The sequence below is a fragment of the Coffea eugenioides genome, chromosome 11 (assembly GCF_003713205.1).
Source record: "Coffea eugenioides isolate CCC68of chromosome 11, Ceug_1.0, whole genome shotgun sequence".
NCBI classification, from domain to species: Eukaryota; Viridiplantae; Streptophyta; class Magnoliopsida; order Gentianales; family Rubiaceae; genus Coffea; species Coffea eugenioides.
In genome coordinates this window covers 46,362,663-46,431,834 of record NC_040045.1, presented here as the reverse complement: position 1 = coordinate 46,431,834, position 69,172 = coordinate 46,362,663, and the positions used below count along the sequence as shown (strand labels likewise).

The 69,172-nt window shown below is 38.3% G+C and overlaps 4 protein-coding genes and 1 long non-coding RNA gene across 7 annotated transcripts; 2 read left to right on the top strand and 3 right to left on the bottom strand.

Moving 5' to 3' along the window:
* Positions 1-12,351: 12,351 nt before the first annotated feature.
* Positions 12,352-15,738, bottom strand: LOC113751759 (NADH dehydrogenase [ubiquinone] flavoprotein 1, mitochondrial). Its single transcript, XM_027295878.1, has 3 exons — positions 15,633-15,738; positions 13,256-14,726; positions 12,352-12,721 (listed from the first exon to the last, which is right to left on the bottom strand). The coding sequence occupies exons 1-2, from the start codon at positions 15,633-15,635 to the stop codon at positions 13,269-13,271; spliced, it is 1,461 nt and encodes a 486-aa protein (XP_027151679.1). The 5' UTR covers positions 15,636-15,738; the 3' UTR covers positions 12,352-12,721; positions 13,256-13,268.
* Positions 15,739-16,975: 1,237 nt separating this feature from the next.
* Positions 16,976-21,168, bottom strand: LOC113751391 (ankyrin-3-like). 2 transcript variants are annotated; one of them, XM_027295398.1, is made up of 4 exons: positions 20,708-21,168; positions 19,364-19,639; positions 18,914-19,051; positions 16,976-18,694 (listed from the first exon to the last, which is right to left on the bottom strand). In XM_027295398.1, exons 1-4 carry the CDS (start codon positions 21,038-21,040, stop codon positions 17,162-17,164), a joined length of 2,280 nt encoding a protein of 759 aa, XP_027151199.1. In that variant the 5' UTR covers positions 21,041-21,168; the 3' UTR covers positions 16,976-17,161. The 2 variants fall into 2 exon arrangements, with proteins under 2 accessions (XP_027151199.1, XP_027151200.1); XM_027295399.1 differs by lacking the exon at positions 20,708-21,168 and adding an exon at positions 20,379-20,459.
* A 4,849-nt stretch (positions 21,169-26,017) lies between these two features.
* Positions 26,018-34,763, top strand: LOC113753573 (urease). Its single transcript, XM_027297761.1, has 18 exons — positions 26,018-26,481; positions 26,983-27,056; positions 27,389-27,434; positions 27,544-27,649; positions 28,036-28,178; positions 28,415-28,525; positions 29,055-29,218; positions 29,424-29,802; positions 29,894-30,002; positions 31,362-31,501; positions 31,623-31,760; positions 31,823-31,914; positions 32,019-32,148; positions 32,254-32,412; positions 33,069-33,236; positions 33,825-33,959; positions 34,215-34,286; positions 34,368-34,763. The coding sequence occupies exons 1-18, from the start codon at positions 26,356-26,358 to the stop codon at positions 34,587-34,589; spliced, it is 2,514 nt and encodes an 837-aa protein (XP_027153562.1). The 5' UTR covers positions 26,018-26,355; the 3' UTR covers positions 34,590-34,763.
* Positions 34,764-38,250: 3,487 nt separating this feature from the next.
* Positions 38,251-43,148, top strand: LOC113751729 (lipoxygenase 6, chloroplastic). The gene is made up of 9 exons (XM_027295841.1): positions 38,251-38,730; positions 39,235-39,509; positions 39,594-39,831; positions 39,923-40,255; positions 40,451-40,536; positions 40,617-40,724; positions 40,818-41,119; positions 41,442-41,708; positions 41,830-43,148. Exons 1-9 carry the CDS (start codon positions 38,319-38,321, stop codon positions 42,587-42,589), a joined length of 2,781 nt encoding a protein of 926 aa, XP_027151642.1. The 5' UTR covers positions 38,251-38,318; the 3' UTR covers positions 42,590-43,148.
* Positions 43,149-47,090: 3,942 nt separating this feature from the next.
* Positions 47,091-51,420, bottom strand: LOC113753948. 2 transcript variants are annotated; one of them, XR_003465112.1, is made up of 4 exons: positions 50,909-51,420; positions 50,413-50,579; positions 49,174-49,254; positions 47,091-48,402 (listed from the first exon to the last, which is right to left on the bottom strand). It is a non-coding gene; the product is annotated as an uncharacterized LOC113753948 (long non-coding RNA). The 2 variants fall into 2 exon arrangements; XR_003465113.1 differs by lacking the exons at positions 50,413-50,579; positions 50,909-51,420 and adding an exon at positions 49,428-49,604.
* Between the last annotated feature and the right edge of the window lie 17,752 nt (positions 51,421-69,172).

Below are 69,172 nucleotides of genomic sequence, written 5' to 3'. Positions count from 1 at the left end.
CCAAGTAAAAAGTGATAAAAACCTCATTTAATTACTTAAACGCATTTTTCACCAATTATAGCCAAAATGATTCATTTTCTTCCAGTAATATAACCAAAGTGACTAAAAATAATATAAAATGTCATACAATTAAAACGTAAATTGGTCACTTATCATGACCCTTTCAAGAATGTACCATCTACTCCAATCAAAGGCCTACATCCAACTAAGAAACCTTGCTTCACTCCATTAAAACAAGTGTATAACCTTTGGAACCTTTGCTGCTGTGTTGATGTACTTGTCGATCTATCCACAGTTTTCAATATAATGGAGCTTTCAGGGTTGGATTTCTGAATTTCATGCATGTATGCTCCTAACTTACTATATTGGTCAGTTTCACTCCCATGAATAATCTTCATAGACTTTCTCCTGGCCCTGTATGTTTGTTTTTTGGAGAAAAAGCACTTATTATCCTTCATTACAGTCTTTCTAAAGTACTCCATATCTACTTTAGGATTAGTTCTAAACTCCTCAGTATACTTTCTGCCAACCCATTCAGAATTTACAAGTGGATTGTCATAGGTGAAACCATATTTGTGGGTGTTCTCAAATGTCTTGATTTGCACACTACTTTTCCCACTCAATTTTCCAGCATAAATAAGCCAGTCATACCCTTCACTTCTACACTTAGTTCTCAATCTTATTTTGTCCTGCTTCACAAATTTACATGGTCTACCTTGTCTTATTCTATAATTTGTGATAGCCAACTTGCATTCCTTTATAATACTGAACAACATTTTTAACTCTAATTTTGGATTGTCAATATCTTTAGGGTTGAAGACTGTACATTCATTGTTAGTTTTTTCATCATCATGTTCATTCACAGTTTCAAAATCAGATTCAGAAGATGGGGCAACATCATTGTCCTCTGGCATCACCAAATTGTCGTCCCTTTCAATTTCAGTTGGCTTATTTTTCTGAAAATTCTTGTAGTGCTCTACACCAAACCATTTAGCATTTTTATCTACATTGTCGTGCAACTCATTATCATCACTATTAGTCATATTATAATCAGAGTCCACTGTTGAGAAGAAGAATTCACTCCCTGAATCAGAATCATTATTATTGTTCCTATTAGCCTCATTGTCATTCCCTCCCCTTCTACGGTCAGCATTAGGTGTATTAAAATTGTCATTATAGCCCCTTCATTCTCACCAATCTGATACGGATCATAGCCTAACTGTTGAACAAAGATTTCATGGAATGAGACCTCAACATAAAAAATAATTTTCCTATTTAAACCACTATTCCTCTTAATATATCCATGCAATTGTCTACTGGTTTCTATCCTTATAAAATTGCTATTTTTCCAACCATAATACACTTTGTGTCCATACAAACCAGCATTTTCAATTAATCTATCTACTTCAAAGACACTTAAACCTATGCTTTCAGCATAGTCAATGACACAAACATTTCCACCCTTATAACGTGGATGAGGAGTGTAGGAAATTAACCCTCCATGGTGACACTTTAGAGTCATAAGTGTGATGCCTTGTTTTGATAAAAAAAAATGCACATATCAATCATTCAATAATCAACAAGGCATACATTAATATTAACAACAATGCACTCAATAATGCATAAATGTCATAATCACAAATAAGGACCACATCTTATGGACCCATCTTAATATCATAATCACAAATAAGGACCACATGCATATTATTCAAACATTGTCAGCTCGGACAATCAGATTAGAAATAATTAACCTTTTCAACCCAATACAACTCAAAGTAACCAGAATATACCCACAATGCAAACCTCAGGGACCATATCTAAATATTATACTCACAAAAGTTAAAAATTTTTACATTTAACTCTTTATCTAAATACCCTAGAAATTTTACCGTAATTTGGGGGTGCACGATCGTTGAGTTCTTTCTTCCGAACAGACATTTTCTCCACGCTCTATGGTCTTCAATCACTTAACTGGACAACACCACTCTGAGGATGAAAATATTTCAACCAGTAAGAAAGGGGGAAACTTGGAGAAGAAAAGTAGCGGATTAGAGAGAGAGTACAAATGTGGACTTTAGTCTATTTTGTGTTGGTTTTCACAGATATTTGGACTTTTGTTAACGGCCACGTGGTCTTCTCCGTCCAAATTGAGTAATTTCCCATTTTTTGACTAAATGTGATAAAAAATCGTTAATTCATGTATTCAATGTGTTCTGACGAAAAGTTTGGGGACTAAATGTGTCTTCGTGACAAAGTTTGAGGATGAAAAGTGAATTTTTCCTACTCTTGGTGAGTTCAAAAATCAACTTTGCCAACCAAAAAATAACTCACCTTGAGTTTGAATTTTCTATAAATAGTAACCTTGGAGGAACATTTTAAAAACTTTGGAAGGCTAGAGAAACTCACCAAAAATGTAGTTTTCACTAGAATTTTCTTGGTTCATTAGTTGGGGTAGTATAGTTTAGTTAGTGTAGTTTATCCTTCTTATATTTGTAGTTAGATTTGGATGAAAATTTGAAGAGCAAAGATGGAGAGTTTGAAACTCATATGACAAGGGTGATTTGTCTCCTATCACTTTCTCTTTTGTATTTGATTTCATGTTTAACTATAATATAAGTTTGACTTTGTTTTTCTTCATGTTTAGTTAAAGTTTATGTCCAGAGTTATGGATGAACTTTCTATATCTTGTTAGTGATGTTTACTTGGTTATTTGATGATATTATTTTGAACAAGTTATTTATTACTTTTGCTTTTCTAATCATGATTAACCGGCCATTAGTTGTGATTATCTAAATATGTCAAGTTTGTAATGAGAATTGAAGTTTAACACTAGTTCAAGGAAGTCATAAATCTAGGGAATACACTCACGAGAGTAGAGACGCACCTTTGTGACTTAGGTAGCTTGTTTTATGTAATTTCATAAAAGAAATGAGTTTGTACTTAATTTAATAACCACGAGAATAAGTATGACTTAATTACAAGTATAGTTGATTCACTACGAAAGTAGGTTTCACATACATTAGGAAATTACATCATGACTAACCATGATAATAACATTCACTAAAATAGTAATTTTATTTGCAAGAGTAGTAAGGAATTCTTACCTCTATGAGTTTTGTAGTGTTATTTTTATTATTTTTACTTCATGTTTATAGTGTAGAGTTAATTTCTTGCACTTGTAATAGTCTAAATAATAAAGGAGTTCGAAAATCACCGGTAATTGAAAATCTTCCCTGTGGGTTTGACTCTTAATACTCTATACTCGCTCTCGACTTGAACACTTGTGAAAAATCGCGTGTGGGATATTTAAGATATTATAAATATAAAACTAGACTGTGGATGAGCTAATTGTATATTTATATCCCGTGCTCGTCATCTACAATATTTTTATAAGTATACAATATCCGTAAAGATAGAAAATCTAGTCTATTTAAGGTAAATTATACAAATTAGGTAAAAACATATCCAATGAAAGATGTAAATCTAATACAACGATTGTAGACACATAATATAACAAAGGATTTTTCTAATAGGTGTTCATTGGGTACTAATGCATCTAAAATTCACTTAATTTATCATGTATATATACATACTAACAATTATTAATCTTCTTTGCATTTATATATTTTTCCTATTTAACCTTACATACTTATCATCCCTTTTACTTATGTACGTTCCTTGATTAATTTTACACATTTTAAAAACTAAGACACTTGAATTAGACAGACCCTATAACAAATACAATAAATTTGGGCAGTATATGATAAGTGAATATTTAACGTACATTTTGTACAAATTTGGCATGAATTTTTGATATGTTTTGAGAAGATTAAAGTCATATTTGAACTCTTTTGGTGATAATTGCTTAAATATTGTTTAAATGTTCAAAACTTGATAAATGAGTAGATTAATGCGTTAATTTTGTGAAATTATGAAGGTTATTGATGTATGAAATTCATGCACGAGATGAAAGAAATGTAAGGATCGTCCAAAGGACAAAGTACAAAAGAAATTGGGAGCAAAAATGTAGAAAAATGAAAGAAGTGAAAAACTGAAAATTAGAAGGACACGGATCCGAGCTCGGATTCGTGTGAACAAGAGAGATCCGAGCCCTCGTCTGTACTTATGGAGGAGTGTATCCGAGGACAGGACGATCCGACCTCGGATCCATTATGAGAACTCCTCGGATCCTGAAGATTCGAGCATGGATCCATTTTCACTCATCGGATCCGAGACTCGGATCTGCTTCTCTCTCCTGCAAGTGGCACAACCATTTTTTCTCACTTTTCACACAACTTTTCAGCTATTTGGAGTGAGTGAATTCGGTGGCACATGCTTCTGCAACAAAAAGGAAGACAAAATGAGTTATTGAAAAGTCAAAAAAATATATCTTTTGACTTCCTTTACAAAATCTAAGTGGTTGAAATCATGAAGGAGAAAATATTACCTTTCTACCACCTTTTATGTAGAAACACAAGGGAAGAGCAAAGGAATGACCATACGTAGCTAGTTTTTCATCTTGTAACAACTTTCTCTCTAGTTAAGAGTTCTTGGAGAAGCATTTGGAGTTTTCACTTGTAATCACATTGTGCAAGAGTAAAGTAGGAATTGGAGAGCTTCACCTTCAATTGGCTAAGCTTTCTTTTATCTTTCTTATACTTGTACTTTATGATGTTTGGCATTAATAAACTTGTGAGTTTGATTGTTAAATCATTCATGAGTAGCTAAATTCTTTATCTAGGGAGTAGATGAAACTTATGGCTAAATAATATGAATTGAATGAGATTTACACTTGTTATATCTTGTATTAACTTGTCTACTTTTGATGCTGTGATTAATTGTTATTGATTGATCACCAATAGTATGTTTATAGTTGTTATTATTCAATGAGAATTGGTAGTAACAATGGAAACACATGAGTAGAGCTTAAGTTGTATGTTCATAAAAATAGAGATACACTTAGATGGATTATTTAACATTTCATGAAATAAAACAGAGTAGTAGTAGTATTTCACCATGAAAATAGGGAAAACTATATTGCTCTAGGCCATTTCATCATGAAAATGAGACTTGGTAATTTTGGAAATGAATCTCTGGTTAAACAAAAATAATAACAAGAAGTAAATCCATTCGTTTGTATTGTTTATGCCATAAGTGGAATCTATATCCCTAGATTCTTTCTTGAGTGAAATTTCTCCATTTGCATTTAGCATTTGTTAAAATAGAATTGCAGATCAGATTTGTAGACACTTGTATTACATTTCTTTGCTCAAATTCATTCAATAGTCTAAATAATAGAGAAAATAAGGACCTAGTAATTGGTTAATTTGCTCATCGTAGGATTGACCCGATACACACCTTGTATTACAATTTCGACCTGTATACTTGCAGTCCAACGGGTGTTAAATCGGATTTAAACTTGCATTGATATAAAAATTCGGTCAAGTTTTTGGCGCCGTTGCCGGGGAGCAAGGCAATATTAGAGGAAAACTGAGTTTTATTAGTCTAAACATTTTTTTATTGTGTATATCCAAAAATAAAAAATAAAAAAAAACTAATTTTTTTTTTTTTTGAGGAACAATAGCTTGGGAGAATGATGTTTGGCAATGGATCTTACTTGCCATATTTCAATCATGAAGGTAACCAAGGAAGTCCTTTTGGAGGTATGAATTTCATTGAGGAAATCTGGGATAATAATGCTTATAATTCTTATCATGTAACTTGTGACTTGTGTAGCGATTATCATGTTACTTATGAATGCATGCAAGCACAAAATTTGGGGTACAATGATGAATATCAGCATTATAATTCTCATTTTAATCAAAGTAACTATGGTTGGGGTAACTCTCATGATCTAGGTTGGAATAATCAATGTGCTTATGGTAATTCTTCATACTTTTATGAATACCAACCCAATTGTGGTCAACTTGAATCAAAGCTATCTTGGGAATTAGCTATAGAAAAGTTAGATAATATAACTTTCGATCGTTTTGATAGGATTGAGAAAAGATTAGATGAATTAGCTTCTCACCTTGAGGGATTTCATGACCATTTGCACGTTTTGTGTGAAGTTATTACATGTAGTGATATGCAAATTGATCCTAAAATCAATGATAGGAATGTTGTGTGTAAGAATGGAGTACATTTTGATAAAAATGATGAATCTTATTTGCATTTCAATGATGAAATATCCATTTCACATGATGATATCTTTGGAATGAATTTAGAACCTCAAGAGGAAGGCGTCAATGACGCAATTTTAACTCCTCTTGAGGAGTGTGTTGATAGTGCATATTCCAATGACATTTTCCCTCAACAAGTTCATAAGGATGATCCTTTGGTTAATTCTCAAGTCGTGATATTTGAAGCAGATATCTTTGAAACACTTGAGATTAAGAAGCCACTTCCATCTCCCAAATTATTTGAGGATAAGGCTCATGAGGTGGAGTCACCATTTGTTGATCCACCCCGTCCAAAATTGGTGGACTACTCTTTAAAAAAGCCACCTTAATGATGAGTGAAAATAGTCGAACTTAATGACTTTAAACAAAAGTGCTGGTTGGGAGACAACCCAATGATTTTATGCTTTATTAGATTTTAAGTTTTAATAAAATAAAGTGAGTTTTCACATGCATATTTTCCTTTGCTAACAAGGTGCAACAATTTGGCGCACCACCCTAAGGCTAGTCAGAAACTCGAAAGGGAAATTGAAGGTGGTTCAAGTAGAATTATCTTCATTGCCCAATCTGGATCTGGATTCTGACTTCAAGCCACCAATTCCATCTTCCCGACAGCACAATCAAGCGATAACCACTCTCAATGAGTGTGCGAATTTCTAACGTGTTGGGAATTTTTCTAAAAGTAGGTGACCTCATCTCCATCATCAGAAACACTTACTATATCAGGAAAGCTTACTTACTCCTTCACCTTGAGAACAATGCATAATCTAAGTGGTGGAAGAGTTTAAAAAAAGGGAAATTGTGAATAATATGCATGTATAACTTGCAGGATTTCCTGATTTAGTTGCTTTTGTTTTAGTTTCCTGAACTAATGGCTTCTTTTAGCTTGTTTTGTTTGATGGTTTTTGTCTTCAAAGATTGGATATTGGAATGACTGCTGGAAATACTCTTGAACATAAGGGGAGTATTTGTCTTCTTTTTACATTTTCAGTGCTTGAATTTTGAATTAATTGAAACTGGTCACCTATATACTTGAATTTACGCTTGAATATGGTGAAATTCTGGTCTGTTGGCAGGGAGAATGGTCAAAATATAAGAGGAAACTCTGCCAAAATTTCTTTAAAATATTGATAGATTTGATCTAATATGGTGTAACTTATCCCTTTTTAGTTTTAAAAGCTCGAAATGGAAATAGAATGGATATAGTTACTGAGCAAATATCTAATCCTCTTTCCCATTGAGGACAATGTGAAATTTAAGTGTGGGGGAGGGATTAATTTGGATAATTTGGGTTCATACAACGATGCAAAATCTTTCTCCCAAATTTTTCCAAAATATGGAAGGAAATGTTGAAAATGGTCTAATTTTTTCCACAAAAATTTTTCAACATTTGAAGATTCAAATACTTATTTAACTTGGTAGTAATTATTATGTGATTAGAACTGTTGTTACAAACAAAGTATATTTGTAAAGTGGATTGAATTATACCTTGAATTTTGTATGTTTGACAAATTTCCTATCTTGATTGAATTTTACAAATTGAGTGATGATTTTGGTCAATATTTGCATTATTTATTTTATGATCATTCTATAAGAGGGAAATTAACAAAAGAAAAAGAAAAAAAAAGAAGAAGAACAAGAAAAAGAAAAGCAATAATAATAATAATAAAAATTTCTACTCCAATGATTCTAGAACCTAGTAACCGGGAGTTGGCATTTACAAATCTTAACTTTCGTTTAGAACGGTTTTAGAATTAAGAGTATGCAAAGCAACTTTAGTAAATGAAGTGTTGAGTAACCGGGGATCTTCATCTACAAATGTCGATCTTCGTATCAAAGACATAATCACTACTGAAGGAAGCCCTTACTATGAATAACTCCCTCGGAAAAAAAATAATAATAAATGATGATCATGAAATTTGTATGCTTTGACTTGACCTGGAAGAATTGCTTAAGAGTAAAATTGAGTTGAGAATAGAAAGTGAGTTGAACTAATCTTAAATTTCGAGTATAATTTATCTCCTTTGCTTTATATGATGAGTATTTGTGGCATTTAGAATGGTTGTATAATGATTATCTACTTTGTTAATAAAGGATTGCAATTTGAAAGATATTTGACCAGAAAAAAAAAATACTTGAATTGTTGTTTTGATTTGGAATTTCTTATTGCTTGAGAACAAACAATGGTTCAAGTGTGGGGGTATTTGACAAGGGTTTATTTTACGTATTTTTAAGTGCATTTTATTAGTTGATTTTGGTTTAATTATTTAGTTTTATAACTAAAATAGCTAGGTTTTGGTAAAAATATACATTTTCGGTAAAAGTGGCTAATATTGCATTTCTATTGATTTTAGTGGTAAAAACTTCATTTTATGCAGGATTAAACGATTCAATCACCAAAGAATGTCAAGTGAGGTGAAAAATAGATAATTGGTGATGAATTCAAGTGGTTAAAAGAGAAACGAAGTGAAAAATGTTCAAGTGAGAAAATGCAAGTCAAGACAGTTTTGACACTCTTCGGTATTTCGACTATATCTGGAGCTACACTTATCGGATTGAGGTGATCTTTAAACCATTTTAAAGCTAAGAAAGAGACCTACAATTGGTATGAAGACATCAAAATCCAATTCTGCTGTTTTCATAGACAAAAAGTCGAAATACAGAAGCTGCATTCTGTGGTCGGAAATTGAAACAGGGGTTTGACCAGAGGATGGTATTTCGACCATATCTCAGCCTACAAAAGTCCAAATGGGATGATTCTTGATGCTATGGAAAGATAATTCAAAGAGGTACGACTTTCAAGACTAGCACAAGAGCAGATTCTGCCGTTTTCATGGAGAAATAATTCATGCAATCTGTCAAAAAAAATTCCAGCAGCAAATCCTGACTTTGACACATGTGCAACTTTTCTTGAAGACTTTTTGTGTATTTTAGTTGAATTTGCAGCTGCAATTTTGGAGATTCTTGACAATAATCAAGCATTGAGGTCATGGATGATAATTTAAGTTTTGTCTTAAACTCATCCAAACACCTATAAATTCCCCTCACAATTCAAGAACAAAGGGAGACCTTTGCCAACCTTTGTTAGTAGATAGAGCGCTTAGAATAGATTAGTTTTCAGATTCAATAAAGCTCTTTGAGCTAGTTTCGTTTTTAGCTCTGTTAGATATTAGTTTTCATATTTCTAAACACCTCGTTCTAGTTTTTATCTTTATAAATACACTTCTTGCTGGTTTGATTATCAAAGCTTGAGTGCTTAAAGAGTTGGAGAGTTTGTTTATTCTGTAATTGAATTAAGCTTTTATCTACCACCCTAATCGGATTGGTTTTAATTGCTTTGAGATGGTCGGTTTTGCATATGAGCTTTCTCTACCATTTTTCCTTCATTTCTAACTCTTCTTCTACTTTATTAGAAGTTGGAGTTATTTTGATAATCATGTCTAGCTAGCTAGATCTATCCCTTGTTCTAGGGATAGATGAAACTGGTTGGTGCAAGATTTGGATTTGTATGCTGCTAGTTTTCACTAACCTTGTTCTTGGTAATTCATTAATCCTGATTTTCACATTTGTTAAAGCTTGATCATCTTTTGCAAATTATATCAGTTATTGTGATCGCACGACAGTGGTAAACAATAATGGAAAGAAGATTAATTGAATTCTAGCATGAAACACACGACAGTAGTGAATCACTAGAAGGGTTTTTCATAATATTTCACAAAGGCCTAAGATCATCACTGGTTGTTTTTCACCACGACAGTAGGTGGAACGTAGTGATCGTGACAAAGCTTTTCTGCACGACAGTGAGATAAGTATACATTTGGAAATGTTCCCTACCAAGACAAGAGTGAATTGTGACTACAAAGTACATGGCAAATCTGATCTTTACTAGCTAGTAGATTTAATTCCCCTAGAACATCTTTTCTTTTGACATATCTGTTAGTTGGGATTCATGCACTTAATCTGTTTTTAATTCTTTGATCAACACATAATTTGAAAAGTTTAGATAATAAGATAAGGTTTAAAACTCTGGTATTTGTTAAGTTGCTCCCTGTGGGATTCGACCCTTGTACCTTTGCTATACTATATTTCGATCTGTATACTTGCAGCAAAACGAGGTATTAGGTTATAACTTGTGAGTTGATTTAATTGGTAAATTTTAACCTCGTCAAGTTTTTGGCGCCGTTGCCGGGGAGCGGCAATATTAGGGCCTAATCATATCTATTAATTTAGATATTTTCATTGATTTTATTCAAGTTGTTGAATTAAATCTGCAAAAATTTCTCTTGTTTTTATTTGTAGTGTATGCACCGATCAAATCGAGAAATTGCACATTTCGATGCTGAAATTGAAAGAACATTACGGAGACAAAGGAGGAATACACTGCATCAAGAGGAACAAGAGATTTGGCGGCCAATAGAAGAAATCTTGATAGAATTACTAATTGAGGAAGAAATGGCGGAAAATGACCCAAATAGGCGAATTCTGCAAGATTTTGCGGTACCGGGAACACAAGGTTCTCAAACTAGGGTTGTAAGGCCAACGGTAAATGCTAATAACTTTGAGATAAAACCATCACTGATTCAAATGGTACAACAATCTCAATATGGAGGTAATGCTACCGAAGATCCAAATTCTCACTTGTCAACATTTCTTGAAATCTGTGATACAATTAAGTTTAATGGTGTTAGTGAAGATGCAATTAAACTTCGATTGTTTCCATTTTCATTAAGGGACAAGGCTAAGGTTTGGTTACAATCTCATCCTCCAAAGTAGTAAAAGTATTTGGAAGGATGAGATCTTAACGCAAACCTTAGCTTGTCCCTTAATGAAAATGGATAACAATCGAACTTAATTGCATCTTCATCTAACAACCCATTAAAACTAATTGTATCACAGATTTCAAGATAATGTTGACAAGTGAGAATTTGGATCTTCGGTAGCATTACTCCTTCCCTCTCTCTTTTTTCTTTTTTTTGGCGCTAAAGAAAAAAAAATAGAAAACTGTTATATTAACCCTTGAATTAAATGTGGTGATTGGTCATCACGATCACATCCGCCTTATCCATTTTGGATTTGAACACTAAACAATAAGCATTTACTACTTTCTTCCTCCTTTTTTGTAGGAGTATATTACAATAATGCCATCTTGCATCAATTTCAATTTGTTTAATAAATTAGTTTATCCTATCTTTCATTGAGTTGAAACAATAAGCATTTGAGGTGGTTTTGAGTGAAAAAAGGTTATTCATAACGTTTTCTCGAATGCCGGTATTTCTTTGAACCCAAATCTTTTAAATTCAATTCTCTAAAGGTACAAAAGAAGGATAATCACCCATTTTAATTTTATGGAAAAATCTTTTAATTGAATTATCTAGAGGTATATAAAAGGAAAAGTGAGGCCGGAATAACTAATTCCTTGTTTGTGCAGAGTAAGTCAACCCCCCCCCCCCCCCCCCGGCGCCAAAAAAAAAAAAAATCACCAAGCTGTTATAATAAGTGCTGCTGTTAGTACTAACTGATACATCGTTTCCGCCATTCACTCCGACATTTTAGCGATGCATGACTACATATTTTTATTCTCTCTCCCAAATTTTTTTTATAAATTTGGAGAGGTTTGACCAATGGCTCTAATTAACGTCCTTAAACATAAAATTAATCTAAATGAGGCACAAAGCAGGATCACAGTCTTATAGCTCATCCAACATGAGGAAGTCAACATGCCTGATCCAGATGTTGACTTGAAAGTCAGGGTTGGATCCATTTTCTGTGAGCGAGACACAAGATGCCGAGAAGCTACCATTAGGGCAAGAGAGAATACCTTCCCCCCCGCCCCCCCTCTTTAGTCCTTTCTGCTCAGGAAATGGACTGATTAAAAAAGAAAATCAGCATGGACTGGAGTAACAATTAATTAAAAAAATCACAATACATCGTCTTTTGCACAGTTTGAACTTGGATGATTAGGTTCTCAGGGGAAAATCCGTTATCCCGCAGTTTATATAACGAAAATTACACGGCAAAAAACTTCACTGATACCCTAGGAAAGTAAGAGAGGTCTGAGTCTGGGAATTCCAGATGAAACAGCCTAACAGATCACTCTTCTCTCGCGAACAGCGAAAGGAATCCCGGGTTTCCGTATTAGATGTTTCGGCAAACAGTGCAACATAAGAGAGTTAACGTACAAAAACAACTAAGGTGTATATCATCATGATATGAATCAAAACCTTCAACTCTCCTTTAACTTTCCCACCAATACAGTCTCTGAAAACATTCAAACAATGTTTAGTTTATTGACAAAAACCATATACTATCAGGTTTCTGAATCTTCAAAACCATGATAAGATGATCTTAGAACCCAACTTGTATCCAGTCAGCACTTAAAAAAAAAAAAAACATATAAGTAGGGAGCAATTCAGTCTGATACAAGCATAAAAATTTGACTTGCTGCTCTGCTGGACAGACAGAAGACTCGCTTGCATGTCCATACATTCTTCAAAAGTCTCGAATTGTTTATTACATAGCCCCCTAGCAGGATAAGTCCTCACCTGCACATAAAAAACCAAGAATGACTTCCACATCAAAAGCTGTCAGCAAAAGGCGGAGAGAAATTGAATGCACTAAACTGTCAATTCGTCGTACAAAAGAAAAGCAAGCTAAACGCAGAACAAAAAGAACACAAAGAGGTAGGGATGGCCCAGTCAAATTAGAAAAACAGGCAAGAGGAAGCAGTGCACCAAAATGCAATGCCTTGGTGCTACTCAAAATCAGATTAGATCTTTAGCTTGTTTTCTGGAGTACCTGTGCTTGCTCTAGAATAAACCAGTACTCCACATTAATCCCCAAGTCTTCTAACTAGTTAATACTATATTGATCCTCACATACCAAAAAAAACCAAACCAAAAAGAACCCACATGATGGTAAGATTGCCTAAACCAGAAATGAGATCCTCAACCAATTGTGCATCACTTCCGAATATGACATCAACAAGGAAAAAAAGTTAAACTAACTACTGTAATCAATCCTAATACCTCCCAAAAACCTGAAAAGAGAAAAGGAAGGAAAAGAAAATCAGAACCAACCTGCACAGAAGTATCAAGCAGCGGCAGCCTGTTGTAGCTCCCTCTCTGCCCGTTCTCTGATCCTCCTCTCGAGCTCCGGTCTGAAGTGCCTGATCAGACCCTGGACTGGCCAAGCAGCGGCATCACCCAATGCACAAATCGTGTGCCCTTCAATCTGTTTCGTCACCTCTTGAAGCATGTCAATCTCTTCCAGTTTTGCATTCCCCACCTTCAATCTTTCCATGATCATCCAAAGCCACCCTGTACCTTCCCTGCATGGCGTGCACTGGCCACAACTCTCATGCTTGTAGAAGTAAGAGAGCCTTGCAATTGCGTCTACAACATCCGTTGACTTATCCATCACAATCACGGCAGCAGTCCCCAACCCTGACTGTACAGCTTTAAGTGCATCAAAGTCCATTAGCACATCCTCACATATATGCTTGGGTATCAATGGGACAGATGAACCTCCTGGGATAATAGCAAGTAAATTGTCCCATCCACCGCGAACACCACCACAGTGCCTCTCTATAAGTTCCTTTAATGGTATACTCATCTCCTCCTCGACTGTGCAAGGCTTGTTCACATGCCCTGAGATGCAAAAAAGTTTTGTTCCAGAATTGTTTTTCCTACCAAAACTAGCGAACCACTCGGGGCCCCGCCTCAAAATGGTAGGTGAAACAGCTACTGTTTCCACATTTGTGACGGTACTGGGACACCCATACAGCCCGGAATTAGCAGGAAAAGGAGGCTTCAATCTGGGTTTTCCTTGTTTGCCCTCGAGGCTCTCTAGAAGAGCTGTCTCCTCACCACAAATATAAGCACCAGCTCCGAAGTGGATATGTACATCGAAGTCATAACCAGACCCACATGCATTTTTTCCTAATAAGCCAGCTTCATAAGCTTCTCTTCTGGCTTTCTCCAGATTTTTCCGCTCATTGACATACTCACCCCTGATGTAAATATAGGCAGCAGTAGCTCTCATACCCACTCCAGCAATTAAACAACCTTCTAATAGTTTGTGTGGATCATGGCGCATTATCTCCCTATCTTTACAGGTTCCAGGTTCACTCTCATCAGCATTGACAACAAGATAGGAGGGACGACCATCAGACACCTTTGGCATGAAGGACCATTTAAGACCAGAGGGAAACCCAGCACCACCACGCCCACGAAGACCAGATTTCTTCATTTCATTGACAATCCAATCAGCACCCTTGAGTACCAGGTCTTTTGTTCTATGCCAGTCTCCTCGTTTCATAGCACCCTTGAGAAAAGGGTCATGCAAACCATATACATTTGTAAAAATGCGATCCTCATCTTTGAGGCCACCAAAGTGGGTTTTCTCAGGAGGTGGGGGAGGAGGGGGAGGCTGTGGGGTGCTAGCAGTTGATGCAGCCTGAGTGCTGAATAATCTACTGCCCAGGACCCAATGCTCAGACTGCTTGACCAAAGATATCCCTTGTGAAGAAAGGATGCCCTTTATGGGTGCCTACGCAAGAAGTTACAAGCAAAATCCAGGTTAAAAATTTGCCTGACATCCACATCTTTCTCTTATTATCAATCATTCTGACCATGTATGACAGCAGGCCTTTGGTCTTTTTTTCTTCTCTCTTTCCCTTTCTCCACTTGACATTGCATTATTTGTTGGTCCTTTTTAAATCTATGTCGACACATGCTGAGGTTACACTAAAGCAAAATGGGAGGAAGAATATGCCCACTGAACAAAATGGTAGTCTACTCAATTACAGTCCTCGACTGAAGAAAATCGATCATCAATTGATGAACCACTTACATGCATTCCGCTCCACCCAAAAGTCCAACCTTTTTTACCAGTGAACAAATTCTTAAACCAAAAAGAGAGAGAGAAAGAGAGAGAAAGAGAGAACTTAAGATGCAAAGCTTGAATACCTAAAAATACAGTTCCACTAAGCAGGTACAGCTATTAACTCCTAAAGAGAAAAAAGAAAAATAAATAAGCAAAAACCACGAGAGCTCGATGGTCAGTTTGTCCCTTTGTTCAAGAGAAAAAAAAAACAATCTTTTTCTAATTTCGCCAAAAGCGGTACCCAAAGTCGATTAAATTTAAAAAAATCCACCCAAAAGTCAATAGAATAACCGGAAATGTGAAATTGATCCCTAGGGCTTATCAGTATCTTAACAGATAAATTCGACATTCTAATCACAAAACCCAGTCTCGAATTTTCAACTGTATATAAGTAAGTCCTCCTCAAATTAACACCCTAAAACTCCTTATCCTTAAAAAGTAACCCAAAGGGAAAAAAAAAAACTAAGATTTCCTTTCTCATGGATCTACCAACAAATTCAACATTTGAAAAGAAACAGAGAATCAGTTCAAACGAAAGTATTTGAGTAATGGCGATATGGAGATGCGTACCATAAGAGCTTCGGAGCTGCACTATGAAGGATGATTCTGAGCTGGCTTTGGTGCTCTAAATTGAGGTACCGGTGATTTGATGAGTGAAAATCCGTCGAGAGATGAATGCGAAGAAAACTGATGTGGAGAGCTTGGTGACGGTTAGGATGTGCCTCTGGTAAAATCTGACGGTGGAGATTAAGTGCAGGCCTTGTGACAATCGGATCGGGTACGTGGAGACTAATTAGATCGGGCATTTCTTATGGGGCTTTTAGTTGAATAGGTGAAGTGGGCACCCATGTAAAAATTGGATTATTTTGAGGCCCATACGAAGTGCAGCAAACCCAATTGAGCGTAGGTATAGCACTAATGTTTGGTTGGTTGCTCCGACGACCCAAACCGACTGGCGTCAGGAGGATTCAGGCTTGCTCCAATTTTTCTTTTCTTTTTTTATTTATTTATATATATATATATATATATATATTAAAAAAAAGAAGGGTACCTTGATTGCAGAAGGATCCACCGAGAAAGCATTAAAGCATTGAAGCTTGACTTCCACCGATTGCGACATTACATGATTCTGTTTAAAAAAAAAAAAATCAGACAGATGCGTAGTGCACTCGTTTGGTTCAGTGGTGGTTTAGTCTTTTTCGAATTATTTTTGGGCCTCTTCAGATCCTCCCTTACTCCTAATGTAGAATAGTCTATGTATCGATAAAAAAAAAAATCCACTGAGAATTCATAATCCATGATGAGACGAAATTTTTATTACGTAAATGATTTACGATAAACCAAGTGACGGACAAAATGTGTCATCACATTCACATTCCATGTAGAAGTTCATTTGTGCAAACGAAAAGGACTCTTTCCTTTCAATATAAATAAATATATATATATATATATACGTAGAAAACAAATAAATTACTCCTACAGTTTCTCTTAAATTACAATCTGCAAGTAACTAAAATAGAAATTTCAGGTCCATTCAATGACTTAAAGAGTCACGTCTTTAGTTTGTGTTTTTTTTCAGGGGAAACGGAATAGTGGAGTTAAACTTATCAGTAGCATTATTGCAAAGGTCTAAAAATCTCCTTATCGCTTGAGGTGAAATTCTTTTTCACACTATCTACCATTAATCAGGTAGGTTCAGAGACATTTGACGAGCTCTTCTTTCCTTTTGTCTCTTGGAAGATGATACTAATTGTTGATTAGCCGATATAATAAATACTAATATAATTATAACCCAACTTGCATTCTCTGACCGGAAATGTGATGGGAAGGAGTAGGACAGGATGGAGAAAGTGGGAAATTTCAATAATTATAATACACAGTAATTGAAAAGAAAGGGCGGAAGCTGGAGGAAAGACAAATCAACGACGCATTCGCAGGATTAATTAGCTGGACAGCACAGGCACAGCGTACTAGGTACTACTACTACTACCCGATGATTTTATGCAACATCTCTTCTGTTATGGTAGTTACTATATATATGTACGTGAACCAAAAAATGGAACGGGTGCAGGCGCAGCTATGAATCACCAGAGGTTTTTTTATTTGCCAAAAATAGCTTCCCTTGTCACAAGCCTAATTCCCCTCACCCACAGCTCTGCCATTTCAAGTCCACCCTCGCACACAAAATGCACTTCCTTGTTCTTTGTGGTTTTTACCCGGAAAACTCCCGGCTCATCGGCATCGAGCTTCTTTCGTCTGTTCCACCGGAACGTCGCGCTCGCACCAACCTCTGCCCCGCGGCATATCACGTTTCTCTTCCTAGATTTTCCCCACCTCAGCTCACCAGTAGCTCCAACCATCTTTAGTACCTTGCCATGGGGACTTCCTTTGCCTTGCTTTATGTGCTTCTTCACTTGAGCTCCTCCTACCACGAGCGTTCGAGCTAGTTCATCCAGTATCACAGCTTCAGCGTCTTTTCCACCACCGTTCTCTCTGGCAAGTGAGAGTGCAGTCTCAAGCTTTGCATTCTTAATGTCACATCTAGCACCACGAGATATCAAAAGCTCGCACATGCTCTTGTTTCCGGCCCTAGCTGCTAACATCAGTGGGGTGTATCCATCGCAATCAGAAAGATTGACGTCATATCCTTCGTTTATCAAAGCTTGCACCAGATTGAGGTCGCCATTATGTGCCGCACGGTGTAGAGTTGAAGATCCACCGTAGCTGTTGTCTCCCTTGGCACGCAAGAAGTTCAGCATTACTTTTTCAAATGCATCACTGTTCTGGTGTTTTTCAGCCAAAGTAATAGCGGTTTCGCCATAGTTGTTAGCCAAATTTACATCAGCTCCGGCATGAACAAGCAACCTAAAAGCCTCCACATTACCACCCGCCGCCACAACCATGACTGCTGAGAATCCATTTTCATCTTGCTCGTCGAGATTTATCTCCGGTTGCTTGAGAAGTTTCTTCAAGGCCTCGATATCATTTGCTTGGGTAACAAATATTAAGGAAGAAAAAATTGCAGCATTGCTAGATCGAGCATTCTTCCCATCTCGAATAACATCTAAAACTGCTCGCTCGAAGCCATATGCCCACCGTACTGATCCAGCAATTGACTTGGCACACTGCCCAGCGATGTTGGACAAACCAAAGTCTGCACCAGCTGCAGTAAGAAGTTTTAGGCACTCCTCTTGCTTGCATCTAGCACTAATCATCAGTGCAGTCTCACCGGATTCTGTGAGAGAGTTCAGATCACAGCCGGCATTAATAAGGTGGTGAAGAGCTCCGGCCAACCCATGTTCTGATGCCATATGTATGGGACGGTGCGCTGTTTGTTTAGTTTTGACTGGGAATTCTGCATCAGCACCACAAGCTAAAAGCACCTCAACTGCTCTGGCATTTCCACAGAGAATCGCGTGGTGGATGATTGTCCTCCCTAAATGGGGAATATTAGGAGAAAGGTGCTGGAGGAGCATCCTCAGTATGGCACCGCTGGATTCAAAGAACTCCACTGCACACCACGTTACATGGTAAGGCTCAGCCAGACCTGCACCTACTCGGAACTGTTCTCCAGTGGCAGCGTCCCATGACCAAGCTCCCAGCCTGACCGTGATATCTGTTCTGGCACCAACCTACAACATAGAGTCTGCACTTCAGAACATAACCACACTGTGGCTGTGAAATAACAGGTCTTGTGAGCACCTAAAACGTGTGATCCATAAAAATTGAGCCTAATATGGGTTGCATGCATCAGGCAAGCATAACCGTTCACCCTTGAAGTTGAAGACCCAATTGATAAGACATACAAGCCCTACTATGGTATCTTTATGACACTGCAGCAACATCATTACCTGTAACAGCAGCCGAACAACAGAAATTTGCCTACCAAGAATGGCAGCAGCCAGAGAGTTACAGTCAAAATTGGCATGAAGAGATGGCTTGGAAGATTGAAGCAGCACCCTGGCTGTGGCATTACAGTCCACACCACACTGTCATCAATTCAAAAGGTTGTTATTTGAGAGTGTGAAAGAGGCAAGAACAAGTGGTTTCAACATTCTACCAGTTCCAACATTATCGTCCTATATTTCCAAGGACGGTGCAACATGAACTAAGCAAATTCATCACGCCTGGATATCGTCAAAGTATAAGCAAATTCATCACGAATGAGATACTAGCTATATGAAACTAACTGTAACCATAATCAATCACTAAATTCAGTGATCTGTCAGCTTATCATCAAAAAGCAATCAAATAGGATGTCCCCAGATGACTAAGAAAGGTTGGCTGCTACCATCAAGTACCTTGAGAAGTGTGTCCACAAAGTCTTTAAACCCTCTAAAAGATGCAGTGACAAGGGCGTGTACAGCAACATGTGGGCGGACCATATCAGAGGCCATGAGAAGCTCAGCTGGTCTGGCCCGCCCCAGGTAGCATGCCTCCAACAGAGCCTCTTCGCATGCAGATTGAGCTGCTCCCCCACTAATTAACATCTTCAAAATCTCAATATGGCCCTCTCTTGCAGCTGCTGTTGTGGCATAGCCTCGAAACATTTTTTGATTCACGTCAGCTCCAGCACTCTGTCCACAGAAAACAACAATGCACTGTTAAAATAACAGGTTAACATACCAACATTAATAACTCATTCATTCACAGACCAACGTTTCATGCTGCCCATTGTTTATGGTTTCTGGCACCTTCACTCAGATGTCTCAAGTAATACAAAGACAAAAAACTTAAAAGGCCTAAATTAAAGGGATCCATGACTGTTACACTCTTTGGGCCTATTTATTTGCTCAGAATTCCTAGTTTGCAAATTATAGAGGGCAGACAAGACTTGTGACCACAAAAATGAATTGGGAAGGTATATTGTCAAAATGCATCGTCATATCTACATCCTAATGGAAAATCACTTTAATTAATTCAATTAGTAAAAGAAAGTAAATGGAGAGAGTTATACCATCTTATGATGCAAATTCCACGTTGAAGGAGAATAAGAGCTAAAAAAATTCTGAAAAAGGAAACAAAAAAACGTTGCATCCTTCATCATTTCACCCAGCAGCTCCAAGACAAACGACCAGGTTGACTAAATTAATTCATTTAGATAAATTCTCTTTTCATTCCAAATCAAGCGTTAAGACTGTCCACCCGTTACACTAATTGAGCCCCGGATTTCAAATTCAAATTATCTAAAAAGCAAACAGGATGATGTAAGAAGCAAATATTTAGTTCAAAAATTCTTTAAACACTCAAAAGTACCAAATATTAACAAAACTCGTAGAAAATCCACAAGTTGAAGAATTTCAGGGAAACCAATACCGAAACAGGTCATAGTGATTCGAATCCACGTTGACTTCTCAAAAAACACACCGGCGAACCCCTACTTTAAACATTAATTTCCTCAATCGCAAAACCCAAACTATCAACAAAATCCTCACATTCACAATAAAATGATTATGGAAGAGAAATAGAAGGAACCCCCACCCCCCCCCCCCCTCTTCCCCCCCCCCAAAAAAAAAAAAGAAAAAAACCAAGGCTAAACTAAACTCTTATACAAGTCATATATTCTACGAGATCACGCCAAAACAAAAGAAAGAAAGAAAGAGAAAATAAATAGCTCTAACTAAACAGTAAAGACGTTGACTAACCAGTAATTTTCGGACGAGTGCGACATTTCCGTTATGAGCTGCTAGGAACAACGCCGTGACCTCAGTCTTAAACTCCTCGAACTCGACGCGGACTTCGCAGGCATCCTCGTCATGCAACACCACCTCGGTTTTTCTAGCCTTCAACAAAACTGTTCCCATGTGATTAACGTCAACGAAGGGGTTAGATATTAACTCCGAAGCCGGCTTCAAGTCGTTGGCGTGAGCCGCGTCGACCAGCCGCTGAGAGAGCGACTCTGCTTCGTACTCCACCGGAAACACTTGCTTTCCCGCCATGTACCCGCCGGCTGCGTTAGTGGAGGTGAACACCGTCATCTCCACGATCTCTCTGGATGGTGGAAAAGTAAATTTACCCAACAAAAAACCAAACAGGTGCTAATATTGTGGTGGCATTGAAGTTTGGAAGATGTGCTAAGTGAGGAGTGAGTGAAGCGTGAGGGGAAATTGGTCGTTGCAGCCTGCAGGGGAGAAATGGAGGGGATGTGATGTGAAGTGAAGGCTTTTTATTTATTGCCTGGAGCAAGTTTAACTGTGGTTAAAACTATGGGTTTTTGACCAGGTCCTCCATTTTGTCCTAAAAGAAGATGTCAATGTTGTGGGACCCACTTCGGGCATTACTAATTTATACTAGTACAATTCTTTTCTTTTTCTTCTTCTTTATTCCCCTTTTGGATTTTTTTCCCACGTCTAAGAAAATCAAGGAGTATATAGTAGAGTAATATACCTATGATTTTTCCTCAATTTTTTTGGACAAATCTTATCTTATTAATAATGTAGTATATGGTGTCAAGAGTAACCATGTCTTAAATCTAAAAAGAAAGGGAGGAAATGGATTGGTATTGTTTAGAGGTTTCAGCTAAAAATACATAGACTTTTAGGTACCCCTGAGAATAAATTTTCGGCATAAATCTCACAACCATTTTGATATTGTTGGAAGTAAATTAATTTCGATATACTTTTCACATCGCAGTCCTATTCATTCATGTTATGGTTTAATTGTCACATGAGACCATGACAGAAGGACTATATACAACAAAATATTAAGTGTCTTTTTATTCTTGATGAAAAAGCCTATTAAATAATTTAGCACAGCCAGTTGAAAAAGACGGTTAGCTATGCATGGAAAAGTTCATGATGGAATTTGTTAGCTGTGATTGTAGCTGCAAATTTTTTGAATATATATTTAAATCAATCGAAGAATACAAAGAGGCTTTTATGATCCATGAATATATATAATAAATGCAAGTGATACCCACAATATTGAGCATCATTGTTGTGCGAGCTTGAGAATACAAGTCCAATTGTCCTCCTAGTCGAAGCAACTTAGTAAAGTTGAGTTTGAATAACAAAGAAAAGAAAAAGAAAGAAAAATTGGAGAGCTTAGATTGGAAAATTAGTTCTAAATACAAGGAAAAAGTTTTAATTAGAATTGTATTTTTCGTTTTGTCTAATTAGCAAATGAGCAAGTAGTAAGTACACCTTCTTTGCACATTATTGCTTCTTATCTATGATCTGTTTGGATAGCATATTTTTTAGACGATTCTACAAAATTTTATTAAAACTTACTATAGAATTTGTAGAAAAACTTTTGTGAATAAATTGAATTTTTTTATTCTTATTTCCTCTCTTCTTCTTCCTTTTTTATCACTATCACTACTTCAATCACCGTCGATCAAAAACTTCACGACCGTCGTTCCTAGCTCTCTCTCTCTCTCTCCCTTTCTCTCGCTTTCCCTTTCTCTCGCTTTAACCTTTTCCTTCTCTCGCCACTTCCTCCCTCCCTTCTTCCTTCACCCATTCCTTTCCTCCTCTCCCTCTTCCTCTCTGGTCATGTGATTAAATGGGGAGTTAGAAAGGAGGGTAGGGGTGAAGGGAGAGGTGAAAAGGGGGTGATAGAGGAAGAAGAGAGAAGAATGAGGAGTGGAAAAGTAGAGGGAGGGAGAAAGTAAAAAAGAAAGAAAGAAGGTGGCGATGACAGCAATGATGGTTATGTGAGGAGGGGATGAAGGTAGGTGGAGGTGGAAGTGGAAGTGGAATTGGTTAGGAAAAATAATGGTAGAACAGAAAAATGGGTGTGTATCTTTTGGATATTTTAGGGTACATTTTTATAAAATTTAGAAGGTGTTTTTACAAGTTTCTGTAGTAAAAGTTGGAGAAAAATTTTTGAAAATTTTTTTTCTATTAAAAACATGGCCTACTAAATAGCCCCTTAGAGATTAGAAATAAGCTGAGTGGTTGGATACTCTCTTGTTTCTAAATTCGTCATTGGTGACGATGAAATGATCAAATGGTGATCGATAGTTTTTCAAAAAAGGTTCTCGAATAGTGAAAGTTTTAAAAACCACATTCGCCTAATGCATTTTTTAAGGAATAGATGTCTAGACAAATTAAAGAGTGCATTTTGTACCTGCAACTTTTAAGAAAACACATCCTCAATAACTTGTACAATACTATTGAAACTTATACAAAGAGCAAAGGAATGGATTGAATCTCTTTGAGAAAAAATCCAAAATGAATATTTTGTAATTAATCACCAATAGAGTAATAAAGTACCGATTGTTATGACATGGAGTGGTTAAAACCTTAAAGTGACGAATATTAAAGTAATCTTTGACACATTATTAGTTTCTTGGAGAAGGTTAACTTTTCTTCTGTCTTTTGTGAATAGCATAATAGACTCATGGTATAAGACCATATGTCAACACCCGTACTTCCCTCATCAGGCACTAGAAATCGGCCGCTAGCTGGCACAACAAAGGTAGCTAGTTGCTTACTATGGAGTATGGACACAAAGTACGGTTGCTCCTGATCGAATTTTGCCGGATTTGGCCTGCAAGCTTCTTTGTTCATCCAACTTCCAAATAATTTTATCACACGTACGATAAAAAGGCTTGCAGATAACATAAGAAATTCTGCTGTCGAAGTGAAAACGATGAAAGAAATGATACAAACTTGTATTGTTGACAAATTGTATTTAGCTGTAGATTACATCTTTCAGAACTCAAACACACGCCCCTTTGGACCTTTTCCTCCTCCTATTATCATTATTTTTTTTTCCGCTTTCTTGTTTTTGGTAGGAGCCCTTTTCCTCTTTTTATGATTTCATAAAACGTGTGAACTTGACCATTGCAGGAAACATCAGTAACTAGCTAAATAATTCAATGATGTAATGCCAAACGCTTTGACATCGCCTGTCACTTTTGATGCAAAGTGCTGCTATGTATTGGCAGTGGCAAACCCAAGCTCTTGGGTGGATCAAGACAGTTAAACGTCTTTTAAGTTTAGATAATTAATTTCTTACAAAGTTAGAATTAGCAATCAGATCACAAGTGAATGTCTTGCTTTGTTTTAGTTAGATACAGAATCTTGAAGAAAGTTCTTTATTTTGCTAGTGCTATCTATTCCTATATTTGGACTAATCCAATACCTTTCATGTTGTTATGGATGGATTGCAATATATATATATATATATATATATGGAAATTTTGGAGCAAAGTTGATAGGCTATTGTGGAATTTTTTTCAAAGTTGGAGCAACCAAGCAATTCCCAGTCTGCTGCTTTTTTTTTTAAAAAAAAAAAGAAAAAAGAAAATTGCAATTCCCAGTCCTGGATTAAATGTTATAGCACAATTGATTTGTGAAGATCTGCTGCTCTTATGATCGTTGGGCTCACCTTCATCTTCACCCGATTCCTTCTTGTAGATAATTCTCGAAAAGTCATTTCTTCAGCTGCTCTCCTTATTAGTAATTATATTTGACTAAGTTCTCTCTCAACGAATCTTGTTATTCTGCTACAACTTGATTATCTTTCCATATGCTTGGTCTGTGATTCGCATGGTCAGAACTTCCAATGAGTAGTAGATCTGGGCAGCGAGAACCAGCTTCACATGCATTGCAATTATTAAATTGAGAGCAAGTTATAAGAGTGAGGCAAAGAATGGCTAACCAGCTGCATTGACTTGCATTTGGGTAACCCTCCTTTAATTACTTTCAACTTGTAGCTAGTAATAGCTCGTATCAACCTGCAAGTTTCTGGGCTCCGGCTAAGAAGAAAAAAAAGTTGCAAGTTTCTATCTTGAACTATTATTATTCTTTCTAGAGCACGAAACTCAAACAAATTACTGTATGTAGCATTCAACAATTGAACACAATTTTCATTTTACAAGGTATCTATCATAGCCCACAATCTCATCTGACATCAATGTCGCAGCCATGCACTATAGTATGGGTGGATGCGATCCAAGTATGGGATCGATCAGAGCGTGTGGTAATTTGGCATGTTACGGATCATAGACTACAAACTCTGCAGATGAGCATTTATTTAGATAGATATTCTTCTAATTAATTATTGAGGAATCTCTGTTGACTGCTAGAAATTCATGGCGTAATGCACATCGCTTGGAATCTGAGAACCCAAGAAGACATATTTGCGACGCCAATTTCATTTTGGCCGCGCCGAACCTGATGCTGATAGCCGTTGTCGAGGGCAATCTTCCATCTGAATATGCATGGCAGGGTACCAGCTCAAAAAATTCGTTGTGTTTTTTTTAAAAAAAAAAAAAATTTTATTTTGATGTGTTACTGTCTACATTTACTATATGGATTAATCTTTCGTACACTGACAATGTATACACTATCAACATTGGATGAATGACAACTACACAAAATTTAAATTTGAAATTTAATTTTTGCATATGTGTCATGGATCCAACGATGATAGTGTATGCACTGTCAGTATATATAAGATTTACTCTTACTGTATTAGTGTCTACATCAATTATGTTATTGTCTACATTATTGACAGAAAAGTAATGTTGAAAAGGGTTTTAATGACAAAGGATTCCTGCAATTAAATTTTTTTTTTTCTGAGTGTATGCTACATATTCTGCTGTGAGTGACTCATTCTTCAACTAATTTAGATCAAGAAGAAGTCCAATCCTCAACAAATTAGTTCGGGCCTTTGCTCACTTTCATGTTTTTAGCAATTGTCACATATGAAAGACTAATTAATACAACAAGGTAAACTTAATAGTTATAAATTATAATCAGCTGCGGAAGAGTAAACAAGCATGGAAATTGGAATGACCACCATGGCTGGGCAACTGAAGGCGTGATATTTCGGGCGTCAATTAAATATCACGCCTTCCTTTTTTGCCCTGTACCTTTTGGCCTTTTCTGGTTTCCGCTTATGTGTTCTACTGGATCCACTGGGAGCCACCATAGAATCGTTTGAGTGTATATTCCCTGTCCCAAGTCCCAACCCACGCACCCAAGCGAACTGAAGGAAGAACCCATGCATCAGACAGAAAGAGAAGCAGAGAGGATAGCCCTGTGGTTAAATACGACGCCGTACGAGGCCATTGTGATTTGTGCCCAGTGGCATCACTGATCCACTATCGATCACTTTGCTTTTTCATTGTTGGTTGTAGACTTGTATCGCATATACAAAATCATCCGAGAATCAAGTAAGCAGAACCAGGCCAGTTGACTTGTGCAGTTGTGGCTCGCCCAAATTCTTTTTCTTTTTCCTGATAAGGATTCTGTCAGACAAATAGAAAGCTTGAACCTTGTGGGGTCGTCTTAGTTGTTGTTAAATTTGAAAGCAAGGTCGGGGCGGGACTACGGAAAAGATGAAGCTGGTGCCCAGAGAGATGGACAAGTTGATGCTCCACAATGCAGGGCAGCTTGCCCAGAAGCGTTTGGCTAGGGGCCAGAGGCTTAATTACACCGAAGCCGTTGCTCTCATCGCTGCTCAGGTATTTCCATTTCATTCTCCCCAGCCCAGCCCAACCCTTCTTCCATTTATTCTTCATTTGCATGTCATGTGTTCAGCAAATTGCTTTGGACTTTCCACTTTAAGGCCACTCCAATCTTGACCCTGTTTTAATGTATTTTTTTGGGATTTCTTATTTGTCAGAATCGATTGTAGGCACTATTTAAATTGTGAAATGTGAAATGTAACGCTGTAATAAATACATTATTTGTAATACCTTTTTGTATTCAGCTTACCTGTTTACCAATGAGCTAATTTTGTTGTTATAACGATAACATGGGAGTGCCTAAAGCCTTAGGCTTCCTGTTTTTGTTTTCATTAAAAAAAAGTTATATCTGTGCGAGGTCGCACTAATGTTTGAGCTGTGAGATTTGTAAAGCTGCTTCTTGTGTTATCACTCCAATTATAGTTTGTGCTGTCATGACTATTCTTGTTGTTTTATTTAGTTATTTTGAATTCTATACCCATTGCTGTGGTTGAATAGATTCTCGAGTTGGTGCGTGATGGTGAGAAGAGTGTGGCTGAATTGATGGACCTTGGAAGACAGTTCTTAGGAAGGTAGCCAGGAAATCTGGTACTCATCACTTTGTTTGTTTTGTCTACACAATTCCTACCCCTTGTTCTGTTGCTTGCTTGGATGATCATTTACAAGTGCAAATTATGAGTCATACAAAAAGATAGCTTCTTTTTATGACTCACATTATGCACATTTCCATCCTGGCTACAGGCCTATATTCGACTGAATATATGGAACAGTTTCATTTGTATGCTTTTGCTTATGTAGAACATTATGTATCATCAATGCTGAAAACTTATACCAATGTTTTCCACTCTTGACAAGAATCATGAAGCAAATAGTTGCATTATTTATTTTCTGCTCAATTTGGCAGGAGGCAAGTTCTTCCAGCTGTTCCTCATCTCTTGAACACTGTACAGGTAAGTGGATCTTGTAGATTCTGAAGTGATGTTGATGGTTGTCCTTTCCTGGTCAATGACTGCAAAATTTTTTTTCTGAATCATAACCTCCTTGTAAATGCAAGTACAGGTTGAGGGAACCTTTCCTGACGGAACAAAACTAATCACCATTCACGATCCCATAGTGTCCGAAAATGGAAATCTGGAACTTGCATTATATGGTTCCTTTCTTCCAGGTGATTACATTGCATGAATCATGGGGAGTTCCTTGTGAATGTTACAAATTTGAATACTCAATCATATCTTTATCTAATATCTTTGTTGGTAAAGCCCTCTCCTGTAAAACAGCTTAATTTGGAAGTGAACACTATCAAGATATATTTCATGATACATGAAGTTAAAAATCTGCAACTGAGATTTGATCATGGAATTCCTCCATGAGTTGCACTTGTATAATGTCGGGCAGCTTTATCTGTTGCTTAAATTTCACACAAGTCCTTTGCATGCTATTAACACAAGTTTTATTAGTCTTGTATTTTCCATCTTACTATTGATAGAAAATATTTTTTTATGAACTATCTTCTTTGTGGGGGTCATTGTTTTAAAAGGTGCTATTTTGCAGTCCCTTCATTGGACAAGTTTCCTCCTGTAGAAGCTGGTAAAATCCCTGGTGAGATCATCTTTGGAGGTGGATCGATTACACTCAACCCCGGGAGGAGAGCAGTTAAGCTTCAAGTCACTAACACTGGAGACAGGCCGATTCAGGTGTTGGCTTAAGCATATATATATATATATATATAGATACATACATACATACATACCCAATCTCTGGAGAATTTCTAGCTATTGTATGGATGATGTGACCATATCTATCCTTCAACATCATGTCTTCATTACTTTAAGCTTTTCTTTCTATAGCAAGAAATGCTGCTAGAGTGTTGCAATGACACTTGAAGTTAATGAAGAAATATTGACAATGTTGATGGTTCTTGAATTTCCAGGTTGGAAGCCACTATCACTTTATTGAGGCAAACCCCTATTTGGTTTTCGACCGAATGAAAGCCTATGCAATGCGGTTGAATATACCAGCAGGGACCGCTACTAGATTTGAGGTTAAATGTTTTGACTCTGTTAGAATTGAAATGACTGTTTCTGATATTTCCATTGAAGTTGCAGCATGAGACTCTACAAGCACAAATGTTAATCTTTGATATGAGTAAGCCCCATGGCTGATATCTAGTCTACATAAAAAGTGTTATTTTCAGAGGGTCAGGAACTCCACATGGTTTTCTTAAAGCTACCTTAAGATTGACTTTCTATGATTGACTTCAAATTAGTGCTTCTTGATATATAGTGAGACCTGTCTATGCTGCTAAGCAAGAGTTATTTGCTTCATTTCTCAATCAGGCACATGATGGAGAGCAGTTCTTGTTTTCAATCTTTAATGACTGTATTTGTGCCAATGATTTGTGGAGAACTTCTTTCCGCTTGTATATTCTTCTGTTTATTCATCTTTATGCATTCATTATTGTCATCATGTTTCTCGTGTGTGTAATGCTGATTGTCATGTAATTTGTGTCATTTTTGAAACTTGTGTCCAAAATTAGCAAGTTTATAACAAAAAGTATTCTACTTTGCTAGCCAGGAGACACAAAAACTGTTACCCTTGTCAGAATAGAAGGTAAACAAGTTATTAGGGGAGGAAATGGAATTGCTGATGGTCCAGTTCATAATGCCAATATGACAGCATTGATGGATGCCATACAAGAGAGAGCATGTAAGCATCTTGAAGAACCAAATTCGAGGTCTGGGCAGCTTCCCAAGTTTCATTTGTCTTTCCAAATATCACTCTGCTTTGGACAAAGTTATTTTGCTTGCCTGAGTTATGCTGCTTGAATAGGATGCCTGATAACATTTCCTTATGAATTTCTTGATTTGAGTAATTGCAATCCGTGGAGATTGTTACAAGTAGTAAAGATGGCTTATTTGAAAATTGAACTGGTTTTGCAGTGAAGGTGTCATTGAAGAAGGATCCCCTTTTTCTTATGAACTATCACATGAGACCTATGCCAATATGTATGGGCCCACAATTGGTGATCAAATTAGGCTTGGTGACACTGATTTATTCGCAGAAATAGAGAGAGATTTTTCTGTTTATGGTGATGAATGTGTATTTGGTGGTGGCAAAGTTCTGCGAGATGGAATGGGGCAGGCTTGTGGTTATGCAGCCATTGACTGTTTGGATACTGTCATAACAAATGCAGTAATTATTGACTACTCCGGTATTATTAAGGCTGACATCGGAATTAAAGATGGTTTCATAGCATCACTAGGGAAAGCAGGCAACCCAGATATCATGCATGGAGTGTATCCTGAGATGATTATTGGGGTGAGTTCAAGCTGTTCTCTTTGCAGTGTTGTTCAAGGTGTAATTACCTTTTTAAGTTTGAAGACTCTAACATTTTGCTTTGTTGGATCAGGTTAATACTGAAGTAATTGCTGGTGAAGGATTTATTGTAACAGCTGGAGCTATAGATTGTCATGTGCATTTTATATGCCCTCAGCTGGCTTTTGAGGCAATATCAAGTGGTAAGATTTATGCAACTTTAAGCAAATTCAGCTGTTTCATTTTGATGAATTCAGTATTAAACAAATGATGATGAATGTGAGCGCCAAACAGCTTAAAGTTTTATGACTTTATTTTGCTTTTTCATGCCTGTTATATTAATACCTTTGATAAAGTTGATGTAGACCTCTTGTTTCACCTGGTAGATTACTGAAGTTTTAATGTCCAGATGGGTACTTTATGCTAATAATTCTTCTGGATGCTGTAAAAAAAGTGTCAGTAAGAGAATATACATTTTCTACCCCCGCCTGATTATTTTCTCCAAGTTTTGAAATTCTGTAAATGCACGAGCTAAGATTAATGATGACAATTACAAGGTAGCTTACTAACAGATTCCATATATGGATTCATCATTTGGAAATTTGGGAGCGACATTCTCACAATATACTTGGGAAAACTTTCATAGAGCTTATTGAATATCCTAGAAAATCATAGTTATGAGAAGTCTTCGTTTCTATTCATGATGATGTGTCGCTTGTGCTTAACAAAAACGTGTTTATGTTGCTCTTAAGAAATTATGACTATCATTGATGAAATTTTGTTTTTGTTGCGTTTTCTGCTCTAGTTCCATGAGAATCAGTTTCTTTTCTTGTTAGAGAGATAAATGTTCACGATTCTGTTTTACCTTTTATAAAAAAAAAGAAAGAAAAGAAAAAGAAAAAGAAAAATCTGCTCACTTGTAGTAGTGATGCACTTTACACTTGATTTCAAGCCATGATAAACTAATCTTTTTATTTTGGTCAACTGATAAGGTACTGGAAATAAATACTTTTAACATGATCGAAGAACATTAAACTCATTTTCTTCTTTGTCTCTCTTGGTGGTGTAGAAAGGATGTTCTTGACTGCTTTTACCACCACTACTGTTAATTAAAGTTTACAGGATCTTTGTTATCATGTGCACTTATTGTGTTTATCTAACTTTGACAATAAAATCATGACAATTGCAGCAACTGTAGATTGAGTAAAGCAAGTTCAATGATCAGGATTTTTGCCATAAATACAAAGGTTTTCATGCATTACATTAAACCTTCTATTCAAACCTACCATTCAGTGTCGAAGTGTATCAAATTGGACATCGATGTCTTCTGTAATATCGTATCTGCTTTAATTTGATTTTGATTATATGCAGATACTGCTTTGGCAATTGGCATCCACGGCTTTATGTATATTCTGTTGTTATAATTGCTGTTCTGAATGTTAAAAGCTAGTCCTAAGAGAAGCGAAACTCAATAGAGTTAGATCATCTATACATTTTTGTCCTTAGAGAGGAGGAGCATGGTTCTAACATGTGTTTGGTACTACTCTCTACCATGCTTTTAGGTATCACAACATTGGTAGGAGGTGGAACAGGACCTGCAGATGGGACGCGTGCAACAACTTGTACACCAGCGGCATCACATATGAAATTAATGTTGCAATCAACAGATGATTTACCTCTTAATTTTGGTTTCACAGGAAAAGTGCGTGTTCTTTGTCAGTTACTCTTCAGATGACACATTGATTATGCATGTCATCTTGTTCCAAGTAGGAGAATGTTCGTGCTTATCTCATTCATTTCATGATTTGGTCTTGAAACTTTAGGGAAATAGTGCAAAGGCAGATGGCCTGCATGAAATAATCAAGGCTGGAGCAATGGGTTTAAAGCTTCATGAGGATTGGGGAACTACTCCTGCTGCAATAGACAATTGTTTGACTGTTGCCGAGCAACATGACATTCAGGTAACCGACTCTTCTTCAGGCTAGTTATTGTACTTCTAATCACTATTTGTGCAACTTGACAGGTGAATATCCACACTGACACATTGAATGAGTCTGGTTTTGTGGAGCACTCAATTGCTGCTTTTAAAGATAGAACAATTCATACTTACCACAGGTATAAGCTTCTGATTGGGGCACATTGGCTCTCTTTAGTTAAGAATAATTAAGGAAATAATGCATTTTTGCATAATCACCTATGGATGTCTCGATTTTGTGCAGTGAAGGTGCTGGTGGAGGACATGCGCCTGATATTATCAGAGTGTGTGGTGTCAAGAATGTTCTTCCTTCATCAACTAATTCAACACGTCCTTACACATCAAATACTGTTGATGAACACCTAGATATGCTGGTAAGGAAAATAACAATAATATAAACAAACTTTGAAAAGAGTGATTCTTTGACAGGAAAAGGATGTAGTACATAATTGATTTCTAAAAAATGGTTCTATGTACAGATGGTTTGCCATCACCTTGATAAGGATATTCCAGAGGATGTTGCTTTTGCTGAATCACGAATTCGTGCAGAAACAATAGCTGCGGAAGATATTTTGCATGATATGGGGGCTATTAGCATTATATCATCTGATTCACAGGCTATGGGTCGTATAGCTGAGGTTCTCACTCAGCTTCTCCCTATTGTAGTCTGAACATTTTTAACGGTTCTATTCATTAAATGCCTTCTCATTATATGATCTGTGTTCTCTTTTGTTTGATTAGAACTGATGTAAAAGCGTCCACCTCAAGATAAACACTTGGGCTCATAATCTAGTGCCTCATTTCATCAATTAGGTTAACAGTTTCTTCTAGTCTCATATGTTCGTATTTAAAATTGTGCTACCAGCACTGCCATCTGGGTTTAGTAACGTCATAAAAAATGAATGATGTACGTATACATATATGTGTGTGTGTGTGTGTCTGTCTCTGAACTCTCTGGTGAAAGCCTGTTTTCATGGATGTTTTCAGAATTCCGGCCTGGAATTTACAAGATTGATGCATCATCTCCCTATACAGTCTTCTTGCTCTCTCACTTGGTTATGAAGATAAGATAAAAACCATGAGACAAAGGAAAAGTATAAAGCTGAAAAATCTTTTTAGCTTTTCTTTCTTAGTGGAAATGCAATTGCTTCAGTTTAAGGAGCTTAACTTAGGCTTGGGACTAACTACAGAGACTTAGCTTTCTCAGACTGCATCATTGAGTTCCTTAGCTATTTATTTGCCATAGACATCTTTTGGGTTTTGATGCTTGTCTTATGCCAAACTTTTTTTGCAGGTAATTAGCAGGACATGGCAAACTGCACACAAAATGAAGTTATTAAGAGGATCCCTTGAGGGTAACAAATCAAACAATGACAATTTGCGGATCAAAAGATACATCGCCAAATACACCATAAATCCTGCGGTAGCAAATGGATTTTCTGAGCATGTTGGATCAGTTGAGGTATGGTGACTGTTCTGTAGAATAGTTGAGTGTAAAAATGTTAAGCTTTTTAATGAGCTTTTGAGTGAATGATATAACAGAGAATCTAAAGGCAATGGAAAACATTAAGCTCTTAGAGGGTGAAAATCTGTTATCTGCAGTAATTGGCTTTTGTCTGCAGGATCACAAGCCTTTGACATTTCACTTCGTGTGAAATTTTTCATTTTAACTGCCATAGGTACAGGATTCTAAGGGCAATGTGCTTAGGATTTATTAGGAAGTTTGATAGGTAACTTTTGTGGCAGTTCTGTACTATATTGGATCTTCTATGGAAAAATCAGTTTGAGGCTTTACAATGTAAACAGTAGACATTGTAATTAACGAGTTGTGAGGGATATCACCTACCAACTTCCAGACAGGAAACATGGTAACAGACCTAAGGTTGGCAACAAATTGCATTTCCTTTGATCAGAAGTTGGCAAGAGCCACTAGCGGTGCATCTCTGTGTCGGTGGTTTGAAGATATCAGCTCATTGATCAATTTGATGTTTTGGTTTCGGCATTTCTATTCTTGTGATATTGGTAATGTGATGATATTAATGTGGTGCAGGTGGGGAAATTTGCTGACCTTGTTGTTTGGAAGCCTTCCTTCTTTGGGGCAAAACCAGAAATGGTGATCAAAGGTGGCACAATTGCTTGGTCTAATATGGGGGATCCAAATGCCAGCATTCCAACTCCTGAACCGGTAAACATCATCACCATCTTTTGTACTGATATGTATGTCTTAGCTTTTCAGATCTATATGTCTGGTACGCGTCATAAAGTAATTTACTTTTCATGTTATGTGCCTGAAGGAGTATTAGTCGGTGAAAATTCAAATTAACCTTGAGTGCCCTTCCATGATATATTTCAAAGCCTTGTTAATGCAGGGATTTTGTTCAAGTTTCTCCGCCAAGATAGAACTTGTTCTGTTTGTTGCATTAACAAGAACTTGTTACAGGTCATGATGAGGCCGATGTTTGGAGCATTTGGCAAGGCTGGAAGTGACAACTCAATTGCTTTTGTTAGCAAGGTACATATTTTTACCACCATCTTTCGTCTACTCCATTTTGTCATATGTATGTTAACCCCTATATTGTTCTGGGGCAATCAGGCAGCTCTAGATTGTGGAGTAAAAGACCAGTATGGACTGAAGAAGAGGGTGAAAGCTGTAAGCGGCATCCGGAGGCTCACGAAACTTGACATGAAGCTCAATGATGCCCTTCCAGATATCAAAGTCGATCCAGAGACCTACATAGTGACAGCTGATGGTGTAAACCTGACATGCCCACCTGCTAAAATTGTTCCTCTTTCTCGGAATTATTTTCTCTTCTAGGAGTTTTTGCCATCTTCAACAAAATAACAACCATGCAGTACTCATTTTATGTTCTACAGTCTATAGCTTAGTCATTTCAGCTATAATGATTTACCAGAGTCATAGGAAACAAAAATAAATCCTCTTTGCTGCCAAAAATTTGGTATCAAACAAAACTTTGACTTTCGGTTATCACTCCTGTATGTACACAGAAAGAAACGCGTTTTTTTTTTTTTTTTTTTTTGCCGATCCAACTCTGGGAGTCGGAGTTTACTATGATTCAATTGCCATACATGTGCTTGATGTTGTCTAGCCAAGAATATATGTAACGTGGAGAATGCAAGGGCTTTTGTTTACTAAAGATTTGATCGTAGGCCAAACTTCTTGGAGGGTTTTTTTTTCTTTTGGGGGGGTAGCTTTATGATGGACAACGCCGTCAATAATAGGTGCGAGTATGGCAACCATTTGTGTGTCACAAAAGAAATTTCTGCCTTTTGCGATCTGTTCTGTCAGTATCTCTTATTTGACGTCAATTTCGTCCCAAAACACTAACATTTGGGAAAGTGTCATCAAACATTTGACAATTGATTTTTTTTTTTTTTAATTTTGTTTAATATACTTCCCACTAATCTACCTTGCAGTCTATCAAACGTATCTCAAGAATGTGCGTAAAGATGACAAAACTTTCCACTGGAGTGGTGTAGCTGAATTGATGCTTGGATGCAAACATTTGTAGTGCTTGTTGGCCCCGCAGCGGAAGGGGTATTTGCAAAACACACACACACACACTCGCATAAAAGCAATTCTGGTAGTACAAAACTAGAAGATATCATAGGATGATCTTTGGTGCAGGATAGGAACGCTTGAAGGTTCATGACCAATATTTGACAAAAAAAAAAATAAAAATATAAGATCCGTATTATATCTTGTATATCATTTTTTATACTATACGTGGGGTTCATAAAATTTTTTTCTATAATTTCAATAATTTATTAAAAATAAATTATACTGTGTGCATTTAAAATTATATCCTATATATTTTATACAATTCGAACGATTTCTCTGAAAGCCGTTCGAACCCGTATCCTTTGATGCATCCCATAATGTTCTCGGTGGGCTAGGGGGGCTGTCACTTTTATTCTCCACAATGGCTTTGAGCGAAGGTGACACGTTGATGTAGTCCAGTAATGTTGCTGATCATAATGTTGAGTTGAGAAGACTCTTTTTTTTTTTTTTTTTTTGGCGACACAGAAGACTCCTTCAACCTCATTAGGACATGGTGGTCGTCTTTCTCACTTGTCTTTTATTAATCATTACTTGTCGATTACACATGATGGTGAATTGGAGAACCTGCAACGTCTTATTATTGCCCTTGTCCTACAGCAAAAAGAAGATAAGGAGGTCCATTCGGGTGGGTTTGTTTCGATCTGGGGCGGGAACAGTTGCAGGAGCAATCGTTCCTGAAGATTATGTGCATTTTACACACGACGTAACTCTATTTGCATATGGTGTAACTTACTTTCAATAATGTGAGAACAAAATTTTATGGATCCCACCTATATTGTTAAAAATGAGAGGCAAGATGAAGTTTGAATCGTACAATTTTTTGATTAAATCTTAGCTGTGAACTGGCATGCAACCGTTCCTACCCCTCTTCCGGTTTGTGCCTTCATAAAGGGACTTTAATCAACGATTTGTCCAATGCGACTGGCAAAGCCACCAAAAATTCTTCTGGTAGTACAAAAATAGGTGTTTTTATGAGTTGTGCGCGATAAAAAATGTGAATATTTTAGTAGTTGAATGATCATTTTTGACTACATCAAAAAGTTTAGTGAGTAAAACGTGAAATTCACAATAATTTGGTGACTTGCGTGCCGTTTACCCTTTCCATTATTATCATGTTTAATATTTTTAATTAGACAATTCGTACTTGCTGAACAGCTGTACGAAATTAATTTAAAGATGGCGTATATTGTTTCACATTACAACATGCGAATGCTCAAGATCCATATTATATTACAAATTACGATTGTCAGGACTTGGTGTTCCACTTCGTACAGGTTTGGCTTCACATGAGTAGATAAGCTAGTGATTATAATAATGAAAAAAAAAAAAATTGCTGAACATCCTAAGGTGGCCATGCATGTCACATGGCCCTTGTTGATCTAAAGAAATTGTTGCAGACAGCATTTTCCTTATTTTATGTTGCTTGAATATAATTTTTGAAAAAAAAAAAAAAGGCACAGCCTTGAATGAGTAGCTGGCTTCGAAACGGGCATAAAGTAAACTAACTATAAAATAGATGAATAAAAAGTTTTTATACCTAAAAACAAAAATTATACGTACCATAAGAAAAAAAAATAAACAAATAAGAAAGAACTGTGTTAGATGATAAAGACAGGCATCCCCTCCTTATTTAAGAACATCTTGATTCAAGACGGACATCTCTCGATTCAAGAACTCCTCCTTATTTAAACAGTTTCACCTGGTAATAGTCTTCACATATTAATATTTTTTTTATGTAATTAAACAATTCACTTCTAATCTTGTTCATATGAATGCTGCACACAATTAAACATTTAATGGAAATAAAAATAAAATTTACTCGTAAAATAATTGATCATGTCCTAAACACAAATATTATACATATAATAAGAAAAAAAAGAATAAATAAGAAAGGACTGTATCAAATGATAAGGAAGGAGGAATCTAAGTTGAACATTCCGATTCAATAAAAAAAAAAAAAAAAAAAAAAAAAACACACGTCCCAAGTGCCATAACGTGTCACAGAGCCATCTTCAACAAGAGGAGATAATCCCCCGCCCCAACCCAACAACCCCTCCTCCCCATTCCCCAGCCCTGCTGCAAGTTGCGTCTCTCTGATGCCATAATGTACCATTCATCCGTATCCAAAGTTTGAATTGAAAATTGAAGCTCTTTCCCAATCCAAGAAAGAGCGCTGAGGTGTATTCTTTCCCGGCCGAGACCCTCCCTCTCCCGTCCACCCATATATTAACATCATGCCACGCAAAAATGAGAAATGTGACAGTACCTTTTGGCTTTTATAGCATCCATCACCTGTCTTTCTAGTCCTTCAGCTGATCATTTTTAGTAGCAGTAAACTATACGGCGATGCATGCTAGTTCCTTTCAATACATCTGCGGTCAAGGATTACGCATTTTCAATGGCCTTTTTTTTTTTTTTTTTGGTTGAGGAACACATTCACAATGGCTATTGAGAAAAACTGCTGAAAACGGAGTACATAATTGAATTCCTTTTAAAAAATCAAAACATGGTTCGAGGATCATCAATCCCTCTTCCTTATTTCCTAGCCCACCAATATGAAAAAGAATTCTAGACGAAAGACAACAAAAGTAGAAGCCTAATTAATATCCATGCACTAGTAGTAGTAGTATTTTATTTTTACTCCACCATTACTGCCTTAATCCGTTGACCAGGATCTTACCTCGGTGGGTGGGTGGTTGGTGCCGACTGCCAAACCTTTGTCCTACGTTAGACCTTGGGCTCAAAGCATTAAAAGCTCTTATCTACTTGGAGAAAGCAATTAATTAACAAGTTAAAATTACTACCACAAATTAATTACTACTAATTGCTACTACTTACAGGATCAAGTACAAGAGCATTTTTTTCCTATCTATTTCTTGCTAGTATTTCTGCCTTCTGGTTCTACACTTCCTACTTTCTAGTCACATGCTTCACTCACCAATTGACTAAAAACCATTTCCAGCGATGTTTACAGCTCAACCAAGCCCAAGTACGCTAAGCTCCTCAACCATCCAACATTTCCCCACCGTCCGTCGATCGGAGACGATCACCGGAGGAGGTCGAAAGATTGGCGGGTTTACTAGACAAAACGCCAATAATGTTCCTGGTTTCCAGTCAACGGTCCAGTCAAAGCACCAATCCATAAGAACAGTGATCAGCAGTGAGGGTGCAAAGCTGGTGGAGAAGTCGCAAGGAAGTAATGGGCCGTTGGCTTCTTCTTCAGTAAGTGGAGGCATGGAGGTCAGGGCAGCGGTCACCATAAGGAGGAAGATGAAGGAGAATATCACCGACAAGTTGGAAGATCAGTGGGAATCTTTCATGAACGGGATTGGTAGAGGAATCTTACTTCAGCTCATCAGTGAAGATATTGATCCCAGTAAGCTTAGTTCTTGCTTGATAAAAACTTTTGTTCTTCAAACCTAAGAATATATATAGTTCGTTATCTTGCTGAGTCTCTGTGTCTATGATAAGAGAAACCTTAGGAAAATTAAAGGGTCACAAACTTTTTTTTGCTACTGCTAGTGAGGTGTGTCCAACTGTACGCAAGCTTCCCTCAAATATAGCCAAGGTGGTATGGTACAAAACACGAGAGGACTGAGTTTTTGTCTCTCCCTTTTCGTTCTTTTCTATTTTTCTTTTGCATTTGCCTTTTTTTTTGGGGAAGGGGGGGGGGGGGGGGGGTGGTGCTCTTAAGAAGTTCGAGTGCGATGCATTTCTTTTGGTTTTCGTGGATTCTGAATGAGATCAAATTAAAATATCAAAATGAACCATTAAAAGATGAATTATGTTGTTTCATATTGATAAATGTGCTTCCTTTATGCTATCTCTATGGAGTTAGTACTCAGAAGTATTGAACTTTTCTTTTTCTGTGGCCTTATAGTTACCAGGTCAGGAAAGAGCGCTGAGTCTTATGTTAGGGGATTTCCTAAGCCATCGAACCATCCATTCGTTGTTGAATACGCTGCAAATTTTAGGGTGCCAAATGATTTTGGGCGTCCCGGAGCTATTCTCATTACGAATTTCCTTGATAAAGAGTTCTACTTGGTGGAGATTGTTGTGCATAATTTTAGTCAAGAGCCTCAATTCTTTCCAGCAAATACATGGATCCATTCTCGAAAAGATAATCCTGAGAGTAGAATCATCTTCAAAAATCAGGTTTGCAACTTATTGTCAAGATTATGTCTATGGCTGAAATAACTAGTATAGGTTTGACAAGTCCAGTGCATGTTTGCCTGACAGGCATACTTGCCATCTCAAACACCTGATGGCATTAAGGATCTTCGTCGTGAAGACTTGCTGAGTATTCGTGGTAATGGTAAAGGCGAGAGGAAAATGCATGAAAGAATATATGATTATGCTCCTTACAATGATTTGGGTAATCCTGATAAGAGTGATGAACTAGCTAGGCCCTCCTTAGGTGGCAATGAGCAGCCTTATCCTAGGCGGTGTCGAACTGGCAGACGCCCAACTAAGAAAGGTACTTTATACATTGCGATGACCAAATTTTTGGCTTTAGTTTTTCACCAATATTTAATTTTGGCGAGTTTATTGTATGACACTTAAAACAGATCCTTTGAGTGAAAGTAGGATTGAGAAACCTCATCCAATCTATGTTCCTCGAGATGAAGCCTTTGAGGAGATCAAGCAAAATACATTCTCAGCTGGAAGGTTGAAAGCTCTGTTGCACAACCTGATACCGTTGATTGCGTCTACCTTGTCAAGTTCAGACAACCCCTTCACTTGTTTTTCAGAGATAGACAAGCTTTACAATGATGGTGTTTTATTGAAAGATGAAGACCAAAAAGACGTCATAAAGAATCAGTTTCTAACCAATTTGATGAATCAAGTTTTTACTGTTGGTGGAAGATTGCTGAAGTATGAAATTCCGGCTGTTATAAAACGTATGAGTCTTAGCATTTCTTCTTTATCTTATGTATCCTTCTCACCCCTCACCCCTCACGCCATGAATATATTTGGTTGTAGAATTCAGTCTGCCATTTCAATGATTCTGTTGAAAATCTGTAGTATGCTTTCCTGGAGACTCTATTCAAGTCTGAAACTTTTTGTTTTGGATATTATGCTATTTCTGTTTGCAGGGGACCGATTTGCATGGTTACGTGACAATGAGTTTGCAAGACAGGCACTGGCAGGTGTTAATCCTGTTAATATTGAACTACTCAAGGTAGCATTTCTATAGTTCTAAAACCTTTCTGAGTAAATCTTGTCAGTTCTTGGTTCACTTATGATGCGTCTAATCTACAGGAACTGCCAATTCTGAGCAAACTGGATCCTGCAGTTTATGGCCCCCCAGAGTCTGCAATTACCAGGGAATTAATTGAACAAGAGCTGTTTGGAATGTCTGTTGAGAAGGTACCAAAACAAAATTCCGTAGCTTTTCTAAAACCCGTCACTAGTATTTACTTCAGAAAGTTGTTCTAGCTTACATTGGCTTGCATGTCACAGGCCATAGAGGACAAGAGACTGTTCATACTTGACTATCATGATATGCTTCTGCCTTTCATTGAGGGGATGAACTCATTGCCTGGTAGAAAAGCTTATGCCTCCAGAACCATTTTTTTCTACACTCCTACTGGCATTTTAAGGCCAATCATAATTGAGCTTTCTCTCCCTCCCTCATCTAATTCACCAAGAAAGAAGCATGTCTTTGTCCACGGCCACGATGCTACCACTCATTGGATCTGGAAGCAAGCTAAAGCGCATGTTTGCTCAAATGATGCTGGCATCCATCAATTAGTAAACCATTGGTAAGAGAAATTTCTTATCTTTAAATGTTTCAGAAATTCTTATGTGGGAAAATATTTTTGTGGCCATCAATATGAAGTTCTTCAACCACTTTCTTCTTAGATTATTCAGTTCGCCATTCACTTATGTAGGATCATATGGACCAAGACTTTTGTTGAGTTGAGTTGAGGCATTCAACAATAAAATTTCCTGGAACTCTAATAAATGTTGGAGAATGCTTCGCCATATGTAATTACAGGATTACCGAATATGAGATTTGATTTGAATGTTATCTTTTTTCCAACGTGCCAAGATGGATCTAATGTTGCTATAATGGAACTTCAGGTTGAGGACTCATGCCTGTATGGAGCCTTACATAATAGCCACCCATAGGCAGCTCAGCTCCATGCATCCAATATACAAATTGCTTCATCCTCATATGCGCTACACACTGGAAATTAATGCCCTTGCCAGACAAGGTCTAATAAATGGAGGTGGAATAATTGAAGCTTGTTTTAGTCCTGGAAAGTATTCCATGGAAATAAGCTCTGCAGCTTATAAGAGCTTGTGGCAATTTGACACGGAAGCATTGCCAGCAGATTTAGTTAGGAGGTCGGTCTTTATGCCTGCCATGCCTTTCTGTCCATCTCTACAACTTCAAAAAGTTTTCCATCTTCACCCTATTCTGCATATAGTTCGTCACATTCTGTTTTATAATTCATGTGAATTTCAGGGGCATGGCTGTGGAGGATCCTTCAATGCCATGTGGTGTGAAACTTGTGATTGAAGACTACCCTTATGCAGCAGATGGACTTCTTATTTGGTCTGCCATCAAAGAATTGGTAGCGTCCTATGTGGATCACTATTATTCTGATCCCAGTTCCATCACTTCTGATGTTGAGCTCCAAGCCTGGTGGAATGAGATTAAGAACAAGGGCCACTTCGATAAAAGAGACGAGACTTGGTGGCCTAACCTCGGGACCAAGGAAGACCTGTCTAGCATTTTAACTATTATGATTTGGGTTGCTTCAGGTCAGCATGCAGCTATAAATTTTGGACAGTATCCATTTGGAGGGTATGTACCTAACCACCCAACCCTGATGCGAAAACTCATCCCAGGAGAAGGTGATCCCGCCTATGAGAAGTTTCTTCTCGACCCTGTGCATACTTTTCTGTCATCTTTGCCCACTCAACTCCAGGCCACCAAAATTATGGCGGTTCAGGACACCTTGTCAACTCATTCTCCAGATGAAGAGTACCTGCACCAGTTGCACAATGTCCAAAGTACTTCAATAAAGGATCCTGAAGTTCTGAAGTTATTTGAGAAATTCTCAGCCAAACTAGAGGACATAGAACGGACAATAAATGAAAGAAACAGGAATATAGGTCTGAAAAACCGAAGTGGTGCTGGTATCCCTCCATATGAACTGCTTCTACCCTCTTCCGGTCCAGGAGTAACTGGTCGTGGTATTCCCAACAGCATTTCTATCTAGGAGGTTTCCCAGCTTGTAGCTTTAGTGAATCTTCTGGTGCTTCTTTTAGTCAGGATCGAGCTTTTGGGTTTGGAGGCATCTACTTCACAATAATCGCTCCTGTGTAACTTGTCATAGTATCATTGATTGATTTTAGGTGCTTAAGTCAAAATGTTGTAGTTAGCAACTTCAGCTCGCTGAAGGTTATTAAGAATTTGAACGTCATTCAGCATAATGATCAATTGATTGGCGCCATTATATAAAGAAGATTTGTAGCTGTTTTCTTTTTCCCCTCTGCTGACAGAACCAGAGAAACGATAACTTTCCATGTGGAGAAGAAGTTCGGCATTCATCATTACGCAGTCCACTGCATTGTTGACACTAAGTAGGCTATTGTTTACATCTGTTTAAAGCAGGAGTTAATCTACTCTTGTAATTGTTGAAGTCACCACTCAGCAAATAATTCTTTCTTCCCTTGGCAGCTGCATTTATGTATAAAATGTATTACAGCAACGTCGTTGCCAGATGACAAATGACGCTATAACTTGGAAGCAGTAACTGATGTTGCGAGCTTGATCAATTCCTTTTTCAGCACCTTACCAGGAGCAATTTTGGGTATTGAGTCAAGGAAAAACACCTTTCTTCTTGTATGGAGCAACGTAGAGGCAAATCCACTAATGAGTAGGAATGAAATGACAATAAGGACAACAAATGTGCTTGTGCTCACAACTCAGAGCAACTGTTTCTATTCTGCTGTGCCTGTAATAATGATCTGAATCGATTCTGCACTCTTTAATCCGGAATAGGTAATTTTTGGTGCATGCCCATTTGGCGACAAAACCTATAATCTTCAACTCATTAATCAGGCTTCCTGATTTTCTCACTACAAAAGCCACGGGTATTTGGCCTGCGTCGTCACGAGGGAAACCTGTAAGATTAACAGTAGGGGACTTCAACATGGATACTCCTGAAACGGTACTCAGCTTAAGACATAAGCAAAAGAAGGTTTAACAAACATGGACCAGGGGCATGAACGGTTGCAGGTGCAACCGTTCCTGGTAATTATATACATTTTACATAGTGCATAACTTTATTTTCACACGGTGTAACTTTGTTTGCATAATGTGTAACTTCAGAATAAATTTTTGTGGGCCCACACACGACGTTAAAAATGAGGTACAAGAAGTAATCTGGACCATACAAATTTTTTGGGTCAAATCTTGGTCATGAATAGCTCAGGACGGTCCCTGATGACCATGGTTCAAAGTTGCGGTCGCAGTCACGGTCGCGGCTCGGAACGTTCCACATCGGTCTCGGCATATCGGTCGCGATCTCGGTGAGACGCAAATTTTAAAGTATTTAATATTCTAAAAATTGTTAATAATATAAAAAAAGTATGCTAAACAAAAATAATAAAAAATAGCAAAAGAAATGGCCGAGTCAATCCGTCACGATGTAATTCGGCCGATTTCTCGTCTTGACTCGGGATAACTCGGAGTGACTCAGTGTGACTCGGCCGAGTCAATCCGTCGCGGTGACGTCTCGGCCGATTTCACGGTGAGTCAAGTATCTCGGTATCGTTTCGTCACAGTATCGTATCGGTAGGGGCCGAGACGGTGACGACTCGGCCGAGACTTCGAACTATGCAGTGATGACCGTCCCACATACGGGATCCCAACAGCATCAGTGATCTCGGGATGCGAAAGCAGCAGGTTTTTCAGCTCTGCCGGAGCAACCTGATATCATGCACAAAGACGGGATGGTCATTGGTCGACGAGCAAACAAGTTTTTCTCAGGCAGAAATAGAATAGCGGTTCCATGAATTTGCTTTGTGCATTTTTAAGCTCAGAAACTGAGAATGGCAAATGTGGAAGAAACCTGGTAAGCCTTGTACTTAATTAAAGTCCTTCATCCTTTCCACATAGAATAGGAAGCCTTCATGATCAAAATAGCAAATGTCACTAGTTCTTAGCCATCCCTCAGGGTCCAACATTGCAGCTGTTGCTTCTTTTTCAGCCATATATCCTGCACCAAATTGAGCTACCCAAGATTAGCCAGTATTATCACCAAACATTTTTGCAAACCATAATTCACCCCATATACCATCTACATTTATGCGTGAGATACAATCCAGACAACAAAAGGGCCACTTGTTTGGCACGAAATTGACGGGTAAAATGGCAAACACTCTCACACTTCGTTATGGTAGGCCCTCTGATCCACAGTTCGCCTTTCGCGAGAGGAGGCAGGCCAAGTCCATCATGGAATTTCGGATCAACAATTTTGTCCTACTAAACCCGGTACCCGGCTTTCATTTGGACCCACGGTTCGAGTAGCTCCACCTGTCGTTTCTGTAAGTAAGTCCATATGCCTAAAACCATAATCTCCACTACATCATTGCCATATCAGGGTCTTTTAAACGCTTACCAGATCAGCATTTTACTATAAGAAAATACCAATATTGTCTTTTTGGAAACTTGTTGCCTTGGTGCCTGAGAAATTGCCATTACATAACCATAAATCCATAATGGCATAGATGATTGGGCAAGGCTATAAGCCTGCAATTCTACGAGTCTATGGGCATACTTGGGAAGTCACTCTTAAACCTGTCCACCACCGAATTGGCCAGCGGAGCTCCGCCACAGAGCACCAACTCTAAGGACCTCAGGTCATACTTTCTGGCAACGTCAGCATTGTTAACCATCGCCACCGCCGCCGGCTCCGCCAACGCCGACTGCGTAACCTTAAACTCCTCCACCTTTCTCACCATCAATTCCAAATCGAACCGTCACCAGGGTCCCACCCAAAGCCACCTCCTTGAAACACAGCAGAAACCCATAAACGTGGAAGTAAGGCACCGTACACAAGGTCACAGACGGAGTCTTTCTCGTCGATCTCCTTTAAAGTGTCCGGCAGTCCCCGACGAGTAGAGAATCGCAGCCGTGTCAAATTGAGATATGTGAATTGGAGGAACAGAGAGATATAAAGAATGGGAATTTGGGACGAATTAGTTGAGAGAATGAAGGCCGCATCCCCTCTGGAGAGCCCAAATTCATGATGGAGAGAAGAAGCTAAGGATTTGACGCGGGATTGGAGTTGGGAGTGGAGAATGCGGCGGTGGGTGGTGGTGTCTAGGACTAGGAGTGCAACGGCGGTGGAGGTGGGTGGATGGTGGTGGAGAAAAGTAAAGATGTAGGAGGTGATGGAGAGAGGGGTGGTTATAGGGGGAAGGAAAAACGGGGGTCTAAGGCTGTGGTAGATTTTACTTTTTAGTTTCGGAACAGAAACCGCTTCTGGGGTCAATGGAAGATGGCGGCAAATAATGGTGGTTAAGGAGGAGGAGAATTTGGATTTGCTTTAACCATTTTTGTTATAGTAGTAGGAAATTTGGAGGCGATGAACGGTGATTCAAACTAATATTCTCTCGTTTGATGTTGGATAGTGAGTTGGGTGGGGGATGGGGAGTTTAAGTCAGCGATGGAGACGACAAATGGAGAATCCACGAGGGCCCGGAGGCAGGGATCCCCCAGTCACTTCTTACAGATCCCTTTTATCAAATAGAAAGTATCAAATATTTACATAAACATAAAATAGGTAACTGCACCATCTTTCCCGGTTAACCCCTAAAATGTCTGCAAAGAGTAAGGGCCTTAGCCCAACAGGCTGTTGATCACAAGAAGTCATAGATGTATTTTGATTGAACGCCAAGGTTTGTCAGGAAATTCGCACACCTGTTTTCTTCTCCGTAGGAATGTTGGAAAGTGACGTGGATACGTTGAGAGTGAGTCTTGCAATCTGCTACCATTGCCAATACATTGGGAGGCACTTCTTGTTCAGACAGTCCACTGGTGCAAACTTTAGAGTCAAAAGACTCCAAAATGCCTTTCTCCTTTGCAAGTTGAAGCTCAACTCTCATGCTCCAAAGTTTGCAATCTGCTAACCATTCAAATTTGCCTGTCTAACTATTCACACTATATACTAGGCAAATATTTGTTTATCAAATAGGTTTAGTGTATAAGTCTCAATTTATGTATTAAAAGAAAAGTGCATTTTATGTCTTGAGGCAAGTGATAGCTTATTTCCTGTGTCCAATCATTGGCTACTTCATTTTCACTTGACCAACTTATGTGTCGATGCATACTGTTTTTGAAGGACACTCTTCACAAAATTCTACTCAAATTGTGCAGCATGGCTTGGTAATTCTACATGCAGTTGTCTAACTAAACAAATGTCATATTTTAAGTACTAAACTCCCTACAACTCTCTGGAATCTCCTACGAGAATATCATCCGACAAGCCTGTCATCTCTATCATTTACCACCACTTTTCTAATTTCAACATTTTAAATAGTCATACAGTTTCTTGCAAGACAGCCGGTAGCCCGAAATAGTCAAAAGTGTCAATACCCAAAATAGACGAATGTGGTTGGAACTGTTACCCATAGACTATTTTACTTGGACTAGGAGGGGACCACCGCGCGTTGCACGGTGTTAATTTCATGTTGCCCGGAAAATGCCCAAATTCATAAGTGGAGATATCATGATTTGGATGAATTGCATTTAAGTTATTTCGTTATAAAATGATTAAACTTTTAAATAGGCAGCATCATAAGAAAGCGTGAGCAAATAAAGGTGTGCATCTAACATGGTGGTGCTGAGAAAAAGATCGAAAAGAAAACAATTGAGGCGAAAAAAATTGAAGTGCATCAGTATGATTCTGCTTCATGTACAAATGGGATGGAGTGTTGGGAGAAGTAAATGGGAGATTTAAAAGTATTAAACAATGAGTAAACACTATTAATATTTTCTATTATTCTGTGGAGGATTGATTATTTGTGGCATTTTTAAATTTACAACAAGCATTAATTTGACATTGTTGAATTGTTTCTATATCGTTTATTCAATTGTCTGCATGAAAATGAAAATTGGAAGGATTAACGCAACAATTCTGGACAGGACAATGGAAGTGTGATACATGGTATAAAGTTGGTGTACGCTGAGAATAAAGGGGGAGCGGACTCGAGTTTTATGCCATAACAGGCCATTGATATGAAATTAGTTAACGATTAATCTCTGATTATGCGGGAAAAGGTAGCAGCAATAATAGATGTTGGGTATTTATAATGTACTTGGTGCATGCTTAATTTCATCGAAATGCAGTCATGTTTAGCAGGAATGTAGAGTGTGCTTTAATTAAATAAAAGTTTGGAACATGTGTGATGAAGAACTTCAAGAGAAAAGCGAATTTAGTTTGTAGACAAAACCATACTGCAGATGCTAGGTACAAGCAGGACAATCAGAATAAACTTTGAAGATACAAGACCATGGAAAGACTCTCTCGACTCCATTATCATCAAAGATCAAAACTGTGAAGGTAGTCGATGATAAGGCATACATGATGGATATGTCAGCAAAATTATACCACAGCCATTCAAAATAAAGACTATATCTTTACAGGGAAAGAGTTATCCAAATAAAAAGGAGGCAATCAAATTAAGATGAGCAATTTTTTCCCAAGAAAAACCAGGAAACGAATGTTACCAGTCAATGAGGAAACGAAGGAATAGTCCTGGACAGAGCAAGCCAGAGAACCCCAAAACCGAAGAAACATGCAAAAGCGCCAATAGGGAGAATGACCAAAGGTGGAAACTTCTTGTAAGCATGGCCTGGAAGCAAACCCATGTTTTCCCCAATATCATTAGCCACCCCAAGCATGCTGGTTAAATCCCAGAACTGATTTGAGTGAGTGGGAGTAGAGAGGAAAAGTGGATGCATTCCCGGATGCTATTTGCAACCAAGCAGCTGCCTCAAGCCCCACCCATGATGGTCTAGTCCCTGCTTTCACGGTCACCATTTTTTTTTTTAATCTTCTTAATCAATCAGAAATTCAGTCCGACGAATTGAATTAAACAGACAAAGAAATGAGAGCGGGAGGGACAGAGAGGGAAGAAGAGTCGGCAGCAAGCATTGATTGTGATACAGTTGAGAAAAGAAAGACGACAATGTAAAACACCGGGAACAAATAGGCAGACATGGAGGGAGGTGGAGTTTTGGGAGGAAGGCAGATTGTTAATAATAAAGACAAGAAGTAGATGTGTACTAAGGAATAAGGGAGAAGGAGGCGATGGGATGGTGAGAATAGGATAAAAAAAGCAACAGAGCGAAAAAAGGCAAAAAAAAAAAAAAAAAAAAGCTCTTACACAGCACCATCGAACAGAGCAGATAAGGCAAAAACAAAATTTCTAGTACCTTTAAATGGAAGCAATACTATCTACTCAACATCAATGATCTTTTACTGGAAACAATTATTTTGATTAGTAAAGATTTCTTTATGACGATACACACTTTAAGCTGTATAACCACAGTTAATTCTTGAAATAACATGCCATCTAGTTCATGCAAAAATCTGCTTTTTGCATTACCAGAACTTATTTATCACAAAATAGAAATAATAAGTCAAGAGTGCAAAGAATTAATATTTTCAACCAATACAAGAGGAAAGAAAAAAATTCATAAAATATACTAAAAAATCATATTGAGAAAGTCAAACCCGTAATAGAAGATCATGAAACAGCAATAAAGAAATGACAAACATAAAAACCTTACGTTTTGGACAGAGCATAAAAAATGCTCTGAGCTTCAGCTGTAACAGCAATCCTAAATCTTTCAGCCTCCAACTCAACTTGCCTGAAAAATGCCACTTATAAAATCAACCACAATAATCAAAAAATAGTCCAAATCCACAACTTGGTCAGAAATTAAAAAAATAATAATTCGAAATGCGTGATAGCAGAGTCTTCTCTGGCTTGAAGATTATTAAGATCAATAAAAACATTTCTTGAGATCAAGAGGGTCTTCACCATGACCCAAAAAAGTAAACTCCTTGATGTAATTGGCTTTCAATAGCCTAATATTCCTGTTTGGCCGTGACCCTGAATTTATTCCTTCTTGTATTTTTCAAATCCAAAGTAAAAGAATTTCAAAACCCACAAGAAAAATTACCAATTCATAATAAATACTGTAAATGCATGCGAAAATACTGAAAAGAAAAAATGAAACTTTTTAAGAGAAAATCTTGATAAAACAGGAGGAGAAGGATATTAAGAACAAGTATGTTGGATGAGCGGTCAGAGGTCAAGACTTGGCCTTGAAATTCTTCTCCAAGAGGGGTCTTGATGGAGAGTATGCATCCTACTGTGAAATCGTTGTTACTGTTATGAGCTTCCATGGATTTAGGCTTATCTTCTTTTCGGCTTGTATTTCAGCTGATTTGAGGTTTTGTAATGGAGCACCAGTTTCCGAAGAGGAGAGACAGATGAGAGGAAAAAAATGAGGGAGCGAATGTACGGAAGCTCAAAAGATAAGACTAAACCCATTGCCCAAAAGAAAAATCGTGTGGTGTGGAAAATGGAAAGGAAGAAAAAAAAAGGGAAAAGAAAATGAATGACAAAGAAGATAGACCACAATCGGTGCTCTACAAAGGTACAACCAATCCCCCCAGCTCACTTACTCTCTGACAACAGAGGAAGAAGCAAGAAACGAAGAGGAATAGAAGAGATAAAATGGTAATATCAACGGGGCTAGGAGCCCAACGACCACATTACCAAATCACTGCTTCACCGCTTCAGCAGCAACCACAGGGGGAAAATAGTTTTGGTAAAAATTGTACGAAATAGCAAGAAAGAAGGAGGAACAGGGAAATGAACCAGTCTCATCAGTAGAATCAGGTTGATCCCAGGAAAGAAGACAAGAAATCATGGAGAAGTTGTACGGTAGAAGATAGAACAGAGCTCCGGTGGCAAGATCAAGAAAGAAGAAGCGTAATATTTGCCAAAGCCACATTACCAACAACATGCTTCATGTTGACAGCCACCTAATCCTCCAGAAGGAAAGACGAGAGTAATATTTGCAGGCTCGGCAAAGCAATTTTGTTTAGAAGCTGAACACTGAGTGGTTCTAACATTAGCACGGTAGGCAGTACATGACTGACCAAAAAATTTGTAATATTTCACCTGCAAGATCAGAAATTTATGCATATTAGACAAATAAAAAATTTTAAAAAATAAAGGGCTAAATAAAATTTGGCAGGAAGGGAAGAACTTTAAAACAAAGAGCCTCTCTAAGAAGAAGAGAGAGCTTGGAAGATGAAGAAAACCATCTTGGTCATTGTTGCTCTCAGGGGGAAGATGAAATAAAAGAGAGAGAGAGAGAGTTGTTCTAAGAGGTTAGAGAGTGACGGTCGATGAACAAAGAGGGAAAAAGGAGACTTTTGATGCATCGAACCCAACCCCTGTCAAATCCCACCAAAAAGAGCTGTTACGGAGAGAGGAAGTCTACCCACCAGAAAAAATGTGTTCTTCGGCAGCTGTCCAGAGGAGAGGCGAGACTCACAAATCGCAAAGACAAGGAAGAAGGGCAGCAAGATAGAGCGGTTTTGGTTTCAAAAGAAGGGCAATGTTGTCAAATCATGGCAACCCACATTGAGCCCATCACCCAGCACTTGCCATCGATCAAGCCATCAGCAACCGTCATAAGCTCAGCTAGCAAGCTACTGACGAGGGAAAGGGTACTGACGGCACTGAGGAACGGTTCCTTCTCAAAACCGAAGGTCCTTCCTTACTTCTTCTCGGACAACAGCAGGAAGTCCAGCTCTCCTCTTCTTGGCGTACTGACGGCACTGAGGAACGGTTCCTTCTCAAAATCGAAGGTCCTTCCTCACTTCTTCTCGGACAACAGCAGGAAGTCCAGCTCTCCTCTTCTTGGCGGAAGCACGCGAAGCGCACGAGAATGACGACCAAACTCCAGCCAATTAAATGGAGACACCTCAGCACAGCAACCACCATCCTCAGCAAACCCATTCGCTCTTTTACTATATAGGTCGCAAAGACAAGGAAGAAGGGCAGCAAGATAGAGCGGTTTTGGTTTCAAAAGAAGGGCAATGTTGTCAAATCATGGCTGTAGACAAAGAAAATTTATTTAATTTATTTAGTCGAGATTTATTAAATTGATCTTGATTAAATTAAATTAAATTATAGAAGTCCATTATGTTTTGGACCGGCAAATTGGGCCAATATTATATGGGCTATTAAATCAAATTAAATTCATAGTGTCCATTTAAGTTAGAGTGAATTAATTGATTTATTAATTCACAATGGACTATTTGGGTTGGCCCATTATTTAAGCCCAAGTTAAATGGATTTCTTGAGTAACAAGTGATCCAAAATGCAGGAAGATTCTGAGGGTTTTCTTGAAGACCTAGCCTACATATTTTGGCTATAAATAGAGGTCTTCCCTCAAGGCAAAGATAGAGAAAAATCCCTAACATTCGGAGAAACTCTGTCAAATTCCCTCAAGAGCTTTCTTCCTCAAATCCAAGTCCAAATCAAGTCGAACAAATCCTCCTGCTATCGGTGTTGAAGACTTGAAGTTCCAAGTGTTTGACGCCATCATCAAATCAATTGTTTTCTACGCCGAAATTGTAGGAAACATCCTTTCAATTGGAGAACAAGTCTTTTCGGCCCTTCAATTGAAGCTATTCGAAGAAAAGAATCAGGGGATTAATTTCTTTGATTTAAGAATTTTCAGAGATTGTAACCTGCTTATTATTTGATTTAATCAATTTGATACTTGTGCAAGTTTTCTTGTCTTTTATTTTAGGCAACAAAATTTGTGCTTACAAATTTCTGGCACGCCCGGTGGGACAATCTCTGCCTCTCATCTCTTTTCTTCCAACAACTTACCAGTTTCAAAATTCGATGGAGTTCAAGAAGGTGAACTTTTCTCTTGAAGGCTTAGTTGCTGATGTCTCAACCACTCAAGGGACGCAGTATACTGCACCTCTGACAAGGAGTAAGGCCAAGGAGTTAGCAGAGAAGGCTAAGGCGAACGTTGTGACTGAAGCAGCAAATCTCGAAATGCTTCCTAACAAGAAAGGAGCCCATGATGAATCCATTGGTAGCCCAAGTGATTCGGCTGCCTCTGTGGTGATGCCCGTCATGATGACCAATACCACAACTGTGGAAGACCAGATCTCGAATCTAGCCAAAATTGTCGAAGGGCTAGTAGTGCATGCACAAAGTCAGGATGCCAAGATAGTCAAATTAATGGATATGGTGGAAAATATAGGCGAAAATAGCCTTAGCATGTCCAAACAGAAATTCAAAGTGCAAGATGAAGGGGACTCGTCATCAAGGGAGAAGGAGAAAGAGGATGCGAAGTCACAAGCCGCGAAGGAATTTTCAATCTCCCCTGATGGCACCATTCATGTTGACAATCTGAAGGAATTTATCGAAGGTACAATCAAGGATAAGATGGGCGGAAGCGCCAAGCCATACAGCGGTTACACCAAACCTTACACCGCTAGAGTGGAAAGTTTGAAAATGCCTGTGGGGTATCAACCTCCAAAATTTCAACAATTTGATGGTAAGGGCAATCCTAAGCAACATGTAGCACACTTCGTGGAAACTTGTAACAATGCGGGCACTGATGGTGACTTGCTCGTTAAACAGTTTGTTCGCTCGCTGAAGGGTAATGCCTTTGATTGGTACACGGATCTGGAGTCTGGAACCATTGACAGTTGGGAGCAGCTAGAGCATGAATTCCTTAGTCGCTTCTATAGCACAAAGAGAACTGTCAGCATGACTGAACTCTCTAATACACGTCAATGGAAGAGCGAACCTGTCATTGATTTTATCGACCGTTGGAGGAATCTAAGCTTAAATTGCAAAGATCGAATTTCTGAATCTTCCGCGATCGAGATGTGCATTCAAGGTATGCACTGGGGACTCAGATACATCTTACAAGGTGTACAACCAGAAACATTTGATGAATTGTCCACAAAAGCCCATAAGTTGGAGATTAATCTTGATGGACAAGAACCGCCAGTTCCTGACCCTTACAAGGCCAAAGAGAGACAAGAAGCGAGGAAAGGGGGCAAGCCACCATTTAAAAATGAAAAAAAGGAAGCTATGGCTACAAGTGTAACGCCCTTTAAGGTTGTTCCCAAAACTGCCAGGAGAGAAGATAGCAAGATCAATGCACATCAAGAACAAGGAAAGAGGAAACCAACTCTCAAGGAGATGCAGGATAAGGAGTACCCTTTCCTTGATTCTGATGTCCCTGGTATGTTCGACGATCTGTTAGGTATAAACTTGATCACGCTTCCTGAGATGAAGCGACCTGATGAGGCCAGGAACACTGACGATCCAAATTACTGTAAGTATCACCGATTGGTCGGGCACCCCATTCAAAAATGCTTTGTCTTCAAAGACAAAGTAATGGAGTTGGCAAGACAGGGAAAAATTCTCCTTGAAGAAGACAAGGCGAGTGTGAATCAAACGTCCATTGGTTCCCTGCAGTCCGTGGAGGATAAAAGGGTCATGGTGCCTGTATTGCCAATAATTCAATTTGGATCACTTGATCCTATAGAAATCAAACAAGAAGGTGCTCCTTCAACTCTTCAGGAACATGTATATGAAGATGAAAAGGCGCTACAGTCTGATGTGGATGATAAAGGATGGACTCTAGTCACGCAAAAAAGGAGGCGGAAGTCTTGTCCATCTAGTAGGGCGAGCAAGGTCTTAACAAGAAGTATGGTGATTTGGAAGGGGAAAGAGAATGACGTAAAGAAAACTAATGATTATCATAATCTTCAAGGAGGCCGAATCTTCAAGCAAAAGTCGCGAACTCCTATTACTTTAAAAGAGTTTTTGCCAAAGGAATTCTTTGATGTTGATGTGGTCGCAAGTCACACAACGCAAGTAGATCATATCGAGGAACAAAAAGATAATACTTGCGAATCTCTCTGTGAGATGGCCCGTGCGCCCACCGGCAATGAAGAAGGTCGTGTGTCTACCAGCAATGAAGAGGTGAACGTCACAAGTATCACTTTTACTAGTGAAGACTTGTTGCTTGGGTCAACGCCGCATAACCGTCCTTTGTTTGTGACTGGTTATGCAAAAGAGCAAAAAGTGAATAGAATGTTGATAGATGGAGGTTCCGCAGTCAATATTCTCCCTTTAAAAACTCTGAAGGAGCTTGGTATCCCGGTTGATGAACTCTCCAATAGCCGACTGATGATTCAAGGCTTCAATCAAGGAGGGCAAAGAGCTCTTGGGTCACTAAATTTGGAGATAGTCATTGATGACATGACGTCCAGAGCACTGTTGTATGTGATAGATGCTAAAACAACATACAACGTATTGTTGGGAAGGCCCTGGATTCATGAAAATGGAGTTGTACCTTCAACTCTTCATCAATGCTTCAAGTACTGTCAAAACGGGGTGGCAAGAAGTGTGAAAGCTGATGATAATCCTTTCACTGAAGCAGAAGCATATATCGCTGATGCCAAATTTTACATCAAAAGGCACAATGCGAAGGATAAGCCTGAGCAACCTCTATCTAGGGATAAAATCCAGAACCACGAATCTCCAAATGCAAAAGGGGAGAAAGTGATGACTTCGAAATCAAAAGAGGAAGTTCATGAAGAAACTGATGTTTCATTGCCAAACAATGAATCAGTTGTCTTTCGCTGCCCTCCCAAATCAAGAATGGAACAGGGACAGTCACCTGCAATTCAGCATGAAACTCTAAAAGATTTGACTCTTCCGGTAGCTCATCTTGATACAAAAAAGGCGTCATCTTCTCAACTTAAAAGGTCTAACTTTTTAACCAAAGAATCTGAAGTTGAACAAGAGACCATACCAAAGTCAAGAACTAAAGAAGGTTTTGATCCTATCGCTTATAAGCTTCTCGCTAAGGCTGGATACGATCTCAAAGAATCTGCGGTGTTAAATGTTCCATCCCGTCAATCTACCAGTGACATGATTCATGGGTTGAATCCTACCCAAAAGATGTTGAAGGAAAAAGGATACGCCGTTGAAAATCCCAAATTTGGCCTTGGCTACTCCTCTCCTACACCAATCCGCATCAAGATCAATAGAGTTAGTAGCCAATATATTGCTATAGAGGATGAGTCTTCTCAAATAGTTGGTAAATCTCAAGCTTTTCACGAAAAGGAGAATAAAATTCCACGAGTATCAGTCTTTAAGAGATTAGGACCACAAAAAAGACAAAAATCTCAAAACTCTCATAAGAGTAAAGGAAAAATGGCAAAGTCATTGCAAAATCTTGAAGAACCTTCTGATTGTCCTCATAAATTTGGTAGCATCATTCCTTCGAGAATGAGAAGATGCACAGACCTTGTAATAAAGTGTGGGACTGAATTGAGGGTCAGGGAGTATACCGTGGTGTACACAAGACCAAAAGAGGATGATGAAGAGAGTGTTGCTTCATGCAATCATATAACCATAATTGACGGTGACTCACCTGAAGAAGATGATGATGCTGAAGACGCTCCACCTGAATTGGAGGAAGGTGTTAAGGCTACTGTGGATGATTTAAAGGAGATCAATCTTGGTACTTCAGAGGACCCGCGTCCAATATACATAAGTGCTTCATTGAGTCCTGACGAAGAGAAGGCATATATTGAACTCTTGCGGGAGTATCAAGATGTTTTTGCATGGACTTATAAAGAAATGCCGGGTTTAGATCCAAAAGTGGCCGTCCACCATTTGGCTGTTAAAAAGGGAGTTCGACCTGTGAAGCAAGCACAACGGCGATTTAGACCTGATTTGATTCCGTTGATCGAAATGGAAGTCAATAAACTCATTGAAGCCGGGTTTATTCGTGAAGTTAAATATCCCACATGGATTTCGAGTATCGTGCCTGTGCGAAAGAAAAATGGACAAATCCGCATCTGCGTCGATTTCAGGGATGTTAACAATGCTTGTCCCAAAGATGACTTTCCTTTACCGATCACTGAACTCATGATTGATGCAACTACTGGGCATGAAGTTCTGTCATTTATGGATGGCTCTTCTGGATATAATCAAATTCGATTGGCACCGGAGGATGAGGAGCTCACTGCATTTCGTACTCCTAAGGGTATTTATTGTTATAAAGTGATGCCCTTTGGTCTCAAAAATGCGGGTGCCACATATCAAAGAGCAATGCAAAGTATCTTTGACGACATGCTTCATAAGAATATCGAGTGTTATGTGGATGATTTAGTTGTAAAATCAAAGAAAAGAAGTAATCACTTGGAGGACTTGAGACAAGTATTTGATCGATTGAGAAGGTATCAACTCAAAATGAACCCTCTCAAGTGTGCATTTGGAGTCACGTCGGAAAAATTTCTTGGTTTTGTGGTTCGCCATCGAGGCATTGAAATTGATCAGGCCAAAATTGATGCTATATTGAGGATGCCTGAACCTCGTGACATTCATGAATTGAAAAGTCTTCAAGGGCGATTAGCTTATCTGAGGAGATTTATCTCAAATTTAGCAGGGAGGTGTCAACCATTTAGTCGCTTGATGAAAAAAGATGTGCCATTTCAATGGGATGAGGCATGTAGTAATGCATTCAATAGCATTAAGTCTTATCTTATGAAAGCACCTGTGTTGGCTGCACCTATTCATGGAAAGCCATTACTCCTTTATATTGCTGCCCAAGAACGGTCGGTGGGGGCATTGCTCGCTCAAGCAAATAATGAAGGAAAGGAGGTTGCCCTTTATTATTTAAGCAGAATGATGACCCCCAACGAACTAAACTACTCGCCAATTGAAAAGTTGTGTTTAGCCCTTATTTTTGCAATACAGAAGTTAAAGCACTACTTTCAAGCGCATAGTGTGAGGCTCATTTCCAGGGCGAATCCTATAAAATATGTGATGAGCAGGCCGGTGCTGTCTGACCGTCTAGCTAGATGGTATCTTCAGCTACAACAGTTTGAGATTATTTATGTGCCTCAGAAAGCTGTGAAAGGACAAGTTCTGGCGGATTTTCTTGCTGATCACCCTATACCTGCTGAATGGGAGTTAAGTGATGAACTACCAGATGAGGATGTACTCCTTATTGAGATTCGTCCACCATGGAAAATGTATTTTGATGGTGCTGCTCATCGTCATGGGGTTGGAGCGGGGATTGTATTTGTGACTCCTGATGGAGGGATATTGTTATACTCTTTTACCCTAAGTCAACATTGTTCAAATAATGTCGCTGAGTACCAAGCTCTCATACTCGGACTTGAAATAGCTGTTGACATGGAGCAGTTGGAACTTCAAATCTATGGTGACTCTCAATTGGTGGTTAACCAACTCTTAGGGAGTTATGAAATCAAAAAGTCCGAGTTAATTTCGTATCACAAATATGCAACGCGACTTATGAAGCGGCTTGGAGGTGCAAGTATTAAGCATGTTCCTAGAAAGGAAAATAAGCAAGCTGATGCATTAGCTGTGCTAGCCTCTTCGCTTGCCATGCCGGATCATGAGATACAAGTTCGTGTATGTCAAAAGTGGGTAGTTCCATCACTAATTGATGATGAAAATATTGAAGGAGGCGACGCTCATGTGCTCTCAACCTATGAAATTGACAAAGAAGATTGGAGATAACCTCTCGTTGATTATCTCAAGTATCAAAAATTACCTGAGGAGCAACGTAGAAGAACTGACATCCGTCGTCGAGCCCCTCGTTTTATCTTGTACAAAGACACGCTGTACCGAAGATCATTTGAAGGTGTACTGTTGCGCTGTCTGAGCGAAGACGAGGCATATCGGGCGATGCACGAGGCACATTCTGGAATATGTGAAGCACATCAATCCGGTCCCAAGTTACATTTTCGGATTAAAAGGATGGGCTACTATTGGCCTACTATGGTCAAAGATTGCATAGAATATGCTCAAAGATGTCAAACTTGCCAGTTTCATGCAAATTACATTCATCAACCACCCGAGCCGTTACACCCGACCGTTGCTTCTTGGCCTTTTGATGCTTGGGGCCTTGATGTTGTGAGGCCATTACCAAAGTCGTCCGGTCAACACTTATGTATACTGGCTGCGACCGACTACTTTTCTAAGTGGACTGAAGCCATACCGCTCAAGCAAGTTAGAAAGGAAGATGTGGTGAATTTTATTCGTGTGAATATTATTTACCGTTATGGAGTTCCCCGGTACATTATCACTGATAATGGAAAATCCTTCTCCAATGGCTTGATGGATAAGTTATGTGAGAAATTTAATCTCAAGCAACGCAAGTCCTCCATGTATAATGCCCCCGCCAATGGTCTTGCAGAGGCATTCAACAAAACTTTATGTAACTTGTTGAAGAAAGTGGTGGCAAAGTCAAAGAAGGATTGGCACGAAAGGTTAGGCGAAACTCTTTGGGCCTATCGCACCACATACCGAACTCCGACGCAAGCCACACCATATGCCTTGGTCTATGGTGTAGAAGCTGTTCTGCCCCTTGAGCAACAAATTCCTTCTTTGAGAATCGCTATCCAAGAAGGGCTCACGGAGGAAGAAAATGTTCGCCTGCGCCTTGAAGAATTGGAAGCTTTGGATGAGAAGAGATTGGAGGCCCAACAAAATCTGGAGTGCTATCAAACCCGTCTCTCTAGAGCTTTTAATAAGAAAGTTCGACATCGCTCCTTTCAAGTCGGGGACATGGTACTTGCCGTTCGAAGGCCAATAGTTATGACTCATCGCACTAAAGACAAATTCGTCTCTAAATGGGATGGGCCGTACATTGTTCGAGAAGTCTACATGAATGGTGCGTACAAATTGGTGGACAAAGATGGCGTGAAAGTTGGTCCTATAAATGGGAAATTCGTGAAGCTATACATGCCATAAAAAAAAAAGTGAAATACTCCACGACGCATAAGTCTAAACTGCCTGTTGCTCCAAACCCGCATGAGCTAAAACTGTGGATAACAACCACCAATAGTGTAGCACGTGGTTAAACTGCTGAAACACTCCACCAAATCTAAGGTGGTAAACAAAAGGATACTCCTGACCCGCAAGAGTTTAAACTGTGAATGGTAGGAACTACGTGTGACTTGATTCCCTGTTGGGATACGTAGGCAGCTTAGAGGGCAATTTCTAAGTTCAGTTACAATCATATAAAACTAAATCCTTTGTCCGGATGATTCTTTTGTTAAAAAAAAAAAAAAGAAGAGCGGTTCTCTTTAAGACAGTTCGAATTATTTTGTGGTATATACTTGAAAGTGTATTATTCAGATTACTAAATTATTTGGATAATTACCTTTTCAAGTGTGATCAAACTTATGCAAAGATGGAATTGTTTGTATTGCAATTAATAGCTTAAAATGGTGGCTATTGAAAGAATAAGGAAAAACGGGGACGTCTGCAAGGATGTGAAAAAAAAGAGATCAAGCTTCATTATGAAATGTTTGTGCTCATAGCTACACGCTTTGAGCAGATAACAAAAGATGAAATTTGAAACAAAGTAAAAGATTGCAACTATTCCTAGAATTCAAATGACGACAGCTCCTTTCGGTTGCTTTCAAGTAATGCTTGCATCTTGTCAAAAGTTTGACTCTCCTCAGCAAGTAGGGACGGGAAATTCTCAATCTTTCGAACTTCATTTTGTAAGTCGACCATCATGCCTTACACTCGGGTAAGCTCATCTTGCTCTTCTCGTAGCCGTGAAAGTGTCTCCTTCCTGTGAGTATCCAAGAACTCAAGCCGCTTCCTCAACTCGACTTCCTCGCGATCAATCTCCTTAAGTTTCAGCATGTGCGTTGAGATCTTTTCCGCTTGTTGTTTCTCCTTACTCTGAGCATCTCTAAGATGTTGGGTGGCAGTAGAAAGCAACTCATTATATGATTCAACTGGAATTTTATTTGAGAGGGAAGATTTCACAGCGACGTAACGAGCTGCATTTGCAAAGAAAGCCTTTAAAAGGTCTTGCAAATTTGAGATATCCGTGGCATTGAAACTTTGCATTTCCTCCATGATTTCGCTTGCTTTCATTTCAAGAGCAGGCATGCGCTCTAAGGCTGTTTGAGATATCATCACCCTCAAGTTATTCCACAACATTTGGATATAGTCTCGACGGCATGTTGAGATCACACTTTGGGGGCAAAATTCAGACACTTGAGGTGCCCTTGGCCACGATGGTGGATCGAAAATTTTGAGTTTCTTTTGGGCCGATGGAGTCATATGTTCCACCTTCTGTGGCGTAATTTGCTGAATCACATTTTCATCCTCTACTGCCTTTTTGGAATTCTCACTAGCACCCATTTGTTGGGTAGAACTGACCACTTGTTTGGCCAAAAGTTCAAATGCAGTAGGTCCTTCAACTGATACTTGACTTGGTTCTCCATCATCAATGAAGATCAAGTCTTGATCATCCAACTGTAGGGAAAACGTCATGAGACAAATCATGTATATGAAATTGACAAGTAGATTTCAAATGCTAAATTAAAGAAGGCAAGGGGGGTCCTTACAATATTGGCACGGCTTATACCAGGCACAGATATATCCGGAATGTCTTTAAAGAGTTCTTTAGGATCTAAACCAATATCATCCAAAGGGAAAGTCATTACCTTGGACTTCTTGCGCTTCTAATGCTGGTCCGTGCTAGTGGATTGTTCATCCTCCTCATCAAAAGGCTCGCTCCTCTTCTTCTCATGTGAATTGCAAGAATCATGATCAATGGCTTTCACAATTTTTGAAGGAAGACGAAATGAAGTACCCTTCGAAAATTGTTCATTAGGGGTAAGGTTCTCAAGGGTAGCAACCTTGTTGTTTGAACTCTTCAAAATTTCCTTCTCGTTTCTCACAGTCTTTTGTTTCATATCAAGACTGTTATCAACTTTGGAGAGATTGTTCAGGTTTGCAAGTTCCTTCCCTTTTGACCTCTTCTGCTCCCCACTTGATTGGACACTCTTAATCAAAGTATCACGCCTTTTGAGGAGATAATCATCATGTACCGTAGACCACCATGTTTGAAAGCCTGAAGATGTGTGCTTGCTAGCATTCAAGGGATAGCTAGGAAAAAGTATCTTTGACTCTGTTTTACTACGAATGGCAGTGCGCCAGAGTATTCGACTCAAGTCATAATTTGTGGAACGCACATCTGCCCCGAGTTCCTGTGGAGGAACTTGATAAAACCCGAATTGTCGCGCGAATCTATATGGACTATATGGCTCAACAAGGAAATCCCCTTCAGCATGCAAAACTAAGTAATTTGAGCAGGCGCTTACAAAATAACTTAGTTCGAGATTTGCTAGTTTGCCATCGTCAATAAAGAGTTCATTGCGATTCTTCACAAGAGAAGTGATTCCCCAAGTTACTTTATCTCCCTGATGAATGAGGTCGCAAGCACTATTTTCATCAAAGTATCGTGCGCCACCCTCTCCAGAATAGTTGGTCATGGTAGGTCCAGGCATGGTATTTGGAGTCGAATAATGGGTAGAGAAATAACTCGCTAACCAAGCATATACGTAGTGCACCGGAAAGGCCGCACGTGCACATCCTGGGGTAGCTGAGTTTGAAATTTTATCAAGCCCACGGTATATGCTTAGCAGGACAGGAACAGCAAGGCAAGTCTTACGACCGGCAGCCATCATACTAGCCATTTTGAAAGTAGATGGTCTAATATAGTGGGGGTCCTCATCTGGTAAAACAAAGACACAGAGCCAGCAAGATATAAATGCTGCAAGATAACTCTCTTCCCGCAAGTGAAGTTTAACTCCAATGGTATTAAATACACCATTGTCTTGACTTGAAAATTTGCGCGGTTGTCCAATTTCGCCATCCGGATTTTGGGTTGCTTGAGCACGAGATGCCCTCTTTATCCTTCTCTGCTTTGGCTTTGAGTACCTGGTTTTGCCTTTAAACCAGAAATTAATCCATTGGTCAGCAGAAACTCCAGCTTTGTTGGATTCTCCACGTTGGAGATGATGTAAGGCTGCAAACAGATACTCACAACTTTGTGGAATATGCCTTAATTTCTTTTCATTAACCCCAGTTAGCTCCTTCGCGCATGGGATTACCTCTTCATAGATACCCCCGATGATTGGAAGTCCTCCTAACTTGTGCAAGTCCCAAAGTGAGAGAGACAGTTCTCCAACAGATGTATGCAAGGTATTAGTGTCCGGACACCACGCCTCGCAGAATGCTCTAAGTACATGGAGGTTCCTATCATATGTGAAAAGCGAAGCATATAAGGCATCAAACAAGCAATTTTCACGGAGCACTGGTTTGCTCCTGCCGAGGATATCCTCCAACCATTCCCAATAATTCTCGATGTAACTGAATGCACCACTGAGTCTCAAGGAAGGACCCCAGTGTGCATCTCCATCTATGATCCGCCTGCCAAGGGTTTGAAAAGGAGTTGTCCTTGGCTCCTTATCATGAATAAGGGATTTCAAGGAGTGAACCTTCGTGCCATCATCTTGAGGAAGTTCGAGTGACCAATCCTTTAACTCTGGGTACTGGTGAGAAGGCCACTTACCTGAGTAACTTCCTTGTATAGGGGGATGCACCAATAATTTCGTTCCTTTGTCACCAGAGTCACCATCGCTGTCAGTGATAAGGAGATACTTTTCGTTTGAAGAAGCGACTTCCTTGAACACCACCATTGCATCAAGACTAACCTGCAACAAAAGGAAGGAAAAAGAAAGTTTGGTTAAAATAGCAGGGTTGAAAGTAGTAAAAGACTTCTTGAATTTTGGGTGAGTTTTATTGAAGTGGGTAATTGCATCTCCTTGGTACTCCTCAAGCCATAATATGGCTCTCGTGGGAGTTTGCGGTTGCGCCATCTTCAAATTTTGGTTGCGCCATCTCCTTGGTACTCCTCAAGCCATAATATGGCTCTCGTGGGAGTTTGCGGTTGCACCTTCTTCAAATTTCTTGGTTGCACCTTCTTCATGTACTCCTCAAGCCATAATATGGCTCTCGTGGGAGTTTGCGGTTGCGCCATCTTCAAATTTCTTGGTTTCACCTTCTTCATGTACTCCTCAAGCCATAACATGGCTCTCGTGGGAGTTTGCGGTTGCGCCATCTTCAAATTTCTTGGTTGCACCTTCTTCATGTACTCTTCAAGCCATAATATGGCTCTCGTGGGAATTGGCGGTTGCACCTTCTTCAAATTGAGTGTCCACCGTGTATGTTGTAACGAGGGATCCTCCCTTCGTGGAAAAAAAAAAGGGAAAAAATGGCATTGACAAGAAATAAATGCCATAAAGTATGTGAATTACCTTAGCGTTTTGAAGTCCAAGAGCTACGGTCCTAAAATTGTGGACACAATTGGGACGTCAATTTGCTCCAGTAAGAAGTGTCAATGTCAGCTGCAACTTGAAAAAAAAAAACAAAAAAAAATCCATCAAGAGCAAAATTTTGCCTTGCTTCCTAAGAAGGGACATTCAAGAGAAAGACACGGCATGTGGCATGTGTGTTGCCCTAACCAATTAGCATCAGTGGGAAATTACATGGAAATAACTTCAATTGCAATTTAAATGAAAAACATTGTGGAGTTTGCGTGGATCGAGAGGGCTATGGTGTGCAACAATGGAAAGAAAACGAGTATACTTTGCAAAGTAACAACCGAAGTTTAAAGTGGTCTTGGCCCTAGGTTCAATAATTAATCTGTGCTCGCTAAGTTTTGTTGGAGTTATTTGGCAAGTAATTGAGCTACTTGAAGAACACATGCAATTTTTCAGCAATAAAAGGTGCACAAGAATCAAATTTGCAGCAGTGACATGCAATATGTCTATCGAGTTAAAAAGAAAATCTTGGATCCCTTGATACTATGTGGTAAAAAAATATATATATATAGCCCATTCGGCAAACATTGTGCGAGTGTTAATAAAAAAAAAAAGAAAAAAAAAGCTGGAAATCAAGACTAAAAGGAGGCTCAATGATTACCTCGGTGGTGTCAAGAATTTTTCTGGTTTGTTCTCTCCCCACGATGCTGCGATTTGTTTAGCTATGTTCGAAGCCGCAAGGAGCAATTGAAGAACTCAAACTGTAAGGGATCTTATTGTTTAGCTGTACTTGAAGCCGTAAGGGATCCCATTGGTTTCTTTTATAGAACTCAAGCCATGCAATAATAAAAAAAAAGGAAGTCACAGTTCATTTGGGAGTTGCAAGGATCGGACATTGTGACATGACAAATTCGGTTCCAAGAGTTAGAAGTGTCCAGTTGTTTATTTTGGCAATAGTCAACTTGTTGCAGTGATACCCAATTGGACATTTCCATTCCTTATTTCAAAGCATTGCCGGTTACTTTAAACATTTGAGTAATCTTAAGAAGAGGAGCATTACTTCTGTTTTTTGTCTTTGTTTTCTCTCCATTTCCGAGGTGCTCAACTTGGTAGAATTGGTTTTGGCAATTACCAATTCATTGCAAGTGCTCAATGAATTTTGCAATGCTCAACGAATTTTGCTCAATTCCAAATGAATTCGGCAGTACTCAATTCGGCAGGCACTTGCCCAATTACCAATTCATTGCAAGTGCTCAATGAATTCGGCAATGCTCAATTTGGAAATAATCGAAGGTGGTATGTTTCTAATTCTCTTGGAATCAATTGCAAGTCAAAAGGGAAAATGGGCTGCTGTCTCTTTAAAGCATTGAAGCCACGGCAGTATGATTCTATACATGAATCAATTGGAAGCTACAAGTTTCGGCAATTGTGCTTCTTTAAATCAAGCTTAAGAAATCAATTCCAATTTGGAAGCTACAAGTTTCGGCAGTAGTACTTCTTTAAATTAAGTTTGAGAAATCAATTCCAATTTGGAAGCTACAAGTTTCGGCAATGGTACTTTTTTAAGTCAAGTTTAAGAAATCAATTCCAATTTGCTTGTGAATAGGATTCGGCAGCCATCGATTTTGCTTCCTGGTTTGAAACCTCATGCAAGGTGGTGAAAGTTAACATGTTCAGCTGTCTAAAGTGGAAGTTTCATGATAAGTATTGAATGGGAAGTTTCCACAGAACAAATTGGTAGCCATGCTTTGATTATTAAATGTTTAGGCGGTGCAATGGTCATAGAAGGATTCCTAATGCAAATAAGGCTACATTGAAGTTGCTGAAAGTGAAATTCAATTAATGGCGCCTATTGGAACTTCCAGGTGAAGAATATCTATGGAGCAAAGTCTTCAAGGGACATGAGACCATTCTTGTCGGAATAATATCGATTGGAACGTTTGAGCTTTAATGTCTGGTGTCTTTAATGTATTGCAACTTTAAGTTAATGGCAGTCACTTGGACTAGTCTCCAATGGAATTCCAAAGACCAACAGAGCAGCAATTCGAGCAATACAATTGGCTTTGGCAATTGCCAAGCCATTGAGTTCCGAGACTAATTGCAACAATTACATTGTAATGACATGGGGAATAATCCTATGCATCACACTTTGCCGTAGACCACATGTAATCCGTGAATGGTGTAGACTTTTTATGATCTTCGATCACATGTATTAACCCAGGCTCTTGTTGCTTGCCCACCAAATCGGCAAAGGAATTGGCTTCTCTTGAAAAAAAAAAATCAAGTACTTTAAGTCTCAATTACATCCTTGACAAGCAAGTCCCAATTGAGTCTTGAAGTGGGGGCATTTGTAGACAAAGAAAATTTATTTAATTTATTTAGTCAAGATTTATTTAAATTAAATCGATCTTGATTAAATTAAATTAAATTATACAAGTCCATTATGTTTTGGACTGGCAAATTGGGCCAATATTATATGGGATATTAAATCAAATTAAATTCATAGTGTCCATTTAAGTTAGAGTGAATTGATTGCTTTATTAATTCACCATGGACCATTTGGGTTGGCCCACTAGTTAAGCCCAAATTAAATGGGTTTCTTGAGTTATAAGTTACCCAAAATGCAGGAAGATATCTGGAGGGTTTTCTTGAAGACCTAGCCTACATATTTTGGCTATAAATAGAGGTCTTCTCTCAAGGCAAAGAGATAGAAAAATCCCTAACATTCGGAGAAACTCTGTCAAATTCCCTCAAGAGCTTTCTTCCTCAAATCCAAGTCCAAATCAAGTCAAACAAATCCTCCTGCTATCGGTGTTGAAGACTCGAAGTTCCAAGTGTTTGACGCCATCATCAAATCAATCGTTTTCTACGCCGAAATTGTAGGAAACACCCTTTCGATTGGAGAACAAGTCTTTTCGGCCCTTCAATTGATGCTATTCGAAGAAAAGAATCAGGGGATTAATTTCTTTGATTCAAGAATTTTCAGAGATTGTAACCCGCTTATTATTTGATTTAATAAATTTGATATTTGTGCAAGTTTTCTTGTCTTTTATTTTAGGCAACAAAATTTGTGCTTACAGTAAGTAACATCAATTCCAAAAGAAAGTATCATTTTCACTTTCGACACGAAAATCGAGAAAAAGGGTAGATGGTTCGTCTCCCAAAACTTCAACTCTCATATCCAAACTTTAGAATATAAAGAGCATTCATATTTTTCAAACTAATGGAGTCAAGCTCATCCAAAACTCCACTCATTTTCATAGTTAATATCAAGGCTAAGGTTCCAAGATTCAAGTATAAAACTAGTGAAATTCACCAAGAATTACTCTAGTCAAAACACTCCCTTTTTAGAGTTTAAACTCATGAAAATCGAGACCATAAGAATAGGGGTTGAAGTCTATAATTCAAGTATGAAGAGAGGTGCTATAAATCAAGGGCGTTATATGACCAAGAAAATGCATCAAGAGAGGTTTAATCTTCGGAAACCAAGATTTAAAATGAAAGTTTAAAGTTCTAAAGGAACCTTGTGTCCAATCATGCAGTTAAACTTAAAACAGTCCAACAATCACAAAGGAAGGTGGAGAGTTCTTAAAAGGAGTATTTGTTTGAAAACAAAAAATTTCCAGTTTGGTGCGACACTATTTGAAAAAATCGTATCTCAAGTTTTGTAAGTCTAAAAATTAAAAACTTTATACCGTTAGAAACTAGACTCAATGCACTAAAACTCTCTAGAAGACACTTTTCTCAGACTCCAATTCAAAGTCATTCAAATTTTAGCTCAATGTCACTGTTCCAAACAGGACAGAGCAAAACAGGCTTGCAAATTCAGTAAATTTTGAAAATTCGGTAAAATTTGTAGATATGGAATCAGCTCTTGAAATTTATACCACAATTAAAACTCCAAACTTAGTTTCAAATGCAATAAATGGAACTCAATTTGGACCTTTCTACACCAAGATACAACAGTTCTAAGAAAACTGATTTTCAGGACCTGTTTTACGAAATTCAAGTTTTGACATACTTGACGGAGTTTCAAAATCTGATCATATCTAAAGCTACACAACTCTAAATTTAGTGTGATTTGTGGCATTGAAAACTAGATTTGAAATGCTAAAGGAACTGTCATAAAATTCGTTTTGCAAGATAGGTGAAATTGAGTTGTAGACTGTAGTTAGGACTGTTTCTCGGATGCAAGCAGTAAGGAAATTCAGTCATTTTTGTCGGTTCATTACGGCTCATAGGAAACGAGTTAGGAGGTGCATTTTATACCGACAGAAAGCTCTAGGAGTCTAGTTTCGGATGCCATAAATGGCACTCTATTTCAACTCCCAGACAAAAAGTTATGACCTAAAATGTGAACACTGGTTGGGGTTTCCTGCTCAGAAAATTTTCAAAATTCATCCTCACTTTAACCCTACTTTAACACAACCAATTGGAAGGCTTTTTTGAAGATATTCAACACACCTAACCACCATTATATATCAAATATTATTGCACCAAAATAACATCAAAAATTCGAAACTAACATGAAGGTTTCAACAGGACAAAATTCGGACAGCATGCACTTTCATTTTCTAGCTTTCTTTTTCAACTTTACAACTAGAACTAAACGATATCTCATCAAAGCAAGTAACGAACAATCAATTAAACATACAAAATCCTCAAGTCCTCTACCTATTAAGCCACCTCAAGTCCACTACCTAATGTCAAGGTTCTTGCGAACCCATCAACAACCCAACAACTATCTTGCTATAACTAACTAACTACTAACTTACTACTAATATTTGAGAGAAAAAGTTGAGGGTTCTATGGATGGTTACCTTGCTGCCAATAAGAAGACTAAACATTAGGATTTGAGCTCTTAAATCACCAAGTTTATTCTTTGATTAAGTCACCTTCCAAGCTTGTATGAAGAACCAAGAGGAAAAGCAAATTTGGGGAGCTTTCTTGGAGCAAGAATAGAAGACAAAGCTAAAATTTTTGAGGGGAAATGAGGGAGGGGAGGTTCGGCCAAGGCAAGAGGAAGAAGAAAGAGTTTTGGGTGGTAGGTGATGAGTTGATGGAATGACAAAAAGGATTGACATAAAGGTGTCTTGGTGCACAAAAGTCAACAACCGATTAGTGAGCAATTAGTACTCCTAATTGAGTTTAACTTAACTCACTCATCTCTAATTTCTCAATTAACTTTTCTTAATTTACTATTAATCATCCTTAGTTCTCCAAGATTAATGTACTCTCGGATCGAATTTACCTCGAAAAACGTGCATTCACTATTTCTCGCTAAACGAGCCGCAGAAAAATTAAATTTGCTAACAGAACGTTTTAAAAATATAAATGAGACATTGTTCTATACAAATAGATTTAAAATGGATGAAATAAATTATTTGGAGTAAACGGGTAAATAAATAATTAAATAAGCTAGTAAAATAAAATAAAAGTAAGAAAAATTAAAATTCGGGTCCTCACATTTTTAACTAAAGTATGAAAATTGAATAATGAGGAAAAAACATACAATAATGGAAAAGTTTAAATTTGAAATTC

Excerpts from the sequence above, each read along its gene's own strand:
- LOC113751391 (XM_027295398.1), bottom strand. The coding sequence starts at position 21,040 with ATGACGGTGTTCACCTCCACTAACGCAGCCGGCGGGTACATGGCGGGA. Across the intron at positions 19,052-19,363 it reads TTGTGGACACACTTCTCAAG|TGTGGTGTGGACTGTAATGC; the intron begins GTACTTGATGGT and ends AATTGATGACAG. Across the intron at positions 18,695-18,913 it reads TTGTTCGGCTGCTGTTACAG|GTTGGTGCCAGAACAGATAT; the intron begins GTAATGATGTTG and ends TCTATGTTGTAG.
- LOC113753573 (XM_027297761.1), top strand. The coding sequence starts at position 26,356 with ATGAAGCTGGTGCCCAGAGAGATGGACAAGTTGATGCTCCACAATGCA. Across the intron at positions 31,761-31,822 it reads CCGAGCAACATGACATTCAG|GTGAATATCCACACTGACAC; the intron begins GTAACCGACTCT and ends GCAACTTGACAG. Across the intron at positions 34,287-34,367 it reads CAATTGCTTTTGTTAGCAAG|GCAGCTCTAGATTGTGGAGT; the intron begins GTACATATTTTT and ends TGGGGCAATCAG.
- LOC113751729 (XM_027295841.1), top strand. The coding sequence starts at position 38,319 with ATGTTTACAGCTCAACCAAGCCCAAGTACGCTAAGCTCCTCAACCATC. Across the intron at positions 40,537-40,616 it reads TTAATATTGAACTACTCAAG|GAACTGCCAATTCTGAGCAA; the intron begins GTAGCATTTCTA and ends TCTAATCTACAG. Across the intron at positions 41,120-41,441 it reads CATCAATTAGTAAACCATTG|GTTGAGGACTCATGCCTGTA; the intron begins GTAAGAGAAATT and ends ATGGAACTTCAG.